The sequence below is a fragment of the Adiantum capillus-veneris genome, chromosome 2, assembly GCF_014529385.1.
Source record: "Adiantum capillus-veneris isolate H3 chromosome 2, ASM1452938v2, whole genome shotgun sequence".
In the NCBI taxonomy this organism is placed as follows: Eukaryota; Viridiplantae; Streptophyta; class Polypodiopsida; order Polypodiales; family Pteridaceae; genus Adiantum; species Adiantum capillus-veneris.
The window spans coordinates 98,162,788-98,234,876 of NC_140932.1; the positions used below are offsets into that span (position 1 = coordinate 98,162,788).

General features: G+C 42.8%; 1 protein-coding gene across 1 annotated transcript; it reads left to right on the forward strand.

Moving 5' to 3' along the window:
• The first annotated feature begins 1,582 nt into the window (after positions 1–1,582).
• Positions 1,583–56,866, forward strand: LOC147463263 (uncharacterized). Its single transcript, XM_086487840.1, has 5 exons — positions 1,583–2,205; positions 54,835–54,959; positions 55,032–55,159; positions 55,261–55,950; positions 56,193–56,866. Exons 1-5 carry the CDS (start codon positions 2,120–2,122, stop codon positions 56,421–56,423), a joined length of 1,260 nt encoding a protein of 419 aa, XP_086343966.1. The 5' UTR covers positions 1,583–2,119; the 3' UTR covers positions 56,424–56,866.
• Positions 56,867–72,089: the final 15,223 nt, after the last annotated feature.

Below are 72,089 nucleotides of genomic sequence, written 5' to 3' on the forward strand. Positions count from 1 at the left end.
TATAGAAATATTTCCAAAGGAATGATGGACTTAAGTAATTTTGTGTGAAAAATTTAAGTTAACGATAATAATATTTCATGAAGATGACACTAATTAACGACATTTTTTTTCTTGCAAAATTCTCTTAATCAAGTGTTGCATGTGACCTCCTTTGAAATTTATTTTATCAACATTGGAAATGTTTAAACCTAATCCCTAATAATAATACATGCTACACTAAAGTAACAATGTGACATTTGCCTATTAAAACCAAAAGTTGAAAAAAAATTCTCAATTTTGAAGAAATTCTTTTATTTAAGGACAATTTATAATTTTTTGTGAAAAAATTTACAATTTCTTTATGGTTTACAATTCTTTCATTCTTAGTTGTGAAGAAATTCTTTCATTTAAAGACAATTTATAAATTTTTAGTTGTAAATTGTCTTCAAATGAAAGAAAAATATACAAAAATATATATATATTTTGAATAAAAAAGTTGCAAAGAAAGTCATTAGGTTCTTAAATGAAGGGGCCCATTGAAACTAACAAGGTGAAAGGTCACATTGGTATACTAAAACAATTTAATGAAATGGACATGTATGTGAGGCTCTTAAATTAAAAGATTTTTATCAAATTAAAACATAAAAAACAATTCAATTGATTGGCATATTAAATTTTTTAATGCAATGGAGTCCATGCTCTTAAAGGAAAGGACTTTTTTACAAACTAAAAAAAAGAAAAGATGAAGAGGACGAAAAAGATTCTTAGTGACCCAATTTCAATGGTCCTCTTTAAAGAAATAGGTACACAAATGTCAATACCTTTCACAAAAACCTATAAACAATATTAAAAAACAAACAGATTGTACACGTCCTCCATCCGATCGACTTGCATCCCGAGAGTCCACAATTTGCACAAAAAGTCCACCCACCCCACTGTGGCCTTTTACATGGCAAAAAATTATTGTGTTGAAACTTCAAATCATTTGTTGCACCCTCTCCAACAAAAAAACACAAAAATTTGAATACAGCTGTGTGACAGATCATAAGGCTCTTTGGGACACATGTCAAGGAGCAAAAATTGAATTACCTTCATCCATATGGATACTAAGACCTTTTTAGACACACACACACACACACAGAGGAATACATATTATATATATAGACACACGCACATACATACATACATACATACATATATATATATATATATATATATATAGAGAGAGAGAGAGAGAGAGAGAGAGAGAGAGAGGAGCGAGAGGGAGGGAGGGAGGGAGGGAGATAGAGAGAGATAGGGAGATTGATAGAGAGAGAGAGAGGGATTAGGAAAAAAAAAACTTGCTTCAAACATTGATTTTGAAGCTAAATGAGCTTTTAAAAAAAAAAGCTTAGTTGAATAAAAATCTGAAAAAAGCTCCCTGAAAACCTCAACTCCTTGCTATTTGGACATTGATGGACATGCTTCTCACACAAGCATCTAACTCCATTGCTATTTGAGTCTCTTGAACAAGCATCTGGGCACCCGACGTAAGCTTAAGGGACATTATGCCACCAATCGGCTAAAAGAGCTGAGAGCACTATGGCACCATGTGGGAACCACGTAAGCCATGTGCACTGTCGAAGTGTGAACTTTATAAAGCCATGTGGGGAAATTAGTATATACGAACTTTGAGAAGCAGAGAAAAAGGGAAAGCGGAAATGTAGCAGCGGGAACTCCAGAGTTTGTTGGCCGAGTCGAGTTTTCAATGCTGCAGGGGCCTGTAGGTTGGATTTTCTCATCACGTGTGAAGTCTACGGGCGCAAAAGGGTCTGATGGGTAGAGCTGCTAAAGCTGGGTCGGCAGAGCAGATGGCGAGTTCTTTATGTTAATCCTGCAATCTCTGCATTCACCAGGTTACTTGTTGCGAAGGGTGTTGCCCGGCAGAAATCAGCATGGTTTTGAGGGTCAAATTTTGACAGACTGAGGGTTTACATACTCGAGTAGGTTCACTTTTTCTGCCAATTAAGAGTTTTTAGCTACTAAGCGGTGAAGAATCCCTCTGCATTCCTGCATTAACATGCTAGAAGAACAGCTTAGCCAAGAAGGCAATGCACATTAGAACCCCTTATCTCTCATACCTTGAAGCTACCTGATCACGATGGCTGGCCCTTGGCATCATACCTTTTTAACAGAATTGGAAGATGTCCAGGCTTTGAATGAGTGCAACGAATTCAATAACCAAGGGTAAGATTTTGATACTTTTAGACATGAAGTCTGCTGAAGTCTTTACAATATTTGACTTTTTTTTCAGGGTCTTTTTGATTTTCCAATCATGATTTTGAATTCCTTATATTATGGTTCTTCCAAATTTGTGTGTTGTGATAAGATCTCTTTTACGAATTTTTTTAAAAGGTCTTTTCACTTCACGATTCTTTTCTCGTTGTTTGTCAATAATTGGAGCATTTTGGTAGTGAAGATTGTGATATAGTCTTTAGTAATCAATGAGCAGTAAGATAGGTGATGCTGATGAGAGTGTATGCCCATGAAGATTATGTGTTGGCTTTCAGCAGTGTGTGCTTCTTAGCTGGTCAACCAAAAGGGCGGGCCGTCATTGAGATAGCATCCCTCGGAGCAATGTATCTAATTTTCAAATTTATTTAGTTGAGTAACTTTGTGCTTCAGGAGTGCAAATTATTCTGTCTCGCCTTTATGGTGAGTTGTGTCTACATGGCTCCTTTATTCTTATCTATGGTGTTGAAACCTTAAGCCAGTATTTTCTTAAATAGCTTTTGCTACCTTCCAAAAAGGTGTTGATTTTTTTGTAGAAAAAGTGTTACCATTTTGCTGTAGTTTCATTGGTCGGTCCACAACAGACAATGAGCCCCTTGGAGCTTTGCAGTTTGTGGGCCTTGGTTTTTGGGCTATTTTCAAGATCTAGTTTGGCTTCCATGTCGCTATTTCACATGAGGTGTCTTAGGGGGCATCAATGGCCCCAGATCACTAGGTTTGGATTGTCAATAATTCTCCAGAGGTGAAAAGAATGGCACCCCTAGTTTATCTTCAGCTCGCTGCCTACTTCATGTTAAGAGTTTGGCATCTCTCTAGATTCATCCAGATGCCTGGCCAAAGTGAGGTAGTCTTTTGATATCGACCTGTGTCTAGCCATGTGGTGGCGCCTAGGTTTTTGGCTCTTTCCGTGGTCTTGTATTCTCCAGTTCGCAAGGAATATTTTTCCCTTGCCATCGCAGATTCCCCCCTGAGCCCTAGGGGCCTTTGGTGCCCCGTTTCCCTATTTTCTCATATATAGCCCTTATTTTCCATTTTGTGGGGAAGTAGGAGTGGGTCGAGCAGCTTGCTAGTACCTATATATGAGAGGCAGGGGGAGGCCTAATGGCATGTGTTGTGCTCAGCCTGTAGGTTAAGGGGCTATTCCTAGTGTGAGGGTGTAGGCAGCCTATAGGGAGGGCAGCCCCAACGTTTTTGGGGTGCAACCCATCCCATCGTTTTGGGCAGCTTGGCGATGACCTCAGATACTGCAGTATCTATGAAGCAGCACCATGGTCACCATGAAACGCGTTTCGGCGGGTTTGGACAGGTGAAATGTTTTAAGCTGTGAAACGTTTAATTGATAAAGTGAAACACATGCCGTTTAGATAACAAGAAGCTACCATAGTTTGAGGTTTTAGGATCTTTCAATATCCGTATATGCATCTTTCGGTGTCACGTGACACATCCAACCCTATGTGTCCGTGGACAAGCTACAGCATGACCGGGGTTACAGTTTAGTCAAGTCAGTCTAGAAGAGGGAGTGATCTGGCACTTTTGTGAGTATGTTCGTAGACCGTGCATGTCCAGACACTTAGATTAGATGCATATCCTTTGGTTGCATACAACATGATCATCAACAGTTCCATCAGAATCCATTAGGAGCATTTTCCAGTGCATTAAACCTATTTTCCCTATTTTTGACATTTTTCACTTATTATTTTTAAGTGACTTTTGTTGGGAACTAGGTAGGGCAAATTTCATAAGTTTGCATATAAGAAACCTAGCGCTAGCACTTTCTGGCAGAAGAGGCAGCAGGAACAGTTTGTTCAACAGGCAACTTCTCAGCAAGACCCCCATCAGCATTGGATGCCTAGCGTTTTGCAGCATCTGCAGCAAGGCTAGCGTTTTTCATCAAGAACCCAGATCAGCCAGCGTTTTTGCATCTGCATCAGACTGGCGACAACAGAGGACAGATCAGCCTTAGCGTTAGTGATTTGCACCAGCAGACACAACGTTTTTGCAGCAGGACTCATTTTCAGACCTGGCGTTTTTGGATCAGCAGACCATCCTAGCGTTTTGCAGATCCTTCGCGACGGAACAGTTAGAAGCATCAGCGTTTTCAATTTTCAGCACTTAGACACAACATAACAAGTCCCAAACCTCACAGATCTCACCTTCCTGCAGCAAATCCTCGCCGCACGTCAGATCCCGCGAAGTTTGTAGATTCAGCCGGGAAAACGAAGATTTCAGCATCTGCGTTTTCAGCGCGTCGTCATCGACATCGTCACCGACATAGAGTCAAAATTCAACAGATAGAAGATTTGCAGATTCAGCCATTAGCGTTTTCAGATTTCAGCCCGTCTCGTCGTCGTCCTCATCATCGTCGACATCAAGTCCAAGCATTATAGAGATTTGTGCTCGTTGTAAAACCCTCCTCCGAAGGCCCCTCTCTATGGCGAGAGTGGTCTACTTATGATTGCACAAATCTCTACAATGCTTGGACTTGCCGACGATGTCGACGACGACGAGACGGGCTAAAATATGAAAATGCTAAGGACTGAAATCTGCAAATCTTGTATTTGCTGAATTCTGACTCTATGTCGGTGACGATGTCGATGACGACCATGTGACGACGACGCGCTGAAAACACAGATGCTGGAATCTGCGTTTTCTAGGTTGAAACTGAAAACCTGAAAACTTTGCGGGATCTTACCGTGTGGCGAGGATCTGCTGTGGGAAGGTGAGATCTGCGAGGTTCGGGACTTGTTCTGCGAGTGCTAAGGGCTGAAAACTGAAAACGCTGGTCCTAGGGCTGAATCTGTCGCGATGATCTGCAAAAACGCTAGGGATGTTTTCTGTCCTGTTGCAAAAACGCTAGGGAATTTGCAGAGTCTGAGGTCGTTAGGTTGGTCTGCAATGCAAAACGCTAGGGCTGATCTGCAATGGAGAAAAACATTGTCTGTTCTTGGTTGAAAACGCTAAGTCATCCGCCGAGGGGGGTCTTTCTGAGAAGGTGCACTGTGGATGTCAGGTCCTTGTTGCCTCTTCTGCCAAAAAGTGCTAGCGCTAGGTTTTTATTTATACAAATTTAGCAAAATTGCCCTACCTACTTTCCAACAAAAGTCACTTAAAAATAACAAGTGAAAAATGTCAAAAATAGGGAAAATAGGTCTATGCACTGTAAAAATGCTATTGATGGGATCTGACTGGAATCTGATGGTCATACCGTGTGCAACCAGAGGATATGCATCTAATCTAAGTGTCTGGACATGCACGGTCTGCGAACAGCTCACAAAAGTGCATATCACTTCCTATTCTAGACTGACTTGACTGACTGAACCCTGGTTGTGCTATAGCTTGCCCACGGACACATAGGGTTGGATGTGTCACGTGACATCCCCGCCTTTTCAAAGTGAGGTACTGGTACCGAACTGTATGGCGTCGTGGGAGATCGCCAATAGCATCTGGAATCCTGGAAGGGACTCTTCGCCAGCCCATTCTGATGTGCGGGTCGTGCGGTACTTGAACTTCATAAAGGTCTGCAACGCTTGCTTCTTTGGGCCGCGCCGAAAGTGACAAAAAGTCTTCTGTAGCTCCTTCAATGCTTCAACTTCGTCTAGAGTCATGCTTCTTTCTTCTTCAAGAATCTCCATGGCTGAAAATTCCTGAAACCATTTCCAACACAAAACCATGAACATATCTATTCCATGTAAAGTGACTAGAAAGAATCTTGTCTTCCTCAAAGACCGTGCATGCAATGTAGATGAACAAAGAGACGGAGTGCCAAATCGTTCACCACACACACGCAAACAATGAGATCGAATCTTTCTCTTCTGATCTAAAGCAATCAACTATGGCAATTCACAACGGAAATGCCCATGCTTGGTGCTCATACTTTCTTGTGCTCTTTCTACAACTATGTCATGCCAAGGAAGAGACATGGAATGTGACCTCCTTGAATGCATACTTTTCAGCTTTTCATGAACAATCCGCATACATTCGTGCTCATTCATGGGTGAAACGTGCTCAACGTACAATATGTCATGCCTAGGAAAAGGGATCACATATAGACGCTAACGAAAATACAGGAAACGATCACGAATGAAACACTCGTACAATGCGTGTTGACAAATCATTCGAACACGTAGTACTTCCTGTAAGGGTTCTTTGGACCTAGGCTCGAGAGCCAAGATCGGTTCTTCGTGATTGATCGAATCTGCAATGAGGTTAGCTTTGCTAGAAAAAGTATCCACTCACTCATCCTTCTTGTGAACAATCACATCTTCTTCATGCAAATCATCATGCTTGTGAGAAATCACATCTTGATCATGCAACATGCTTGTCATTGTCATCCAAATCATCATGCTCATCATTATCATTCAAATCATCATGCTCATGATTATCAGGCAATTCATTATGCTTATCATCATGCAAATCCTGTGTATCATGCCTTGGAGAAGAAGAGACTGAGAGTGTCTCCTTTTCCCGAATCTCTTGCATCTGTGCCTGAACTTGAGAAAAGGGTCGCAAGAATTCTTTCATGTGTTGATCGCTCTTCTCTTGTCGTGCTTTGGTCTCGCGGTCATATTCTGCTTGTCTTGCTTTGTTCTCGCGATGTATGGCTGCTACTCTTTCTGTGTATTGACGCTCTATGGCTGTCATCTTTTCTTCGTGTTCACGCTCTATTTCTGCTTTTCGGTCTAACTTCTTGTCCATCATCCTCTTGTCGAAAAGTGTCATAGGATCTGGTGCAATCTTTGGCGTAAATGGGGAAGGGGGAGGGTCGAAAAAACCTCATGGTGGGGAAAATTCTTCTTCGCCTCTCTCATGCTCATCACCTTCAAGCGAAGTATCCATTCTGCTTCGAGTGATGACCATCCACTGAAGTCTTGGGTTCTTGTGGTCTTTGGTTCTTAAGTTCACGAGGAACTTGGGTTCTTGCGGGTCTTGGGTTCTTGAGGTTCTTGAGGGTCTTCTTTTGCTTGCAATCTGTGTTCGAGAAGGATCTTCTCTTCACCCGAGTTCTGCTCTTTTCCGCCGGCGCACCCCTTGGCGGCCTTGCGCTCACACCAAGGTTGCTTTTTCCCACCTCACGTCGATTGACCGGCAGTTAAGTGCACGGTCCGCTCTCAATGAGTGAAAAGAGGCACAAGGGGAGACTGTACAAGCCCTTCTTTCTTGGGTTTCTTGTCACTCTTTAAAAACACGATTAGGAATCGACACGCCCAAGTGAACTTGGGTTCGTGCGACCTCAAATTATGTGGTTCTTGTGGTTCTTTCCTTGAGTGATACAGAACACTGCCAAAGCTCTGATACCGATGTAAGGTGCAGCGGAATGAATGTTCGAACTTTGCTCAAGATGAGTGCTCCGAACTGTGCTCAAGGTTCCTTTTACTTACGGAAGGGAGAGCCTTCCGTTCCTTTAGTGAGAGAGTGCAATGAACACAAACAAAGTGAATGGACACTGTGAATGGAAGTGCATGAGACTGAGAGATAGAGAAGAGAATACGACACCAGAGATGATGTAAAACCCTCCTCTGAAGGTCCCACTCTCTATGGCGAGAGTGGTCTACTTATGATTGCACAAATCTCTACAATGAATTGAACTTGCCGATGATGTCGACGACGATGAGATGGGCTAAAAGCTGAAAACGCTAAGGGCTGAAATTTGCAAATCTTGTATCTGCTGAATTCTGACTCTATGTCGATGATGACGATACGACGACGACGCGCTGAAAACGCAGATGTTGAAATCTGCGTTTTCTGGGCTGAAACTGAAAACTTTTCGGGATCTGACCGTGTGGCGAGGATCTGTTGCGGGAAGGAGGTTTGGGACTTGTTCTGCGAGTGCTAAGGGCTGAAACTGAAAAGGTTGGTCCTAGGGTTGACTCTGTCGCGATGATCTGCAAAAACGCTAGGGAATTTGCAGAGTCTGAGGTCGCCAGGTTGGTCTGCAATGCAAAACGCTGGGGCTGATCTACAATGGAGAAAAGCGCTGGCTGTTCTTGGCTGAAAACACTAAGTCATCTGCCCGGGGGGTCTTGCTGAGAAGGTGCACTGTGGATGTCAGGTCCCTGCTGCTTCTTCTGCCAGAAAGTGCTAGCGCTAGGTTTTTATTTATACAAATTTAGCAAAATTGCCCTACCTACTTTCCAACAAAAGTCACTTGAAAATAATAAGTGAAAAATGTCAAAAATAGGAAAAATAGGTCTATGCACTGTAAAAATGCTACTGATGGGATTCGATTGGAATCTGATGGTCATACTGTGTGCAACGAGAGGATATGCGTCTAATCTAAGTGTCTGGACATGCACGGTCTGCGAACAGACTCACAAAAGTGCCAGATCACTTCCTATTCTAGACTGACTGAACCTTGGTTGTGCTGTAGCTTGTCCATGGACGCATAGGGTTGGAGTGTCACGTGACAGATGTCCTCTAGTGATGCGACGGGATTGTGCAGGAGAGAGAGAGAGAGAGAGAATTGTGCCCGGGTGAGAGTTTACGGTGAGAGTGATCACACACTCACTCGTCAACACCTCTTTATCGATGGAAAGCTTAGCCGCTCTTGATCCTTAACCTCCTCAAGGGGAAGATTGAAACCGGCCTTGAGCCTTATTAAAGAGTGGTAAACTTTAGCTTTCACCGTAAAGAAACTTCACAAATGAACTTGCAACTGAATTCACCACTTCAAAACAATCCACGACTTGGTAGCTAGAGTGCTCCCAAGTAGACAATGACACCCTGTTGGCCCCAAAGATTGGCGCCTCTTTTGGTATTTCTTCATTCTTATTAAACCAAAGAATAACTGTAATCTTCTACAAGATGTCCTACTTTTATTGGGCTGAAATTTCCCTACTCGAGCCCAATTTCGGCAGCATAACGACAGTAGAAGTCATCACGGTCAAGAACACAAGTAGGTAAATGGTGGTTTCCCACGTACTCTAGAGCATTTTTATAGACCTAGCAAGAAATTACAGCACCACTGAATTCTCTGTTTTTGGCCTCTAAATTGCACCAACACACCTATTCGATGATTCTGTAGCTTCCCCGAAGCTCCTGGTACATTTAGGCATCAAATTTCACCATAACCCTAAACCTACAAAATATTACAGCAAGCTGTAATTCTCTGTTTTGTGTTCTGATTCGTGTATCGATCACTCTTGTGGGTAGCTCTCGAGCTCCCGCACCTATAGAGTTACTTGCCCTTCGATTTAGGTGTGGTTTCTCTCGAGAAATCTCTCTAATGGTCTTGATAGCACCTGTACTGGCTGTGAATCCGTGATTACTGATTCGATACTTGTGCAAGAGGCTTAATCTAGCATAGAAACCCCACAATTGTACATAACAAATGAAAAGCCGTTGAGCTGGGCATCACGAATATGTATTCAAAAGGGGAGAGAGATGCATGAGAGCGGAATCATCGTGCTACATAAGGCAGAGAAGAAGGCAAGCTTTCCATCAAAACTGTGATCACCTGCACCCACTACTCAACAGACACTGTATTCACAATGACTAAAATCAGACCTAGCAAGAAATTACAGCACCACTGAATTCTCTGTTTTTGGCCTCTAAATTGCACCAACACACCTATTCGATGATTCCGTAGCTTCCCCGAAGCTCCTGGTACATTTAGGCATCAAATTTCACCATAACCCTAAACCTACAAAATATTACAGCAAGCTGTAATTCTCTGTTTTGTGTTCTGATTCGTGTATCGATCACTCTTGTGGGTAGCTCTCGAGCTCCCGCACCTATAGAGTTACTTGCCCTTCGATTTAGGTGTGGTTTCTCTCGAGAAATCTCTCTAATGGTCTTGATAGCACCTGTACTGGCTGTGAATCCGTGATTACTGATTCGATACTTGTGCAAGAGGCTTAATCTAGCGTAGAAACCCCACAACTGTACATAACAAATGAAAAGCCGTTGAGCTGGGCATCACGAATATGTATTCAAAAGGGGAGAGAGATGCATGAGAGCGGAATCATCGTGCTACATAAGGCAGAGAAGAAGGCAAGCTTTCCATCAAAACTGTGATCACCTGCACCCACTACTGAACAGACACTGTATTCACAATGACTAAAATCAGCCCCCCCCCCCCCCCCCCCTCTCTCTCTCTCTCTCTCTCTCTCTCTCTCTCTCCCCCCAAATCGATTTGGGCGTCCCCTCCTTGCTGAGGTGTCTTGCAAATGGTTTCTAGCTGACAAGTGTCCAATTTGCTCACTTGGTTTAATTTCCTAGTATCCACCAACTCATGAAGTCTCGCTGAGGGGCCTAAATGACTTTCACTGAGTCTAGCCACTCCTTCACCAGTCAGATTTCACTGCTGATCGGCCCACCCATCTCGTGGCTGCTTGGCCTTGACTCTTGTGTGTGAAGCTCTCGGCCATTGGCTGTTTCACACTACCATGCAATGTCCGAGCATTTGTGATTTCAAAAAGAGGGTCCCAAAAATTAAATAAAAATCAAGGAAAAGAAACCAACAAAAAAGTATCATGACAAAGATTCTGAAGAAACATCCTGCGGGGAGGCTTAACCACCCTTGATGCTTAACCGCCTCAAGGGAAAGCCTCCCGGAAACATCTTGCAGGAAACTATAGCCGCCCTTGGTGCCCAGCCGCTTGAAGGGGAAGCCTCCCAGGAAACATCCTTCAGGGAAGCTTAACCACCCTTGGTGCTTAGCTGCCTCAAAGGAAACTTCTCAGGGAACTTCCTGCGGGGAAGCTCAACCGCCCTTGGTGCTTAGCCGCCTCAAGAGAAACTTCCTAGGAAACTTCTTGATTATGGCACAAAAAGCATTCGGAAGAATATCTCTCTCCTCTCCAATTCTCCATGAATAGCGTGCAAAATTGACTTACTCTAGAATGTGAAATCCCTCTTACCATGACATGCATGCGGAGGGTATTTCCATGTCCTAGGGTGGCATCTCCCAAAGACACCCTCACACGAACGGTAGCCGAGAGATAAGCCTCGCTAGCATCAACCTCCATGCACATGAGAATCCATGTGCAAATCACAAAAAGGAAAAAAAGACTTACCATAGGTTCTCACCATCGGCTTGCTGTGCGTACATTAGACTCACCTCCCAGCCATAGAGCCAATAAGGGCTCATCCCTAAGCCTGGGAGCCTGCAGCTAACGGGCTAGCCTCCACTGCAAGGGCTGGTGTCCCACACCACCAAGCCCACACCAAGCGGGTGTGTGGGTAGAGCTGCCAAGGGCATAGAGTCGAAGTGTGGTGATCACACAAGATGGCTCACAAATGAGACCTCATTCCTATGTATAAGACTCCTTAACCACCCTTCTTAACCTCCCTCAACTAAGGGTTCGTTCACACGCAGGGTCGGTTCATACTGGCCGGACATAGCTCAAGCGCCCATCCTGATGTGTGGGTACATAACACCAAGGACCTTTATAAGTGTGCCATGGCCTTTCTTCTCAGCAGATTAGCTTGGGAGCACTGGGAGAGAGAGGACACTCGGACATTGTACTCTTTCAAAGTAATAATAAAGAAATACTGGAAGGGGTGTTACTCTGGGACAAGTGTATCTTGGCTCGGAACTCCCCCGTGCTGGTCAACTCTCCTCTTCTCTGTCTATTCAAGTTCATTCAGTTGTTTAAAGTCTTCTCTCGTGGGTTGCAGTAGATCTTTGGCTTGGAGTGTCCAAGTCTATTAAAGGAGTCTGCAAACTGTCTCGGATTCCGTCTTCGGATTCCTTGGAGCGTAAGCCGTAGCCTCTGTCACAAACTGATGATGTGGTAGTACGGACATCAGAGCAGTACAGAATCCTTGGAAATTGCGTCGACATGCTGAAATGGCAACATTACGGATTTGCGCTTTTTGCATTGGTTGGTGCTGATGTGGCAGGCTGTACGGATTTCCGCGATCCACGTTGGCAGCTTTTTGAGACCTGAAGCTTTTGAGTTTGCAGCTTTTCATGTAGTTGCTTTTGAGTTTGAAGACCAAGGGCCTATAAATATGAACCCAGGGTCACTTATTCTCTCAGTCTGCTGATGAGCAACTAAGCAGAGAGAGCCCTCGATCATTGTAACTTTGCTCAAGCATCAATATAAAAATAAATACCGAAAGGGCGCTTGATTTTGGGGCCAACACCTCTAGGCACGGAACTATGCCAGGTCGTGTCGACTCTATTTTAAGTTGTGATAAAGTTTGTGAAGTGTTTTCTCTCGTGTGTCGTGCCATGTTTTCGACTTGGGGTGCCCAAGTCTGTAACAGAGGTATATAGCCCAATCGATTTTCCTTCCACCGAGAAATGCGATCCTTTTACCACGACACACATGGATTCAAGTGACGAGTCTGGCAAGAATCAAATGAACCCACCTGACAATTCCAGATCGGGTGAAAGTATGAAAAATTCAAATGGGCAATCGGAAGAAGAGTATGGGCCTCCACGGCCTACGGAGTGTAAACAAATGGAGATGTAGCGTTAACAGCAAGTTGATGCTTGTGCTAAGCAGATGCTACAGTATTCGAAGGATCCCCAATACACGAAATTTTTGACCCGGCACCCGATTGATGAGATTCATTCTCGATGGTGTACGGTCATCGATTCACCATTAAAGTCCGCATTGAAGAAACCACCGGCCTCGTGGATGTACACTAAAGATGAACTTGATGATGTGATTGAATGACGAGCCAACCCAATATTGAAGATCACAAAGCATTCAAAGAGACGCAACAAGGGAACAGATTACCTTGGTTATTTGGTCCGACAGTCTTCTTTTGCAAATGCACGAAAAGCCAAGAAGCGTGTACGCTTCGAGGATGTGTCGAGTTCGTCGTCCTCATCCTCTTCTGATTCCAATGATGAGGACAAAAAGGACAAGAAACGACGAAGAACCAGAGACATGGAAAGAACAAGAAGAAGGCCAAGAAAAGAAGATCCCACCGATGATCTTGGAGCATTCATTCTCTTCTGTGAGTCGGACTCTGATGACCAGATGTTTTGTTCAAAGAGGAAGCACTTTTATAGAGCCAATGTCACAACCTGCTGACGTGTCAAAGCCCTGAAGAATGGGGCCAACTCACAGATGCTGGCCGAGGGGCCTAAACCCTAAGAAGAACAAGTAACATAAGAAGAAGTCCTATCAACTTATGGGGACCCTTCGATGGGGCCCCAAGTGACATAAAGGATTCAAATAAAGTTGGACTCTCTCACACACACAAAAGACTTGCGCAAACTAATGACATGGCAAATTTTTGGAAATTCCGCAGACTGCTAACGTGGCAAAACTATACGGATTTCCGCTTCACGTTGGCCGTGGTGACGTGGCAGGACTGTACGAATTTCCTTGATTTACGCTGACAGCTTTTAAGCATTGCTTTTTGGACCAGAAGCTTTTGAGTTTGAAGGCTTTTCATGTAAACCGCTTTTCATAGGCCAAGGGCCATTAAATATGTGCTAAGGGCTCATTCTTTGGCATGCTTCCTGGAGAAGATGTAGAGTCTGGAGTACCGGCTTGTACTGTGTTGATGCAATATAAAGAAATACGGATTGTGGCAAGAAGCATGAGGCACAGAGCAGCAGAGAGCTATGTAGACGGTTGGAGAGTCACCATGTGGGAACGTGTTCTTAGAAGATGGGCAACGAATCACTTAGTAATTACTAGAATAATTACTACAGTAAACCCGAAGTATATAAATAGGGCCCATTACATTGATATCAGGTTGGCAATTGTAATCACTTGTATTAGCTCTTTGGGCTATAATTGCACTTGAGCATCAGTGGCAGTATTGTTGGCTATACTTTTCTCTGTAGTCATATCCGCTGTAATCTCAATCATGGTATATATTCAGTGATACTTACTTCTCAACAGTCTTTTGAATCTGATTCTGAATTTGAACTTTATTCTAGTCTATAAGTCCGATTCTCATTTCAGTATTCACATTTTAGTTTAGTCTCTGATTTCTGTCTAGTCTGCTGTATGAAATCTTCCCACACGAGTAGCTGAAATCCTTCAACACTGGAATTAGCTGTCTCAAGAGATCAGCTCCAATTCCATTTTGGCGATCACGGTGGCTCGAGCTGAAGCTCGTGGACTGAAAGACTCTTCTCCCAGTTGAAGTTTTCAGCAATGGCATCAAAATCCAATCGTGGCCGGAAATCTACCAATCGTGTGGACCCCATTCCTGAGGAGTCAGGAAGAGAGTCTGACCCCAAGCAAGAGAAAATGACTAACACTGAGGCTTAGGAGGAGCATAGTCAGGCTGATGAGGCGCAGGACTCATAGCACTCCAGTCATTCTCGACGCAGACGGGCACAATGGGAAGCACGAAAGGCAAAGAGTTCCAAGAGTTCTTAGTCTCGCCAGAAAGATGCGCATATCAAAGGCAGAAAGGGAAGTCACCATACTTCTAGCAGACAAAACAGAGAAGATACTGATACTGAGACAGAGACAGAGATTGATTGGGATGCTGACACTGACAATTGCAAGAAGGCTCCCAAGCGTCAGTCTGAAGCCAAGAAGAGAATTGGCGGGATCAGCAGTAATCGAAATGATTACACCGCTTCCCTGAAGATTTCCTTTCCCATATTCAAAGGAGGGAAAAAGGATGATTCTGATGTTCACATACAAGCTTTCGAGCAGTATGCTGAACTAAAAAACATTGATGAAGATGATTGGGGGGAATACTTTTCACAAACCTTGAAGGAAGCAGCAAGGAAATGGTATTACCATACCCTGCATGCCAGCTGAGATCAAATAATAAATTACTTAAGGCCTTCAGGTTGGAATATTCCGACAATCAAGGAGATGAGGATATTCTCTCTGAATTGGATCAGATCAAACAGAGGAATTTGTCAGTCCGCAGCTATGTCGAAAAGAGGAATTTGTCAGTCCGCAGCTATGTCGAAAAGATCAAAGAACTGACCAGACAGTTGCAAGAACCACCGTTTGAGAAGAGATTGAGGGCATGATTTCTGAATGGGTTCAGAAGCAAGAAGCTGAGAGAACAAGAAGTACCAGCCCCTACAAAGAAATTCAATGATCTGGTCCAGCGAGCATTAAAACTGGAACAGCAGGCTAAGAAAGAAAAGAGCCACAAGAAGAGAAGGACCAGTAGCAGTAGTTCGGCTACTGAAGCATCTGATTCCAGTGCAACATCCAGCAGCTCCGAGAGCAGCTCCAATGAATGGACAAAGGAAAAATCAAAGAAAGGATCATGGACCAAGAAAATTGAAGAAATGGCTAGGCAGATTGCAGAGATTAGCCATACAAGACAGCTGGTCCGGAAGATGGAGACTTGGTGTTCAAGATGTAAATCCAAGGATCACATCTCCACGGAATGCCCACAATGTACCTACTGCAAGGCCTTCGGTCACCTATGGAATAATTGTGGCATCCGAATTCACCATTTTAAGAAAGGAAAGGATCTATCAGTGGTTGCCTACACTGAACCAATAAAGGCAGAGCCAATCAAAGTAGCACAAGAAGAGGGACCAGGTACCAGTGGTACTGGTCAAGGACGTGGCAGATACCAACAAGGAATGGGCAGAGGAAGAGGAAGAGAAAGAGGCAACTTCCAGACCAGGAGCATGAATTGCTATACCTATGGGAAGTATGGTCATTTTGCAGCCCAATGTCCAGATGCACCAGTAACGACTGCTACTGAGGCTAAGGCACCAGAGCCAGTCCCAGTCAAAGTAGTTACCAGGAGCAAGGGAGTTATCATTGAGGAAATTCCAGACATTTCAGAAGTACCAGCTAATCCTAACAGCAGCAAGTGGGCCCAACAAAGGGAAGTTTGGAAGGCCAAAGGTAAAGAAAAGTTCCGAGGCTAGAGTCATTCAGAAGATACCAGCCCAATCGACTGATAAAGATCAGTCAGTACCGTCCATGACAGAGACCATGCTGGCTGTAGTACATGGACTAGCTGATGAAATGGGAGTGGAAGGAACGAGTAGTACTGATAAAGAAGAATGGCAGTGTGAAGACACTAGTTCTTCAAGCTCTGACAATCAGTCTGACCAGGAGCGAGAGGAAATTCAGGTGAAAATTTGTGATAGAATCCAAAAGCTGACTGTAGAGCTGGAGGATATAAGAAAGACCTTACCTGAGGTGGCCAACTTTATCAGACAACGCAGGAAGACTGAGGCAGAGGCCAGAACAGTGGACCTGACGGTTGTCCGGGATGATGAAGTTCCACTTATTCAGGTAGATTAAAAGGTCAGGAAGCAGCGGGAACCTCTCAAGCGTCATACTGGATGGAGGAGTAGGAGTCAACATAATGGGAGCCCATCTTCAGCAAAGAATGGGTATCACTAACATGAAACCAGCACCATTCAAAGTAAGAATGGCGGATCATCGAGTCGTACAAGCGACGGGCATGATTGAAAACATGCAGATAAGAGTTGGGAGGGAAAAATTCAAAACTAGTTTCCTAGTTTTGGATGTACAGGGAGCATATGGAATGCTATTAGGACGCCCATGGTTAAGAACAGCACATGCTGTTCATGACTACGCAAACCAGACCTTAACCATAGAAGGGGCCCGTGGCAGAATCAAAATCCAGACCAACAACACCAGGAGTTGGAAAAAGGAACTTAGGCCGAAGGATTTGTGTCAGAAATACCGAGCTAAGAAAATTGAGCGAATGCTAGCAGTAATGAACATCTTTCCTTTGGCAGAAATTGATTTGAATGCAGTCCTACTAAACAAAGAACAAGCTGACAAGCAGAAGAGACAATTCCCTGATCAGTTTACTGAAGTCAATACAGGGGAAAGAACCGTTCAGCTAACTGGAAGAATGGAGGAACCAACTGATACTGGTAAAATAGAAGAATCAGTATATTCTGAAGAGTATCCACTGAATCAGAATAATGATTCAGAGATGAATGGACCTTCTTGGAACTACGCTGAAGACTCGACCAAACGAAAAGGAGGACGACCAAATTGGTTGCTTCCAGATGATCAGGAAGTAGAGGAGTGGAACCTGGGATCAGAGGAAAATCCCAGAATGATCAAAGTCAACAAGCACCTGAAACCGGCAATGAAGGAAAAGGCAAGGAAAATGTTCCAGAACTATAAAGATGTATTTGCCTGGGAACATACAGATTTGAAGGGAATAGATCCTAAAGTTTGTCAACACCGAATACCACTAAAACCAGAAGCTAGACCAGTCAGATTGCAAAGATACCGGATGAACCTCAACTATGCAAAGAAGGTCAAGGAGGAGATTGATAATCTTCTCAAGGCTGGGTTCATTACGGAGGTAGCAAGTAGTGATTGGTTATTTCCAACAGTCGTCGTTCCTAAGAAGAATGAGAAATTAAGGGTTTGTGTCGACTATAGGAAACTAAATGCCCAGACCATTAAGGATCCGTTTCCCTTACCTTTTACTGATATGTTGCTTGATGAGATCGTAGGATATGAGATGTATAGCTTCATGGATGGTTATAGCGGCTATAACCAATTATAGATTGCTCCTGAAGATAGGGCCAAGACCACTTTCATCACTGAGTGCGGAGCATTCATGTATTTGGTGATGCCTTTTGGCCTGTGCAATGCACCAGCTACTTTTCAACGGTGTATGATGGAGATGTTTAATGAATTTCTTCATCGGTTCCTCGCCATTTTCATGGATGACTTCACTGTCTATTCAGTTGAGGAACAACACCTTCTATTCCTAGAGATGTGTTTTAAACGCTGTCAGGAGAAAAGGATTTGCTTGAATCCATTTAAATCAGTATTTCTGGTTTGGAAGGGACAGCTACTGGGACATGTGGTTTCCCGCAATGGAATAGAAATGGCCAGTGACAAAATACAATGTGTCTAGCAAGCTAAAGCACCTAGAACTGCTTCTGAGTTGAGTTCTTTCTTGGAGTATGTGAATTTTTATAGAAGATTTGTACACAAGTTTGCTTCTCAAGCAGTACCACTATATGAGCTTACAAAGAAGACCAGTAAGTTCAATTGGACTGCCGAGTGTGAGGAGAGTTTCCAAAATTTGAAAAAAGCCATTACCAGTAAACCAGTCCTCAGGCAACCGAATTGGGAGATTATTTTTCATGTACATGTAGTTGCTTCAGGATTGGCAATGGGGGCAATATTAGCTCAGCCAGATGGCAGAATAGACTATCCGGTCTATTTTGCTAGTCGGAGATTCCGTCAGGCTGAACAAGGCTATACGACTACTGAAAGAGAAGCCCTCGGAATGGTTTTTAGCGCTACAAAGTTCAGGCATTACCTATTGGGAAAGTTATTCCATTTTTATGTGGATCATCAAGCTCTTTTGTTTCTGATTAACAAAGTCATTATTCAAGGCAGGCTGATAAGATGGATGATGTTCCTTGTGGAATTTGAATTCAGAATTTTCCATAAGCTTGGCCGAAACCACTGTGGAGCTGACTTTCTTTCCAGAAGTACAGAAGGATATTCAGAATCACCTCTGAGAGATGAACCAGTTGATGCTAATTTATTTCAGTTAGAAGCAGAAGAATCAGTGGATCCTGAATGGTATGATATTTATCAATTCCTTTCCCAAGGTGCCTTTCCAGAGGATTGGAAACAGAATCAGAAGAAGGCTTTGATCATAAAAAGCCTGAAATTTACCATCATTGGGGGAGTACTTTATCGATTGGGTGTGGATGGTATACTTCGGAGATGTGTCCCTATGGAGGGAAGAATGCAAGTTATCTCAGAAGCGCATAATGGAGAGTCTGGGGAACACTTTTCCAACGAAGTGACCTACAAGAAGATTCTGCAAGCAGGTCTGTGGTGGCAAACAATGATTGCTGATGTCAGAAGCTTTTGTAAAACTTGTGACATATGCCAAAGAATGGGCCGACCAACAACTGCAGACACGACTCCCTTAATGCCAATACAACCATTGGGAGTATTCATGAAATGGGGACTGGATTTTATGGGACCTTTTAAGAAGGTGACTCCCAGGAAGAACAAATACATCGTGATGGCTACTTATTATGTTACCAAGTGGGTTGAAGCTAAAGCTCTTCCTGACAATACAGCCAAGTCAATTGCAAGGTTTTTGTTTGAGAATATTGTCTGCCGATATGGATGTCCAGTGGAAATTGTGACCGATCAAGGGACACATTTCATCGATGATACTATGGAAATCCTATTGGATATGCTTTCAGTCAAGCATCGGAAATCTACTCCTCACTATCCCAGATGCAATGTAGCAATAAGACAATTAAGACTATTCTCACTAAGGTGGTGCAAAAGAAACCAGACCAGTGGGATTTGAAGCTTCAGACTGCTCTTTGGGCTTATAGGACAGCTTATAAGGTAACTACTGGAATGACACCATTCAGAATGGTGTATGTTACTGAAGCTGTGGTTCCTATGGAGTTTGTAATCCCCAGTCTAAGAATGGCTGTAAAGTATGGACTAGACTTCAACCATAATCTTAAGAAAAGACTGGATGAACTGATGCAGTTAGATGAACTCAGGCAAAGAGCTATATTGGAACAGGAAATTGTTCAACAAAGAAGGAAGCACTGGCATGATCGCCGAATTAAAGTCCGAGAATTCTAGAAAGGAGACTTAGTGCTTCTATATCAGTTGGGTCCAAAGAAGCCGAATTTGAAGATTGCCTGGGCAGGACCTTTTGAGGTTGATTGGGTCTTCTCCAATGGCACAGTCAGATTAAAAGACTTATCTGGACTGATGTTGCCGGGAGTATATAATGGAGCAAAGATCAAACTTTATTATTCAGAGACCAGAGAAACTGGGTTAGAAGAAGTCACTATGGAACTGGAGGTTGTTGATCAAGAGATACCAGAATTAGATATTTTTGGTCTCTTCCATGTGCAACCAGTTCCAGATTCAGAACCAGTACCTGAAGAATCAGATCGGGCTGATTTAAGAACCAGTATCAGTATGGTCCAGCCAAAGTGGGAATCAGTTCAAAACCAGTATGAACACACTTTTCAAATTTTAAGTGGCCAACGGTCAAGTGGTATGCCAATGATAATTATTACAAGGATGGGTTGCAGTCTTGTCCAATGCATGTTTGCCACGACAGCAAAGGCACACACAAGTCTAGGAGCGGCGAGTGGTGGAGCTTTTATGACGCGAACACGTATAACAGTCAGGAGAGTTAGCATTTTTCCTCATAAATCTCCTATGCGACGCTTTCCTCCTGTCAACCATTCGCCATCGCCGAGCTCCGAGGTTTCTTCACTACAGCTGCAAACTTTGACCTCTGATGAGACAGTTGACGGTCAGACACCTTACCAGCAACACCAGGCAACGGCTTTAACACAAGCAAGTCCTCTTCGCCTTCGCCTGTTTCATTGTCGTCGACCTCACAGTGTATGGGTAGAAAGAAATGCTGAGAGAAGATGCAGGAAACTCTTGAAGAAACCCAGGCTATAGTTGCTGAGGCAAAGGCAAGCCTTCCTGTTCTCTCATACAGTAAAATCCAAAGATATGTCTTTACTGATCACGCAATGACTTTGCTACAACTCTGGGATTTGCGAGTTGTGTTGCAAGCCACAAGGATTGCTTTTCAGACAGATATTATTAAGCAAGTTCTTGATTCCTTTGATGCTGAAACTAGCAGTGCTGTGATAAATAATAGGAAGGTGTCAGTGACACCAGAGGCCATTGCATTTGCATTTCGGATACCCAATGAGCCCAAACCGTCTGTGGCAACTGCACAGCAAATAAGTACTGCTCTAAAGGAGGACGAAACAGCTAGAAAGAAGCGCAAGGCAAGTGCTCAAGGAGTTCCAGTAGCAGGACTGGAAGCCTCCGCTGCTTACAGGTTTGTAGCAGAAGCAGTCAGTCTTAAGAATAACCCAACGTATGTATCAAAGAAATTATTTGCTATGCTGTTGACCAAGATACTGGATCCACAAGTCCATATCAACCTGTGTCAAATACTCTCGCATAATGTACTCCAACAGACTGCCAAGCTGAAATCTCAAACTGTTTTCAAGGCATGGTATGTTTGGCAATTTTTGTATTGGGCTACTGCTGCAGATGTTAATGAGCAGGTAAAGCAGGCATGGAATGAGCAACCCATTTCTGAACCAAAGAAGATTAAACTGTCCTCAGACGACGAGGAAACGGACAGTCAAACAATTTCCAAGGATGGAACAGACTTGGACACTCCAAGTCAAGAATCAACCGCGACAGCACCAAATAACCACTTGAAAACAATTCACAGATCACAATAGATTTGCACTGGCCCGGCGGAGTTCCGTGCCTAGAGATATTGGCCCCAAAGACTGGCGCCCCTTTCGGTATTTCTTTTTGTATTAATCAATCATCAAAGTACAAGAGAGCGGTTAGGGTTTCACTCTCAGACTCTGCGTCCAGATGCTCTGAGAAGTGAGACCCTCACCACTAATTTAAAGGTTACAAGGGATGCCCAAAAGCAGAGCCCCAAAAGCTTGAAAGCAAAAGCAGATTCTCTCTCTCTCTCTCAATGAGAGTCAGTAAAAAGCAAGTTCTCTTTTTCTCTTTCTTTCTCCCAAATCAAAGCGAAAAGCTGAGATTTGCGTCGCTCAAAATTTCCCCAAAAAATAAAAAAATAAAAATAAAAAATAATAATCCGTCTCTGCGATTTCCGGAAATTAGGGTTTTCGGGAGAAATTAGGGTTTGCAGGAATTTTAGGGTTTCTGGCAAAAATTAGGGTTTTTGCTGTCCGCCACGTCATCACTTTGTGACATACCCCCCTCTTGAAAGCATTGTAATCAACCGCGATTACGCCTGCAAAACCGACAAAAGCCATAAGCCGTCTTAACAGACACTGACTGTTAGTACCTACGTACTAGGAACACACGTCTAGCACATGTACAAAATCGACAGTCACATCACAGGACATCACCAGACATCACAGGACATCACATGACATTCAACATTCATTCGGATCTTAGACCATGATTAATCGGCAATGTAGCTAGCAATCACATCTAGGTCCAATCGGGACCTCATTGATGTCCGATTGACTAACCCCTATTGCAACCATGTCTATTCGAGATCAATTAGACCAAAATGCTGTAGTCATTTCGGCTATCAGTTCCTGCACTCACAAGAAGTCAAGAACAAATCAGTATCATTATCAGGAATTCCATTTCATAAAGTCATCCAACAGAATACTTTCAGCTCTCAGTATCCGTGAAGCTCAAAGAGACATCAGTGACTTTAGTATCAAAATCAAGGCATCTGTTGACAAACGAGCGGAGTAACTCCCCTCTTGTGCATCCCACTGCACCAGATCTTCGGCCAAGCTGAGTTTTTGGGTTCCGTTTGGAGTAGACTATGCTAAACCAAAACATCGAGGTAAAGTTTCACAATCCAAGGAGTATCTGCTAGGTCCTCCTCCTCCATCCACTTCGCATCAAATGCAGGAAAGTTCTTGAACTAAACCAAGAACCGCCTTCCGACTTTACCTTTTTTCGTATCATCATGTGCCAAAATCTGTTCAGGAACAAGGATCTCCTCATTTTCTTCCGCTCATCAGGCTCCCCATCATCAGGCACATCACCCTTAACAGGGTTCAAGAGACTCACATGCAATGCATTATGAATCCTCCAAGTATTTGGCAGTTTCAATCGGAAGGAGACATCATTTATCTTGTCAGTGATCTGGAAAGGTCCGTAGTATCGCATACTAAGCTTTGGAAAAAGCCTCTCCTTTCCCTTTTTCTTTCTTAGGCGTGCCTTCTCAAAAGTAAGAGCACCCAATCATCCTCCTTCAGTTTCAAGTCGCGACGATGGCGATCCGCTGCCTTTTTCTGTCGTTCTTGAGACTTCTGCAAAGTCTCGCGAACCTTGGCAAAAGCCGTATCCAAATCTCGCGAATATTCATCCGCTTCAAATATCTAATCTTTCGTGCTCAGGAAGGATGGAACCTTCGCAGCACTTTCAACAATCTCACATGGCGTCTTCCCGTCGAAGAGTGTATCATGTTATTGTAGGCAAATTTCACCAAAGGTAAGTTCTTTTCCCATTGAGTCTTCTGATCCGAGATACAAGACTTCAATAAATCTAAAATCACTGAATTGGCAATCTCAAATTGCCCGTCAGTCTGCAAGTGGAACGATGACGAGAACTGCAACTGCGTGCCAATGTTCTCCCAAATTGCCTTCCAAAACAAACTCATAAATCTGGGGTCTCTGTCGGAGACGATCGTCTCAGACGTGCCATGTAATCGGAAAATCATCGTGATCATTCTTAGTTCTCGGGAGATCAAAAATGAAATCCATTTCAATACTTTTCCAGGGGTGGGTGGTATGGGTAAAGGCTTTAACAATCCCTGTGCCTTATGGCTGTCAAAATTGACCTTCTCGCATACTGCGCACAACTCTTCCACGTCCTTTTTGAGTCACGGCCAAAAGAAGTATCTCTCTACCCCTTTCATGGTGGTAGCAATGCCGCGGTGACCCGTAAAAGGTGGACAATGGCATTCAGTCATAACCTTTTCCCTCAACGGCTGTGTAACGCATAGCATAGTCTTTTTCATCAAGTAGCCTTCCCGAAGGGAGTATCCAGCTACTGTCTCCCCATCCCGTAGCGGTGTGAAAATATCTGTAAAATCTGTATCTGTGGCATACTGATCGACCATATCCTCGAAGCTCCTATGATGTATCGTGGAAATAGCCAAAACCAACGGTTTCCGAGACAAAGTATCTGCCACCACATTCTTCTGTCCCTGCACATGGACAATCTGGAAGTGGAACTGTGACAAGATGTTCGCCCACCGCATCTGCTTTTCCGAAAGCTGCTTCTGTGATAAGAAGCAGCGCAAACTCTGATGGTCTGTAAAGACAGTAAAATCCGCTCCGAGTAGGTAATGCCGCCACTGAGTAAGAGCATGGATAACCGCCAAAAGCTCTTTCTCATAGATCTGTGCTGTCATCTTTGGCCTAGAGAACAAACGGCTCTCGTAAGCTATTACATGGCCTTCTTGCATCAAGACCGCACCCAGACTACGACCACAAGCATCACAATATACTTCAAATGACTACAAGTCCGGAAAAGTCAAAATAGGTCCCGTAGTCAATTTCTCTTTCAATGTCCGAAAGGCAGTCACCTCTGTGGGTCCCCACAAAAAAAGGTACTCCTTTCTGTGTCAAGGTATGCAAAGGGAAAGCAACCTCTGCAAACTTTCGTATGAACTGCTTGCCTGTAGTACGAACACAGTCCCAAGAAGCTTCTAACTTCATGGACATTCCTCAAATCGGGCCAATCACGGATAGTCTCTATCTTGGCCGGGTCCATTTGCACTCCTGCTGGCTACTGACACAATGTGTCCCATAAAGTGTATCTCTTGTAGGAAAAATTCACTTTTCTTTGCATTAATCACTAACGTGTGATCTCGTAATGCCTGAAAGACTTGAAGCAGATGATCTCTGTGTTCTACCTCATTCTTGGAGAAAACAATGATGTCGTCAAAGAAAGTGACAACAAATAGCCTGTACTCTCGAAAAATCCTATCCATCATCCGGTTAAATGTCGCAGGAGCATTGGTTAAGCCAAAAGGCATCACCAAAAACTCAAATGACCCAAAAGTCGTCCGAAAAGCTGTCTTGTAGACATCTCTTGGCGCTATCCTGATCTGATGATATCCACTCTTCAAGTCAATCCTCCTAAAGCACGAGGATTCTTGTAACTTGTCGAGTATATCATCAATCCTAGGAATCGGAAATATGTTCTTGATGGTGATTTTGTTGAGAGTGCTATAATCGATGCACATTCTCCAAGATCCGTCTTTCTTCAAAACCAACAACACTGGAGAGCAATACGGTGAAGTACTAGGCTGGACAAGATGAAACCGGCCTGTTCAATCCAAAAAGGGCGGTAGACTTTACTTTAAACCTTGATTTAGCTTTCACCCATTATTAGTCGTCTATTTTACCTGTACTTTCAAGACACAACAAAGGGGAGAGGGATACAGGTTGCTAGATTGCACCTGTATGAGTAGACGGACATCAGATTGGCCCCTAACTTAGGCGCCCCTTTCGGTATTTCTTTATTGTTCAAAAGAGGGAATAAACGCTGTGGTTCCTACAAGCTGCCCCGCACAAACTCGGCTGAATTTCCACTGTTCCAGCCCGATTTCGGCAGCATAACTGTACTAGAACCCTTCACGGTCAGTATTCCCACGCATTGAATGACTTTCCCGACGCATACGGGCACTTTGCCAAACCTGGCGAGAATCTGCAGCACGCTGAATTCTCTGTTTTCAGCCCTGAAAATGCGCCAGATCGCCTGTACAGCGGTCCCCTTGCGTCCCCGAACCTCCTGGGGGTATTAGGGTCCGTTTAGGGCCAAAACCCTAAACCTGCAAAAATACACAGCAGGCTGTAATTCACTGTTTCGGGCTCCGTTTTGCGTGCCGGTCGCATCCGTAGCAAGTCCTCGAGCTCCCGCACCTGTAGGGCTACTTGCCCTTTGAATCGGACGAGATTTCTGGCGTGAAACCTCTCCGAATTCACCTGTACCTGCGGGGGGATTAGCCGCTAGCTAATCCAGTACCTGTGCAAGAGGCTCTCGCCTCGGCAATCGCGCATGAACCCACACAACTGTACATTGGTCAAATGAAGAGCCCACTAGAGGGGCATAACATACTGCCAAAGGGGAGAGAGAGGGCAGTGCGTAGCGTGCAGGGCATCACTCCTGGCACCGCACTGTGCATAAGAGGGAAAGCAAGCACTCCATAGCTCTTAACCTGTGACAAAATCAGCAAATGAGCCCTTCTTCCCTTCAAATTCAGCGCCAACTCCTTCTTGCATTGGAAACTGCACCAGAATGTGCCACTTGGCACATTTACAAGCATTTTCCCGTTTCGGGGTTGCCGCCTAAAAATATCCCAACCGGTTGCCCAGTTGACTTCACGGCAGAGTAAGAAAATGTTCCCTTTGTCATTCCGGAGGTAATGACGCCAACACATTTTCAGGTCCCAAAATAGCAGTTCCCTAAATTTTAGGAGATGCTGCCATTATATCTTTCTAGGTCATCCGACCCTCTTTGTACACTGCGGCCACATCCAAAACTGAAATGTAGCCTCTGTAGCAAAGGATTCCACTTTGGCTAGTCAATGACCCCACTTGGCTAACCATAGTCCTTGTCCAACCTTAGTGCTCTCTTGCCCTCAGGCCTGGACTCCCTCTGGACAATTCCACACTAGCTATGCAATGCAGGGCAGTTAGATTTCCCGAGGGGTGTTTCCAAAAAGTGAAAGTAAATAGATAATAAGAAAGAAATCAACAAAAAGGATAGATAGTAGTCACATGCTGGTGACATACCCCCCTCTTGAAATCTCAAACGTCCTCGTTTGCATCTATGTCGTACATGCTCACTGTCAACACTGATGTATTCAACACCTGTCGACACATATACGACACATACATGCTCATTGTCGACCCTGGTGTATTCAACACCTCGTCGACTCATGTATTGCCTGCGTGTGAACCCTGTCCCAATGACATAGTGGTAGCTGCGCACTCTGCCATTGCTTTGAGTCACTAACTTTCCAATGACAAAATGGTAGCTGCACATTTTGCCACTGTCTTATAGTACACGTTGGATCCCGTAACACTTTCGAGCATACCCAAACCGACAGTTTAAGAATGCAGTTACACATGTACTCTTCAATAGAAGCAATCACTGTATCCTTGACAAACTGACAAGAAATACTCACTTCTATAGCACTAATCAAACTTTTGGACATTCCATAAGAGCAATTGCCAAACTGACAATCTGTACAGCTCTAACATTCATGTAACAGGTATTTGATTTGAGCTCACTTTAAATACCATGTACATCATTTGTTTCAGAAGCCATTGTCACACTGACAATCCATGTAGCTTTGAAACTCAAGGGGTCAAGGTAGGTTGCAAATCGAAGGCTTCCAGGTAAAGTGATAACACAGTTGGTGACTCTGCAAGTTCACCTTCTTCCATCCACTTAGCATCCATTGGTGGATAGTTTCTGAACTTTACCAAGTAACGCCTAACAACCTTGCCTTTCACTTTCCTTTCTTTGTGTGCCAAAATCTGTTCAGGGACCAAGATCTCGTCAAGTTCCTCGACTTCCGGCTGATCTTCAGGTGGCATATCTTCTAGCACATCACCCACATAGGGTCTGAGAAGACTCACATGAAACGCATTGTGAATCTTCCAACTGTCAGGCAATTTCAGCCTATATGCAACATCACTGATTATGTCGCACACTTGAAAAGGCCCATAGTAACGCATGCTGAGCTTTGGAAACAGTCTTTCCTTGCCCTTCATCTTCTTTAACCTTGCCTTTTCAAACCGTAGAAGCACCCAATCACCAAGTGAATATACCACTTCACGACGGTGACGATCAGCTGCTTTCTTTTGCTTTGCCTGAGTCCTTTCTAAGGCCACTTTGACCTTCTTGTACATTTCATCCATGTCTTGAACATACTTATCTGCTTCAAATATCTTGTCCTTTGTATGCAGTATGGGAGGAACTTTCTTGCCACCTTCAACTATCTCAAAAGGTGCCTTGCCAGTTGATGAATGCACTGTATTATTGTATGCATACTCCACCAATGGCAAATACTGCTCCCACTTTCCTTTATGCTCTGACACATAGCACTTCAGCAGATCTAGGACAGTAGAATTTGCCTCTTCTGACTGCCCATCTGTTTGAGGATGAAATGACGAAGAGAATTTGAGCGTGGTACCCATATTCTCAAACAAGCCTTTCCAGAACAAACTAGTCATGCGTGGATCACGGTCGCTAATAATCGACTGTGGCATGCCATGATACTTGAAAATATTGCTCATAAACAAGCGTGCCATCTGATCTAGCTTTATCTTCTTCCTGACAGGAATAAAATGAGCCTGTTTGCTGAATCTGCAAATAATGGTCCAAATACCATCGTTTCCTGTCTGTGTTCTCGGAAGATCAAAGATAAAATCCATAGCAATACTTTCCCATGGTTTATCTAGAATAGGTAGTGGTTGCAATAACCCTGGTGCCTTTTGCCTGTCAAACTTGACCTTTTGGCATATTAGGCATTCTCGCACAAAGGCATCCACATCCCTTCTCAATGTAGGCCAATAGAAGAATGTCTCTACCGCTTTAACTGTAGCATCGATACCACGATGCCCTGCATACGGTGGGACATGACTCTCTTCCATAACTTTGCGTCGCAATGGCTTTGTGACACACAATCTGCCATGCATCATCATGAACCCGTCTTTAAGAAGATAGTGTTCATGACGTTGTCCATCCATTAATTGCTCGAAGACCCTTGCAAAATCTTCATCATTTGCATACTGTTCTCTCATATCATCAAGTTCATGATGATAAGGAATCGACACAGCTGAAATTTGTGGCTTCCTTGACAAGGCATCAGCCACAACGTTCTTCTTGCCTTCCACATGCACAATCTGAAAATGGAACATGGACAAGATATTTGCCCATCGCATATGCTTTTCAGATAACTTTGTCTGTGTCAAGAAGTATCGCAAGGTCTGATGGTCCGTTTGGACAACGAAATCTGCACCTAGCAGGTAGTGTTTCCAACTTAAGAGCGCATGAATCACAGCCAGTAACTCTTTCTCATAGACCTGCATGGTCATCTCTGGCCCTTGCAAAATTCTGCTCTCATAGGCTACTACCCTGCCATCTTGCATTAGCACAGCACCAATGCTACTACCGCAGGCGTCGCACTGGACCACAAATGACTTCCTAAGATCTGGCAACACAATGACTGGATCTGAAGTCATCTTTTCCTTTAAGAGATTAAAAGCTGAAATCTCTTTCTGTGTCCATCTAAAAGTGACTGCCTTCTTTTGAAGAGCATGTAAAGGTGAAGCAATCTCAGTGAAATTTCGGATAAACCTTCTGTAATAGGAGCATAGTCCCAAAAAGCTTCGGACATCATGCACCGTCTTCAAATTTGGCCATGACTTGATCGCTTCGACTTTTGCAGGATCCATTCTGACACCATCCTTTGAGACAATGTGTCCCAAAAAGTGAATCTCTTCCAGAAAAAACTCACTTTTCTTTGCATTGATGAGCAACCTATGACTGCGTAGCTCTTTGAACACAATGGCCAAGTGATGCCTATGCTCCTCTTCATTCTTTGAATAGACTATCATGTCATCAAAGAACGTACCAACAAACTGCTGGTGTGGACGGAAAATTCTGTCCATCATCCTATTAAACGTAGCAGGAGCATTTGTGAGACCAAAGGGCATCACTAAAAATTCGTAAAGGCCAAACGTTGTTCTAAAAGCAGTCTTGTGCACATCCTCTGATCTAATGCGGATCTGATGATACCCACTCTTTAGATCTATCCTGCTAAACATAGCTGCTCCTTCTAATTTGTCCATAATATCATCAATTCTAGGTATAGGGAACCTATTCTTGATGGTATTCTTGTTCAGTGCACGGTAGTTGATGCACATACGCCATGAGCCATCCTTTTTCTGCACCAACAACACTGGAGAACAAAATGGAGATGAACTGGGCTGAATCAGCCCCTTTTCTAACAACTCCTGTACTTGGCCCATTATCTCTTTCTGCTGAGCCGCACTAACCCTGTACGGAGGCTTATTTGGTGGGCTACAACCTGGCACCAAATCTATCGCATGGTCCTCGGGTCTCTCTGGCGGTAATTGAGACGGTAATGAATCGGAAAAACAGTCACTATACTGTTGTAAAAACATTGACCTTTCTTTATCTAGCACAGATAAATTTGATTCATCACAATCTGACACTTCACGTGCAAAAACCAAGTACGCAGAAAGATGCTTTTTCATTACAGAAGTAATAGCAGAAGCTGATACAGTAGGAATAGACTCCCCTTGAAGCTTTACATCCAGAATGTGAGTCTTTCCCCTGCTCTGTACAGTGATCTTTTTGTTGTAGGCATCCATGATTCCCTGTACACGAAACAACCAAGGAATACCTAACAACACATCACATCCGTCCAGTGGCATGATGTAAAATTCTTCAGCATCTACATAGGACTGGATATGTAGACGCAACTTTCCAATGATGGGTGTCACAGCCTCTGTATGGCCAGGACATGCCAAACCTGCCTCTGCTGTATACCCCATCTCTTTAGGTCTGATTCCCAACTTTGAAGCCAATTCTGGGGAAATAAAGTTGGCTTTGGCACCTGGATCAAAGAAGATAAGCACTGTTTGATCCCTAACCTTTCCCCATGCTCTGCAAAGCTCACTTGCATCTGAATTTGGCTTGTCGCCCACCATATCTGGCACTAGACCAGCCATGGGCTTCTTTCCTTTCCTGTCCTCCTTGTCTTCAGAATCAGCTGGCCTTTTCTTTGTAGGACAATTGTAAGCAATGTGGCCAGGCTGCTCACATATAAAGCATTTGTTCTCTGTCCTCAGGACCTTCTTTTGCTCTTCTGACTTGCGAGGAAAACGTCTTTTCCATTTCTTTGCTGGTCCTTTTTCTGATTCAGCCGTAGCTTTGTCTTTCCCTGCGTTGGCTGACTCCTGAGTCCCTTTAGGAGCCTCATTGGGAACGTGCTTCTTGGCTGAATTTTTCTTGCCTGATCCTGCCTTGACGCCAGTGTTAAATTCACAATCTTCTCCCTTGAGCAAACCATTGCCAGTGTTTGCTACCTCGATGAGCTGCGTCAAAGTAGTGACTTTTGTCTTCGTGCAGTATTTTCTCAATCCTTTAGGTAGGCCACAACAATATTTTTCAATCTGTTCTGTCAATGGCACAAACCTATAGGAAGTTACTGGAAGTAGAGCTTTCCAAAACTTCCGATTGTAATCATCCAGGTTTCTGCAAGTGGCAGCATTTAGCTGGTGCCATTCTGTCATGACATCTGCTTCAAAGTCATCAGATAACCATGCTGCTGCAAAAATCTGCTTGAAGTAAATCCATGTGGACGGAGCTTGCCCTTGAAGCAATAAAGTTGTCCACCATTGTCCCGCATTCCCTGTCAAGAAAGTGGCTGCCTTGCGGACCTTTGAAGCCTCTGTAAAGTTTCCCCCTGCATAAGCCTTATCAAACTGCTGGAGGAATGAAAGAGCCTTCTTCCTGTCATCAAACCCTGTAAAGGTCGTGAATGACACACCTTTGCCACCTTCTTTGTACGGAGTTGGCCTCTCCAGCGGCGTTAAATTGTCATATGGAAGTGACTGAAACATGGGAACACTATTAAGGTTCATCTGTGTTCCTTGGCCGCTATTAACTTGACCTGGAAATGCCATATTTGGCTGCTGATTTGTAATTCCAGCCATACCAAAATTTGCCTGTGGCATCCCGAACTGGCCCTGAGTGCTTTGAAACCCTGGTTGCATACCCATGACACTGTACATGGGGTTAGGCATCATCGTTTGAGCACCCGCAAACACTGTTCCTAGCGTATAAAACTGATTTCCAGGTGCATGACCAGCCATGCTCTGAAATACCGATCCACCTCCAAAATAGCCAGGGTGTACTGAAGGTGGTGGGAAGACCTGTTGCATAGCCTGTAAGTTGCTTCCCTGCCCATTAGAACCAGCTATAGGCTGTTGAAAGGTGGCGGGCTGAACTGGTACAGCTTGAAAGACTGGCATCTCAGCCACCTGTTCTTGCACCTTAGGTATACGTTGTGGAGACTGCATGTTCTCCGTCAAGTGTACAGGTGTTTCCATTGACTGTGCGGTATGAATCACCTGTGCTCGAGCCTTAACAGGCTTTTGAATATGATCCAGTGACCCAACTTGCTGAGACGGAACAGGAGGTTGCAGAAAGGCTAAAAACCTTGGGTTCTGCATTACTTGTGTGAACATAGCCACAGCAGTAGCCAACTGGGTCCTGAATATATCATCATCAGTCTGTGGTGGTCTTGAGGACTCACCCACTTCATGTGTCTGTTGACCCTGTGAAGAGGAAACCTCTTCAGTCACATCATCTGGTCTGTCAGCCATAATTGCAATTCCCTGTGTCTGGTCTATGATCCCCTGTGTCTACAAGTCCAAAACTGACCAAGGCTCACTTCTATGGGAAAAAGTGATTTAATCCCGTCGATGGAACCATGAAACCGGCCTGTTCAATCCAAAAAGGGCGGTAGACTTTACTTTAAACCTTGATTTAGCTTTCACCCATTATTAGTCGTCTATTTTACCTGTACTTTCAAGACACAACAAAGGGGAGAGGGATACAGGTTGCTAGATTGCACCTGTATGAGTAGACGGACATCAGATTGGCCCCTAACTTAGGCGCCCCTTTCGGTATTTCTTTATTGTTCAAAAGAGGGAATAAACGTTGTGGTTCCTACAAGCTGCCCCGCACAAACTCGGCTGAATTTCCACTGTTCCAGCCCGATTTCGGCAGCATAACTGTACTAGAACCCTTCACGGTCAGTATTCCCACGCATTGAATGACTTTCCCGACGCATACGGGCACTTTGCCAAACCTGGCGAGAATCTGCAGCACGCTGAATTCTCTGTTTTCAGCCCTGAAAATGCGCCAGATCGCCTGTACAGCGGTCCCCTTGCGTCCCCGAACCTCCTGGGGGTATTAGGGTCCGTTTAGGGCCAAAACCCTAAACCTGCAAAAATACACAGCAGGCTGTAATTCACTGTTTCGGGCTCCGTTTTGCGTGCCGGTCGCATCCGTAGCAAGTCCTCGAGCTCCCGCACCTGTAGGGCTACTTGCCCTTTGAATCGGACGAGATTTCTGGCGTGAAACCTCTCCGAATTCACCTGTACCTGCGGGGGGATTAGCCGCTAGCTAATCCAGTACCTGTGCAAGAGGCTCTCGCCTCGGCAATCGCGCATGAACCCACACAACTGTACATTGGTCAAATGAAGAGCCCACTAGAGGGGCATAACATACTGCCAAAGGGGAGAGAGAGGGTAGTGCGTAGCGTGCAGGGCATCACTCCTGGCACCGCACTGTGCATAAGAGGGAAAGCAAGCACTCCATAGCTCTTAACCTGTGACAAAATCAGCAAATGAGCCCTTCTTCCCTTCAAATTCAGCGCCAACTCCTTCTTGCATTGGAAACTGCACCAGAATGTGCCACTTGGCACATTTACAAGCATTTTCCCGTTTCGGGGTTGCCGCCTAAAAATATCCCAACCGGTTGCCCAGTTGACTTCACGGCAGAGTAAGAAAATGTTCCCTTTGTCATTCCGGAGGTAATGACGCCAACACATTTTCAGGTCCCAAAATAGCAGTTCCCTAAATTTTAGGAGATGCTGCCATTATATCTTTCTAGGTCATCCGACCCTCTTTGTACACTGCGGCCACATCCAAAACTGAAATGTAGCCTCTGTAGCAAAGGATTCCACTTTGGCTAGTCAATGACCCCACTTGGCTAACCATAGTCCTTGTCCAACCTTAGTGCTCTCTTGCCCTCAGGCCTGGACTCCCTCTGGACAATTCCACACTAGCTATGCAATGCAGGGCAGTTAGATTTCTCGAGGGGTGTTTCCAAACAGTGAAAGTAAATAGATAATAAGAAAGAAATCAACAAAAAGGATAGATAGTAGTCACACGCTGGTGACACAAGACCCTTTTCCAAGAGGTCTTTCACTGGGTTCATAATCTTTTCATTCTGTACTCGGCTCACAGGATAAGGTGGCCGATTCGGTGGCGTGCTTCCAAGTATCAGATCAATGGTTTGATCTTCAGGCCCTCTGAAAAGCAATCGGCATGAGTGTGGAGAAAAAATCTTGGCGTTCTTTTCTTCAGGTCAAAACATATTCAACCTTTATCCATCGTTCAGTTCTCCCAAAAGAATGAGTAAGAAAACTGAAGTTCATCAAGTACAATCTCTAAGCCCTTCATTTATCAAAGTCGCTTTCTCGGCCCGGTAGTCAACCACGGCGTAGTTCTTGTGGTACCAAGGGATCCTGAGTAGAACGTCACTCGCGTGCCCTGAACACCCCTGTCATTGCAAACAAAGTTTGCCAATGCTCTGTGTAATGGCAATATCCCATCCGGGTGCCAGTCGAACTACCTCCGCCTGTGGCGTCAGTCTGTCGGGCATTATTCCAAATCGAGCTGCCAATTCCAAGTGAAAAGAAGTTGGCCTTGGCTCCTTCAAAAGAGCTTCTTGATCCTTCACTTTGCCCCAAAAAGCGGTAAAGTTTGTACTTTCATTCATTTGATTCGGTGCAAGTCCCACGCCATGTGGTACCAGTTCTGCTTTTCTATCTGCCTTTTCTGCCACGTTCCTCAACCGCTCTCGAACTCTCAGGCCTGTCTTCGTTCTTATCATTCTGTTCTTTCTGTGCCTTGTTAGGGCACTTCGCGGAGATATGTCCATGTTCCCCGCATCCAAAGCACTTCCCCTCTCTGATGAAGTGAGCTCTCTCCTCAGGAGTAAGCTTGGGTCGTGCATCATTTTTCTCTGGGTTGTTCTTTTTCTTTCTACTTTCATTCCCAGAAGTCTGTTCGGCTCGTTGTGTCATGGGCTCATCTGTGGGGTAGGTCAGACTGCCAAAGTGAATGGCAAAGCCCCGCTTCGCATGACTCGTCAACTCCTGAATAGAAGCTGACTTCTGTTCCAAGCAGTGATCTCGGATCTCTGTAGGTAGACCCAAGGTAAACCGCTCAATCTGTTCTCTGAACGAGATCTTCTTGAATGAAGAGGCGGGTAGAAAAGAGCTCCAGAATCTTTCACAATAAGAATTCACTGTATCGCTCTTGGTCATCCGGAGATGGTTCGAAGCAGCTCGTATATCTCGCTCAAACTCTTGAGTCAACCAAGAAGAAATAAAAAGCCTCTTGAATTTCAGCCATGTAACTGGCACAGTCTTGCTCAATAGAAGCGTGGACCACCAAGTGGAGCATTCCCCTTAAAATAAGAGGCAGCTCTCCGAATCTTGGAGTGCTCTGAATAGCGTCCTCCCGCGAAAGCGATGTCAAACTGTTGTATAAAAGACAAAGCCTTCGAAGCATCCGAGTATCTTGAAAAGTATCAAACTTGGTCGAGTGGCCACCTTCCTTAAACTCTCGGACTTTCTTGCTTTTATCTTCAAGAAAGTCATACTGGTTGGCTTTGTTGAAATTCTTCTTGTTCACATAAAAGTTTCCGTCATCGGAATCTGAGCTGTTTGTAGACCAGTCCGCAATAAAACTGTCAGTCTCACTGGGCGAGACTTAGACTTCCTTGCCTTTTTCTTGCCCTTTCCGAAGCGTTCCTTCTTGCTTAGCTTTTCACCTTTTCTGTCTTCTTGGCTCGAATCTAAAGAGCTAGAAGAATTGTCGGAAGAAGAAGAAGAAGAAGAACTGGGTACTCCTTCAAATCGAACACGCTTCTTCTGTTTCTTTGCCTTGTCAAATGTCGACCGACAACCCAAATACCCCGGGAAGTCAGTGCCTTTCTTCTGCTTTTTGCCGTGCTTTTTGTCCTTCTTTTGCACGTCGAAAAGCTGAGCAATCCGTGCATCAACCACGTTCTCTAGTTCCTTCTCCGTATATTTCTTGGAGGCAGAAGATTTTTTGAGAGCGGGTTTCGGGAGTGGTGTTGTGGTTCTCTGCCACTCAGTCTGTACCTCTTCCAAAGAGGTCTGGTTCATATATTTTGCCATCTTCGGGTCCTTGGCAAAATTGAGCATCATCTTTGTTGCATCGCCGATCAACTGGCGACGCTCTATCTCTTGCCGCTCCGCCTAAGTAGGCCAAGGCGGGCCATACTCTCTGCCTGAATCTTCGTTGTGATCCCAGCCCGCATCTCCAGATGTAGAGGGAGTCAATTGATCATTGCTTTAAGCCATAGGTGCCGCGGAAAAAAAAAAATCGGGGATCGGATTTCCCGTAGAAGAGAAATCGGCCGTGCTTTGATACCACTGTAACAGACTTGGACACTCCAAGTCAAGAATCAACCGCGACAGCACCAAATAACCACTTCAAAACAATTCACAAATCACAATAGATTTGCACTGGCCCGGCGGAGTTCCGTGCCTAGAGATATTGGCCCCAAAGACTGGCGCCCCTTTCTGTATTTCTTTTTGTATTAATCAATCATCAAAGTACAAGAGAGCGGTTAGGGTTTCACTCTCAGACTCTGCGTCCAGATGCTCTGAGAAGTGAGGCCCTCACCACTAATTTAAAGGTTACAAGGGATGCCCAAAAGCAGAGCCCCAAAAGCTTGAAAGCAAAAGCAGATTCTCTCTCTCTCTCTCAATGAGAGTCAGTAAAAAGCAAGTTCTCTTTTTCTCTTTCTTTCTCCCAAATCAAAGCGAAAAGCTGAGATTTGCGTCGCTCAAAATTTCCCCAAAAAAAAATTAAAAAAAAAATAATCCACCTCCGCGATTTTCGGAAATTAGGGTTTCTGGCAAAAATTAGGGTTTGTAGGAATTTTAGGGTTTCTGGCAGAAATTAGGGTTTCTGCTGTCTGCCACGTTATTACTTTGTGACAAAGGACCTGAAAAGGAAAGCCACTGCAGAGGAAGCTGGCAGTTCAAAGAAACCAAGAATTACACTAACCAAAAGCAGTGAATTCTTGAAGCAAATCGAAAGCCAGGTTAAGGCAGTGAGCACTGAGACAACTGCACCTGATCATTCAGTTGTCAAACTTACAGTTGCTACTGGCTCTAGGAAAGATCAGGTAAAGCCAGTCACTGAGGCGAAGGTACCAGACTAGTCAAGAGACAAAGGCAAGAATCAACTGGATAAGGGGAAAGGTCCAGCGTCCTCAACTGTGTCTGAAATAGTTCCTGCCATTTCTGGAAACCCTCTGCAACTGGTTAAAAAGGATAAGTTGCAGCAAATGCAAACTCAGAAATTGAGAGGGCATCTCTTACTCACCAAAACTGATTATGCATCTCTACCTTATGTGGCTCCTGTGGCAATATATGAACCTGTTGATTCTGATCCAACCACGGTCAAAGACAGATGTTTAGTACTAATACAGTCTTCTTGGAATACCATTGTCAGCTGTATGGGACAATTGGTGGAGGCTGCTGGATCAGAAGATGAGATCAAGAAGCTTAAGGCTGATTTGGCAGAAGCACAGCATCAGATTGCAACACTCCAGAAAGCCCAGGAAGTGCAGAACATACAACACAGGGTATTGGAAGCTCAATCAGAAAGGGTTCAGAAGTTGTTGAACAAAAAGCTAGCCAAGGCTGAGTCTGAAATTATGATCATGAAAAGTCAAAGGAATGAGGCACTGAGAGCTGCAGAGCGAGCTGAGGCAGGGCTCAGAATGAAGCGGACAGAATTCAGGAAGCTGCTAATGCACCATACCACTCTGAAGCGTTCGCTGACTGACAGATACATCTACAATAGCTTGTCTGAAATTTTAAACCCCGCAGGCAATGCTGTTTTTGACCTAGAAAATTTAAAGTCCTTAATGGAAAGTCTGCAGAGTGATTTGCAAGACAAGGTGGGTGAGTTCAATAATGCTCTGATGAACCAAGCCATAATGGATTATATTGAGCAACAGACTTCCCCGGATGAGGAAGAAGAAGATGAAGAAGATGAACCCGATCAGGAGGAGGATGATGAAGAGACTGGGCATACAAAGGATGATGATGATGCCCCACCACCATCTCCACCCCCAGGACCTAGTACTGGTGAGACAGGGCTAGATGAAGGAGGCCAGTCAAAGCCAGACCAACCAGACCAGACTGAGGGACAGCAGGAAGGACAAGAAACAGAACACCAGTCGGGTCATTAGCAGACTGAAGAACAGCAGCCCAGTAACATTGGGAATCAGCCCACGGATCAGTCCCATCACAGCAGAGAGGCTAAAGGGAAAAGGAAGGTTCAGGAGGGAAAAGGAAGGTTCAGGATGAAGGACCAGTGAATGATCATCAGCATTCACTGCAGCTCATTACCTTGAATAAGCAGCTGAGACATCAACATGCCTCCATCACCAGACAGTATCTGGAGGATGATGCTCTCTGGACTGATTTAGAAAGATTCCAAAGATTATATGTGGGAGCCAGGGAAATGGTAGAACATTGGAAATCTGCTGCTTTCCATGATAAAGAAGCTTGTAGACTACCTGCGCATCCCAGTACAGTTCAGCTGTTGGAACGAGTTCCAGAATGGATACTCAATGCTGATGAGAAAGTGGTAAACCCGCACTGGCAAAGACAGTCTACTGCAGATTGTTAGTCTTTAGCTCTCTGGGTAACAAACCAACTTACCGCTGCATGAAGGACGTTAGGGTCCAACTTAAGGATGTTCTGGTACAACTGCAAAACTGCCAGAGGTGTTTTGGACCAGAAAGTGAAAGCCATCTTGGAAGACCAGACAACCACTAGCAGAGGACCTCAAACACGAATGTCAGTTGGAGCACGGGCAACTGCTCTCCGAACTCTATTCCAGCTAGTAAGAATTACTAGGAAGATGATGCAACAAGAGAACCAGGCAGTCCTGAATTTTCTGGAATTTGTGTTTGATTCTCCAGTTCTCTTGTATGCTGTTTCAGCAAGAGAAACTAAGTTGCCAAGATTTTTTCCAACGTTGTATCCTCAACATCAAGAACCAGTTGATTGACTCACATATAGCACCATCAGCAATGACAAATACATATCCACTGGTGGATTCCTGGTATCCATGTCACCTACCATGTCTGCATCACAATATCCCTGTAACTTTAAGTCACATTTTCCATAACAAATACACTTGTACCTTTCAAATATCTCAGAATGCATTTGACAACTTTCCATTGCGCTTAGCTAGGATTCGACATGTATCGACTAACAACTCCCACTGCATAAGCAATGTCGGGACGAGTGGCAACCATAACATACATAAGAGAACCACAAGCTGATTCATAAGGGATTCCCTTCATTGCTTTCAATGCCAGCTCATCCTTTGGGCAATCTGCCTTGCTAAGCTGAGTGTATGGAGGTAAAGGTACTCCCAAGATGCTTAGCATCAGCCATATTAAACCCATCAAGTACTTTTGCAATGTACCTTTCTTGAGATAAAACCAGCAATTTCAGCTTTCTATCTCTTTTAATACGCATGCCCAAAATATGCTCTGCATCACCCAAATCCTTCATAGCAAATGCTGAATTTAGCTTACGTTTCAGAGCATCAAGACTAGTCTTATGTTTCTCGGCAAGCAGCATGTCATCAACATAGAAAACAAGCATGATGGGACTACCATCTTATCCCTTTTGGTATACAAACAATGATTTGTATGGCTGCGTTTAAAGCCTTGAGACATCATAAAAGTGTTAAACTTCTTATACCGCTGTCGTGATGATTGTCTCAAACCATACAGAGCCCTTTTCAGTTTGCATACAAGTTCCTCGCGTGTAGGAACCACAAAACCTTCAGGTTGTTTCATGTATATATCCTCTTCAATGTCACCATGCAAAAACGCTGTCTTTACATCCATTTGATTCAATTCCAAATCAAGCACCGCAACGAGAGCAAAAAGGACACGTAAAGCTGTAAGCTTTACAAAAGGAGAAAAGATTTCTTGAAAATCAATTCCTTTTTTCTGTGCATATCCTTTTGCAACCAACCTTGCCTTGTACTTTGGTTTTTCATTCACAATCTTAATCTTGTATACCCATTTGTTAGGAAGAGCCTTTCTCCCTTTAGGCAATGGCACAAGATCCCAAGTATCATTTGCATACAAGGATTTCATTTCCTCTTGCATTGCAAGCTCCCACTTACTTCTTCACTCACACGACTTAGCCTCTTGATAAGTAAGAGGTTCACCCTCATCTGTCAACATTACATGATGCAAAGAGGGATTAAATCTCTGTTGTTGCCTTCTCAAACGAGTTGACCTGCATACCCAATGATCTACATTCTCAGGCAACGGTTCCACATCATAAGACAACTCATTTTCAGCTCTTTCATGCTGTTGAAAATCATTTTCAGCCAATTCAGGTGGCTGTCCATCCTCATTAGGAGCATCAAAATCATGTTCTACCTCTTCTGGCTCAAGGTTAACCGGCTGATTATCAATTTCAGCTTGCGGTAATGCATCATGAAGCTCTTTCTCAACATCAATGGGTGGCATAGAAGGTTGAAATCTGACAGTTTTCTTGTCAGCATCAGATTTTGTAGCATTCTTAAGCAATTTTGCCTTATTGAATACATCTCGGCTGCATATTACCTTTCTAAACTGTGGTAACCACACTCTATAGTCCATTTCACCTTCTTCCCCATAACCTAGAAGACTCCTTTAATGGACTTCATATCAAGCTTTGTTCTCAAGTCATTGCGTACATGAACAAAAGCTTCGCAGCCAAATACTCTCAAATGATCATAAGAGGTAGCTTTGCTAGACCAAACCTCCTCTGGAATGTTATTTTTCAGCGTACTTATTAGGAGAGCGATTACAAATATGAACTGCAGTTTTCAATGCCTCCCCCCAAAACTCTTAGGAAAGATTAGCGGTGGACAACATGCAACGCACTCTCTCGCATAAAGTACGATTATACCTCTCAGCCACACCATTAGAAGATGGATTATAAGGGGCTGTCAACTCCCTTTTAATCCCATTTTCATCACAAAAACGTTGAAATTCAGCAGACACATACTCTCCTCCATTATCAGATCTGAGACATTTAAGCTTAGTACTCTTTTGCGTAGTGACAAAAGCATGAAACTTCTTAAAAGCATTAAAAGTCTCACTTTTACTTTTCAACAAATGCACCCATCCTTTCCTAGTACAGTCATCAATGAATGTAACAAAATACAATGCACCACCAAAAGACTTAACAGGCATAGTGCATACATCGGAGTGAATAAGATCAAGAGGATTAGCTTTGCGAGAGACACCAGAGTGATAAGAAGATTTCTTTTGCTTTCCATAAAGTCAATCATTAGAAAAATCCAAGTTTTTGCCTTTTACATCAGCCCTCTTTAAAGAGGAAGCACATCAATACCCTTTTGGCTCATATGGCCAAGTCTCTTATGCCACAATTCCGTGTGTGAAGCAACTTCAACAACAACATGAAACTTGCGAGGCAAAGCTTTGCATCGAAGATAGTACAAAGTACCTCTTTTAGACCCTTTTGCAGCAAGCATAGAGCCATTAAGCAACTTCCATGAACCCCCAGCAAAGATGGTAGTATAACCACGTGCATCTAACTGGCCAACAGATAGCAAACTTTTCTTAATACCTGGTACAAACCTGACATCATTCAACACAAGCTCTTGACCATTGTTAAGAGCCAAACGCATAGTACCCATTCCCTCAATATTGCAAGCAAAATTATCACCAAGGTACACCTCGCCATAATTGCTTGCAGCATATGTAGCAAAACACTCCAAAGATGGAGTCATATGGAATGAAGCACCAGAATCCACTATCCATGACTGGGATAGACCATCATTAGCACTAAGCAATGCATCAATGATATCTTTCTTTGAGATAAGCATGTCTTCTGCATTAGCTATCACCAAATCTAAGGGGCATGAAGCCGCAACCAAGATTTCCTCAACGTTTGACAACTCCTCAATGACCACACTAGAGGATACATTTGCATTCTCAGCATCCCTGGAGGAATCACCTAGTGATTTTTCCCCTTTCTTCTCATCTTTCTTCTTCTTTTCTTGCGTTTCCTTCTTCTTTTTCTGCTCTTTCTTGAAATACCTGCAATCGGGTTTCTTGTGACCCTTTCTGCCACATTGATATCTTATCCTTTGTCTTGCTCTTACTTCTATTTTGAGTCATGTTGCCCGCATCACGCTTTTGATTTCTACCTCTTGAATTGTAGGCAGAACTGCCACCTTCCCCACTAGACTTGCGTCTAATCTCTTCATTGAGAATAGACCCTCTCACACCGTCATACGTGAGGGTGGGACTGTTGTTCAAGGAGACAACCAAGGTTTCCCAAGTATCTGGCAATGTCATAAGCAAGAAAATAGCTTTTAGCTTATCATTGAATTGCTGAAGCCCACTGTCCTGCAGCTGACTCAACACACCTCTAAAAGCACTCAAATGCTCAAAAGCTGACTTTGAGTCATCAAGCTACATATTCACCAACTTTCGCATCAAATGCACGTGGTTCATAGGCGTAGTGTTCTCATAATTGGACTTTAACTTTTGCCATATTGCATAAGCAGAGTCCAAACGCTTTGATATCCGTCAAAATGTCATTATTGATAGCCATTTTGATGTAGGCCTTCTTATTTAACCTGGCCCAGTCTTCGTCAGACAAACCTTGTGGCTTATTCTGTTTCAATGCATCTTTATAATCCTTTAAGAAAAGGATACCTTGCATGCGTTCTTGCCAAAGATCGAAGCTTTGACAATCGAAACGTTTGATTTCCATCAAACTTTTAGAGTCAGATGCGGAAGAGGAAGAAGCCATCTTAATTCAACTACAAGGGTCTATACAAGGGAGATGCAATAGGCTGAAAATTTCACCAAATAGCAACCACAAGACTTTGCATACAAAGAGCCACAGTTTCTTTACATGAAACAGTCCAAATCTGAAATTTCAGTTGAAATGTGCAGTTTCACGCACTTGTACTCAGCTTTTCACTCAATTTGTCGCGACAAACATCAATACATGTGATCCCACAACTTTGGTACACCTGCGTATTGCTGTTTTGACCTGTAACACGCTGTAAATCACCTGTTTTGACCTAAAAACAATCTGTTTTGGGTTGTTTTGGTGACCTTTTCGACTCCGGAAGCAAGGGTCTTCGCGATGGAAGCGAAGTTGATCGCGGGAGAGCAATATTAACTCGCTGTCCAACAAACTGCCCAGGGCTGTTTTGAAACCCTAGGGCTTTGATACCGATCGAAAGCACGAAGCAATAGGTACCGGTAGGTGCGCGTCGCGATGTAGTGTAGGATTGGGACAAGAAGCAGGAGGCACAGAGCAGCAGAGAGCTAGTGCTAGAGATTGAAGAAGGAAGAGAGAAGGCACGCTCGTTTTTGGGGAAACCCACAATAGTGGTTTTTGTCGCCATCCCACTTTTCTTATAAGTGACTTTAAAAAATGTGTCTAGGTTCAATGTGAACCTGGACAAAGTATAAAAAATGTACAATAAGAGGTCATTTAGGGCCTTTAACCCAACAGGGCCAATGCCACTCCGTGTCGCGTGTTCTCTCTCTCTCTCTCTCTCTCTCTCAGTTATGCGGGAGGAGTATTAAGAAGTCTGAGCAGTGGTTACTCTCAGCACCTTCAAACGATGCAGGCTGCGGTCTGGGGGGCGTTTGATTTTGTAAAAGGCCTCTATATCTCCCGGCTTGGACCTTTTTAGGTTATGCGGGAGAAGTGATGAGGGAGTCGTTGAATATCTCCCGGCCCGGATCTTGTTAGGTTATGTGGGAGGAGTGTTCAACGCATAGTCACAAGGGACGCATTCCGGGACGGGGGACGGGACTCAAATGGATTTTTAGTGTAAAAAAGAGGGCGGGACGGCAAGTGGGGCCGAAAAAGTGGGGACGGGAAGCCCGAAAAAGGGCGTCCCCTGTTACTATGGTTCAACGGTGACTTTATGTTTTTATGTCTTGTAACATGCATATGTGTTGCATTGTGATGTGCCAACCAGTGAATATTCCTAATTGGATGAGATTGCATGGGTATGTAATTTTAGTGCATCAAGACACCCATGGAAGATCAGTGCGGTTTGGGTGTGATGGCTAATTTTACTACGCCGGAATATCAAGAGTTCCGATATGGGCGAAAGGAGAAGCCAACTCCTTGATCAAAAGAGCCGACAAGAGAAGCTAACTCCTTGATTAAAAGAGCCAAAAGGAGAAGCTAACTCCTTAACAAAAAGAGCAAATTGATTGTCCCTCGGAACGTCCCTCAGAATGACCCTCGGAAGTTTTTGAGCTAACTTGAGTTGTTTTGCAGATATGCTGAAATCGCGGACGATTACTCTCTTTCAAGAAGGGGAAATGTCACAACCTGCTGACGTGTCAAAGCCGTGAAGAATGGGGCCAACTTACAGATGTCTGCCGAGGGGTCTAAACCCTAAGAAGAACAAGTAACAGCAGAAGAAGTCCTACCAACTTATGGGGACCCCGTCCGATGGGGCCCCAAGGACATAAAGGATTCAAATAAAGATGGACTCTCTCACACACACACACAAAAGATTTGCGCAAATTGATGACGTGGCAGATTTTCGGAAATTCCGCTGACTGCTAACATGGCAGAAATGTACGGATTTCTGCTTTTCACGCTGGCGGTGCTGACGTGGCAAGACTGTACGGATTTCCGTGATTTACGCTAACAACTTTTTGGCATTGCTTTTGGACTAGAAGCTTTTGAGTTTGAAGGCTTTTCATGTAAACTGCTTTTTCATAGGCCAGGGGCCTTTAAATATGTGCTAAGGGCTCATTCTCTGGCATGCTTCCTGGAGAAGATGCAGAGTCTGGAGTACTGGCTTGTACTGAGTTGATGCAATATAAAGAAACATCAAAAGGGGCGCCAAGGTTTGGGGCCAATACTCTTTGGGGTGGAATTTCGCCACTCCGTGTCGCGTGTCGTCTCTCTCTCTCTCTCTCTCTCTCTCTCAGTTCAATTGTTATTGAAGTGCTAAAAGTTTGTTCACTCTGTTCTTTTCTATTGGCACGTGGTGCCCGCCTTGTGACAGCCAATCAATACGACTTTCTCGAAGATAAGAGCAAGAAGACCAAAGGATTCAAGGAGGGCCGACAAGCATTTGATACCTTTTCAGGTTTTTGAGATGCGCACAAGGCCCTCGCTTTTATTCAACAATTTGACATAGCTTTTTCTGGAGGGCGGTATTCAGAGCACTCCAAGATTAGAAGGGCAACATCCTACTTGAAAGGAAATGCACGAACATGGTGGTCCATTCTTCCCTTACGAAAAGAAGCACTGACAAACTGAGCAAGGTTCAAGAGACTTTTTATTTCGCTGTGGCTTACTCAAGAGTACGAATGTAACATGATTACCGCCTGGAATCATCTTCAGATGGCCAAGGCGGATTCTCTGGATACTTATTGCAAGAGATCTTGGGATGTTTTTCTCCCTGCCTCATTTTAAAAAAAGATCTCCTTTAAGCAACAAATTGAGAGATTCTGCTTTCGACTTCCCAAAGAGATACGAGATTAATGCTTATTACAGAAATCTGAATCCATACAGTAACTGATGGGACATGCTAAGCAAGGGTTTGCTATGGATTCATGTAACTTGACGTACCCAACAGATCAACTCTTGACAAATGATGACAGAAGCAAAAGAAAGAAAGGTACGCTTCTCCTATTGATAGAGGAACAGAAAGACGAATACCTCAAAACGGGGAAGTGCTTTGACTGTGGGGAACAAGGACATGTATGTGCGCGGTGCCCCAAAAAGGCACAAGAATGAGAACGACTGACAGATTGAAAATAGAACAGTGTGAGGAAATATTCGCTCCAGAACGGATAGGAAACTAAAAGGACTAATGATGTGCTGACAATATTCTATTTTATGACTTTATGAATGAAATTAATGTGTTTGGAAGATCTTGTTAATTGTGCATAGATAATAGGTGAAATCGAGAACAAGATCATGACGAATTTGCATATGAATGCAATTGGAAGCAATGACCGCTCAAGAAATAACCCGATCACGATTCAAGACAAGAATCATGAATTTTGAATGACGATGATGACTGGATACTGTGGTGAGCGCATCAAGAGTTCCAGAGAGATGAGATGGCCACACAGGGATCTAAGTGTATCAAGACTTTTGAACGGATGAGATGACTAGATTGAATGATTGAAACAGCGTGTTCAGTATGAACTAAGTGTGTGTATGAAAGACTTTGAAACTGGAATTCCCAAAAATGAACCTGATTTTTGTGCTCACTCGTGTGCTTGTGTTTGAGTGCAGGATTGAAAGACGGAATGACTGCAACATTTCGGTCTTGAGAATCTATGGACATGATCGCAATAAGAATTTGTTAATCCGACATCAGTGAGGTCCAATGTGGATCTAGATGTGATTATTAAACACGTTGCCAGGAATCATGGTCCTAGGTCTGAATGGATTTTATGTGATATGATTTGAATGTGATGTGAATGTTCAGTGATTGTCGTCTTTGTGCAAGTGCTTGATTTGTGTCATCTAGTGCGTCGGTACTTAGAGTCAGTGTCTACTGAACTGGTTTATTGCTTATGTCTGATTTTGCATCGAGGGCGATTACAATTCTTACAAGAGGGGGGTATGTCACAAACTAATGACGTGTCATTACAGATAGCAGAGCAGTATGGAACCCTCGGAAATTGTACTGACACGTTGATGTGGAAGCATTACGGATTTCCGCGTTTTGTGTTGGTTGGTACTGATGTGGCAAGCTGTACGGATTTCCGCGATCCACGTTGGCAGCTTTTTGGGACCTAAAGCAGTTTGCAGCTTTTCATGTAATTGCTTTTGAGTTTGAAGGCCAAGGGCTTATAAATATGAACCTAGGGCCACTTATTCTCTCAGTTTGCTGATGAGCAACAGAGAGGGCCGTTGGTCATTGTAGATAGCAGAGCAGTATGGAACCCTCAGAAATTGTACTGACACGTTGACATGGAAGCATTACGGATTTCCGCGTTTTGCGTTGGTTGGTACTGATGTGGCAAGCTGTACGGATTTCCGCGATCCACGTTGGCAGCTTTTTGGGACTTGAAGCAGTTTGCAGCTTTTCATGTAATTGCTTTTGAGTTTGAAGACCAAGGGCTTATAAATATGAACCTAGGGTCACTTATTCTCTCAGTTTGCTGATGAGCAGCAGAGAGGGCCGTTGGTCATCGTAACTTTGCTCAAGTATTAATATAAATAAATACCGAAAGGGGTGCCAGATTTTGGGGCCAATACCTTTGGGCACGGAACTATGCCAGGCCGTGTCGACTCTATTTTAAGTCGTGATAAAGTTTGTGAAGTGTTTTCTCTCGTGTGTCGTGCTAGATTTCCGACTTGGGGTGCCCAAGTCTGTAACAGCCTCCTTGCTCGGTTCTCAAAGGTAGAGTATCTACAAAACACGAACACGGTAGCAAACATGGGTGAAACTCAAATACAAATTGTCACTTGTCTCCCGGCATAGAAAGCAACCTCTGATCGCAAACTTGTCGCGAACACTTGCTGGACCAGCATGATGGAACCACCTCAACTTCTTCCTCAAGCTAACGCTGGCAAAATCTGTTCTCAAATTGGGCGCCTAGCTTTGCTTTTATAGGTGCAAGAGGCCTACCAAACAGGGGAACTTTCTCTGGCACAAATAGAGGAAGTGGGGTGGCTTGTTGCCCACGCCAAAGAGAGAGAGAGAGAGAGAGAGAGAGAGAGAGAGAGAGAGAGGTCGACTGCTGCCATAAAAAGGTAGGAAGAGGAGGTGCCTTGGTTTTTGTCCTTTTTTAATAGATGGTTGCCCACTTATCAAGTGGGCGGCCAATCACTTTTGGAAAAGGTTTGAACCTGTTCAAAACTCAATAAAAACTTTTCAGCTGGAAACTATGCTTACACAAACACCCCAAGCATCCTTGGATGCAGTCTCATGCACACAGGCAATGCAAATATTGACTCCTTCACGGAAAAAAATATGCCTTCCTTGAAACACTCAAAAAGCAACCTGCTTTTCAGAAAGTATATGCATTTCTTCAAAGCTTCTCAAAACTCATCTTCATTCGTGTGCTTGCATCTTACACGTAACTCTTACTTAGTTCGGATTTCCTCCTCAGACCAATGGAATATTCCTTAACCGATGCTCTCGTCACCCATCTTGTGACGCATCGAGAATACCCATTACCTGGTCTCTCCCACCGAACTTAAGGAACAACTCCTTCACGATGCTTTATGTCACCCGCATTAGAGACGTCCATTCTTGATGGCTTTCTTAGTTCTTGTAGATCTACTTAACAATTCTCAAGTGCACAAATTTAAATATGCTAGTTTCATTAAAGAAATTACCCCAAAAATAAGAAAATAGTCAATTTAGCAACACTAACACTACTACCTCCTCCACGAGAAAATAGTTGAGATTGACAAAATACGATTTTTCCTTCGTGATTTGTAAGTGCAATGCTGTGGTTGTTGTTTCGTACTCCTCTGGTAACTTTGCAAGCACCGAGGCTGCTAACCGAGTACTAGTCAATGCACTTTCCATAGCCGAGAGTCGAGCTTGGTTCATCTTGCCTTCAATTGGGGACACCACGGGAACATCCCTTTGGCACAAAGGTCGCACAAAGGTCGCACTTGTGAACTGTCCTCAAGGCACCAAAGCTCTTAAAACTGTTGCTTGGCCCCTTCGCTAAAAATTGCCCAAGCAAAATTCCCCCTCCCACCGGAAGCGTCTCGAAACGCTATGGGAAAAGTGCCTCATCTTTTCTGGCATCGCAAATTGTGTCTCTAAATGCAGTTCATGCCTTCGCAAAAAATGGTCGCTTGGAAGGTTGGGATAGCACAACGTTTCAAAACGCTCATCGTCAAGTTGTTGCCTATTGCCAACTTCTAGCGCTTGAGCACCTTTGCAATGGGCGTCTTAGAATGCACCGCACTGTAGCTCCTCAAGACCAGCTGCTATCATTAGCGTTTCAAAATGTTGGTGAGAGTAGAGTCCTTTAGCGTTGGCATATCTTGACACACTCTTGTCCAATGCTTGACGTAGGGAGCACCTTTCAAAATGGGTAGAGAAGTTGCTCCAGCGGGCAAGGTGTTTCAAAACGCTGCTCAAAAGGCAGCTTTGGCATGTTTTTTTTCACAGCGTTTCAAAATGCAATAAAAATGGCTGCTTTCTCTTGCGTTTCAAACCAAGATCTTCGCCTTGTTGGGTCTAAAGGCCCTCTGGCCACCCTTGTACACTATTTTATTTTTTGGGTGTGAACCACCCCTAGGGTCACTTATGTGACCCTTATAGTGTGTACCCTCAAATTAATAAAACATAACATTTGTAAATTGTGCCAAAAGCACACAAATAACACTGCGTACGTTTTTCTCTCTCCCTCTCTCCTTCGTCATCTGCAGAACACACCAGTGCTACCTCTTCCTGCTGCTCACGCTCCCATCAAACTGGTATCACAGCACAGCTTTGTGCACGTCTCCGTGCCGGGAGGCAAGCAACAACAGCTTTCTGTCTCTTCGATTTCAGCCCTCCCTCTCTCTCTCTCTATGATTTTCAGTCGTGCGCTCTTTCTCTCTCCTCTCACTACAGCCGACAGCTTCTTGATGAAGCTTTGAGACTATGAGAGTCTCGTTTCGCAATACAGTAGGGATTACCAGGCAAAATCACTCACAGAAGAAAGGGGGATTTTACAGGTGGCTGAAATTTCAGCAATTTCACAACATTTTGATGCTTTTCAGGTGGAAATTGCACGTACAGGTTGAGGGAAATTGGGTTTTTGCTGAAATTGCTGAAATTTCAGAAATTAGACCGTCAAAATTTGGGGCTTTTGCTGAAATTTCACTACTTTGCAAACATTTGTGCATGTATTGCAATTTGTGGACAGTTTGAGCGTAGAATTTGAGGTTTATTCTTAAGTTTTTCAAGAAATTATAGAAAAACGCAGGTTTATACGCATCGGAAAGTTTATTTTGCACACACTTATGTATTTTACATACGGGATATTCGCTATTGAGTCGATGTATTGCTGAAAATAAATTTTGCAGCAGCTTTTAATCCATTTGCAGATTTGAGGTTGATGCATATGCACTTTGGTTATACTGTTGAAGTAGGAGTACTCATGTAAGGATTGTATATCCTATTTGTGTGCTGAAATTTCAGCTTTTACTACTGAAATTTGTTCTTCTTTACTGCTGTACACTTGTGGTAAAGTGCCGGTAACATTGTGTTACCATCTCTTGCTCTTTTACACAAAGTATTAAGGCCGTAAGAGGCTAAAATCTCAGTTTTCAGCTTGCTGCCATAAAAATACAGCAGTGAATTTTTGGGTCTTTTTGCAACAAAATGGCCTCTAATGCGTCTACGAGCAGTGAGTCAAAGTCCCTCCTTGAAATTAAGAGATTTGACGGCTCTGGCTTTGACCTGTGGAAAGATAGGATGCAGGGAATCCTATTCTTGAAAGATTGCGACAATGCACTTTTGGAAGTGAAACCTGTAGCTTTGTCAGATGATAATTGGGCTAGGCTCAACAAGAAAGAAATTGCTTACATCAAGATAGTTGTGTCTGATGATGTGCTCACGGACATTAAGCGTCTTGACAGTGCTTATACTATCTGGAAGAAATTGACAAATACATATGAGAACACAACTCCTGTGAATTAAGTGCATCTTATACGGAAGCTTGTAAACATGGAGTTGGATGAGTCTAAGCCTGCATCTGAACACTTGAGTGCTTTCACAGGTGTCTTGAGTCAATTGCAAGGCTTTGGTTTTCAACCTTTTGGTGATAAGCTCAAAGCTATCTTCTTATTGATGACTTTGCCTGACAGTTTGGAAGCTTTGGTTGTCTCTTTGAGCAACAATGCTGCTTTGACATTTGATGGTGTACGAGGTTCTATTCTCAATGAAGAGATTAGAAAAAAGACCAGCGATGAAAGCAGCGGGTCAGCGTATAATATAAGAGACAAGTCTGAAAAGAAGAATAATGCAAATAATAGAGGCAAGAACAAGAGTAAGATTAGGGTAAGTCCCAAGATGTTACATGCTATCAATGTGGACGCAAAGGGCATAAAAAGCCCAATTGCAGGTACTACAAGCAGGAACTTGAAAGAAAGAAACAGTAGGGCAAGAAGAAGGATTCTAGTGATGCTAAAAGTGATGATAATGACTTCTTCCAAAGAAGTTGTGAAGGCAAATGTTGCTTCGAATGTTGTCATTGAAGAAATTGTTGATACGGATGATGCACTTGTTGTTGGCCCAGGCCTTCATAATGATAGTGTGGCAATGGCCAGTGACAAAAGTAAAAGTAATGTACTTGACTCATTCAAGAAGTTTCATGCATTTGTGACCACACAAAAGGGCTTTAAGTTAAAAGTTATCAAGACGGATAATGGAGGAATGTATCACGTGAGTTTAACAGTTTTTGTGAGATGTATGGTATTAAGCTGGAATTGACAACCCCTTATAATCCATCATCTAATGGTGTGGCTGAAAGATATAATCGCACAATTTGTGAGAGAATGAGATGCATGTTGTCCACGGCTAATCTTTCTCAAGAGTTTTGGGGAGAGGCTCTTAAAACTGCAATTCATGTGCACAATCGCTATCGAATCGTGCGTTAGATAATGGCATCCTTGAAGAGGTTTGGTCTGGCAAACCGGTTTCATATGACCATTTACGAGTCTTTCGTTGCAATGCATTTGTGCATGTACCTGTTGATCAGAGAACCAAACTTGACATGAAATCTATCAAGGGCCTCTTCATGGGATATGGAGATGAGGGAGAGATGGGTTACTGAGTTTGGATACCTCAGTACAGGAAGATAATGCGCAGCCGAGATGTAGTTTTCAATGAGGTTAAATTGTTGAAAAATGCTACACATGTAGACATTGACAAAAAGAAGGTCAAGTTTCAATAAAATCAGCCAGCCATAAAGCCACCTTTGGCTGAAAATTTGACTCCTTTTGATGTTGAAAATGAGCAACAACCTATTGTGTAATTGCCAGAAGACAATGGACAACAAATAGATGCACAAAATGGGATTATACCACATGACCAGCATGCTGGAAATGAATTGCAGCAGCGAGGTAATGCTTAAAATCAGTCGCCAATTGATGGTGTGCACATTCTGGACGATGTAGACCCATTACCAGTTGATGCAGATCATTGGGTGAGAAGGTCTACACGTGCCAGAAGACAACCACAGAGGTTTCAACCATCTATGGACTGCATTTTGTTGACAGATGAAGGGAAGCCTCTTACATACAAAGAGACCCAATCTTGTGAAGACAAAAGTAAGTGGGAGCTTGCTATGAAATTTGAGATGCAGTCACTGTATGCAAACAATACATGGGAGCTTGTTCTTGATATATAATACAATACCTCCACACACGAAGCTTAGCAAGCATGATTGCCCAAAAAATGCTGCAGCGACCCATGCTATGAAAGGCATTCCTTATGCATCAGCTTGTGGGTCTTTGATGTATGCCATGGTTACTACACGATCGGATATTGCTTATGCAATGGGAGTTGTTAGCAAATTTATGTCTAACCCTGGCAAACCACATTGGGAGGCAGTGAAGAGCATTTTCAGGTACTTGAAAGGTACACAGGACACATGGATATGTTATGGAAAGAGTACATTGTTTGTGTGGGGATTCTGTGATTCGGACATGGTAGGTGATCTTGACACTCGAAAATCTTGGTGTTCAAGATTGCAAAAGATTGTTGCATTGAGCACTATAGAGGTTGAATATATTTCAGTCACAGAGGCTTCAAAAGAAGCCATTTGGCTTGGCCGTCTTGTGAGTACTTTTGGTCTTCCAGCTCATGCTCCAGTGCTTGGTTGTGATAGTCAGAGTGCTGTATGCCTAGCTAAGAATCCCATGTTCCATGCTTGTACCAAACACATTGATGTGCGGTATCCTTTTTTACGCTAGGTACTGAATGATGGCCTTGTCACACTGACAAAGATCAAAACACAGGATAGCCCTGCCGATGTTCTCACTAAGTGTCTTGCTAAGACACAACATCAGCATTGCTTACACTTAAAGGGAGTTACTTAAAGGTACTACATCGGGCCTTTAAGTGGGAGGTTGTTGGGTCTAAAGGCCCTCTGGCCACCCTTATACACTATTTTATTCTTTGGGTGTGAACCACCCCTAGGGTCACTTATGTGACCCTTATAGTGTGTACCCTCAAATTAATAAAACATAACATTTGTAAAGTGTGCCAACAACAGACGAATAACACTGCGTACGTTTTTCTCAATCCCTCTCTCCTTCGTCATCTGCAGAAAACACCATCGCAATCTCTTCCTGCTACTGCTCCCATCACGCCTTGCTCCTTGACTTGCTCTCGAGAGCTTCGACTTCTTCTATTCCTCTTCGCCATGTGCGGTTCTCCTAAAGCAAGTGTTAAGATACCATGTCAAAGTTGACGATGCGGAAGCATGAAGCTAGAGAGAGAATGCACGAGAGAGTGTTGAACCAATCAACTGGGCAATGAATTAATTGATTATACAATGGGGCTTGGGTGCAGTTATATACTGACCTGTGGGCCTTAAGTACCTCCCTCAACAAATTGACCTACCTAGAATTATGTCAAACAAGTAAAATAATATCTAAAGAAGATAATTTATTAGGATCTCATTAGGCCATTCACTTGAGATGCTTGAACTTTAACATTGGTTTCTCCCATAGCAAGCTTTGCCTCAATGCCTCTAGCGAACTGGTTGTACTCAAAGTCCATGAGCTTGAGGAATTTTATGAAATTTTTGGTGGCGCCGGGATCAAAGAAGATAAGTGCTTTGTGGCTACGGATCTTTCCATAAGCTTTACATAATACCTTAGAAGCATCGGATACGGAAATTGCATAAATGTCCCACTTTGGTATGGCTTTCATGGCGGGAGGTTGCTCGGAAGGTTTATCTCATTTATGGGGACAGATATAGGAAGTGTGTCCTGTGGAGAAACATTCCAAGCACCAGCCTTCTTGTTGAAGAGTATCTCGTTGGCGAGTAGTCAAGCAAGGTCATGCAGGCGGAGTCGAAGTGTCACGAGAGTCCCTAGAATTGAGTGTTGTGGTCGAGGATTCTTGTGTAGTTGTCAGTTGGTCCTCAGTTGTAAATTTCAGTCTTCCCTTCATTATTTTGTAACCAACCGCATCATGGTCCATAAGCTCTTGTATGAAAGAGACTTGCTTGGACAGACAATATTCTTGAAGCTGTGATGGTAGTCTTATGGTGTAGTGGTCCTTCAAGGTTATCAGTTTGAGAAAGAGACCGGGAGGAACCTTTGGTTGTAGTCGTCCATATTTTCAGTAGCCAGCATTTTCAAGTTACCCCATTTTGCAAGAAGCTGCACTTCAAGTAAGGAGGTCATGTGACTTCGCGCAAAAATATCCTTGAAAGCCTGCATCCCGAAGAAAGCTCATTTGAAATTTTTGTGCTTTCAAAAGCACACCACATTTAGAATTCATATCAACGAAAGCTCTGCAAAGCACATCATCTTTCTTCACCATTCCCCTACTAACAATTTCATCATGAAGTTGGCCCATGTCAATTTCTTGCACATGCCTTGAAGATACAACGATTGGTGTATTGCACGAGAGAAGCCTTTGCTTCGCATATCCTGCAACCAATGCATTCAAAGAGACCACATCCAGAATAGGAAGCTCATAAAAAACTCTGCGTTTTGACAGTAAACCAGATTTGCATACATGTCTACATAATCTATAAACATTTCCAATGGGCAACTACTACATTCCGTGCTTATATTACTGCTTTTTGTTTTCTTTAGCTCATTCAATTAATTCACACTGAAAGATTTTTTCTGATATGCTGAAAGCTTACAAATCTTTTTTTGGAAGAACGTGGGTGAGATCATATTTTTTGAAACATGTGGGAACCCAAGTTGTAATGCCCCTTTTTATGAATGAGGCTATATTGACTTTGGAAACTGTTTTAATGAAGCAAGCATGCAAATATAGGTAGAAAGTTTACATTCTTGTGATCGATTAGAAGGTTTAGGAAGTTTCAGGTCCTTCTCATCTGCTTCTTTCTGATTGGTAGCTTTTTTTGAGCTTCAGCTTTTTTGAGGTGCAGGATCAACTCTATACTAATGTAATTAAACAGACTAGCTTGTGGCAGTCATATGTTAGCATTATTCAAATTTAAGCGAATTTTACCTCGGTAATGAAGAGAGTCTCGCAAACAGGCCGAACTCTGGAGGTCAGGTTACTGAAGCTCGTATATCAGCAAGACGGCTGCATAAGGCTGATCGGGAGAAGCTGAGACGGGATAAATTGAACGAGCAGTTTACAGAGCTTGCAAATGCACTTGGTAAATTGCAGATTTCTGCCTGTGCATTCTGCTTTTTGGCGTCGCTTAGTGTGACGTTTTTACCTTTTCCAGATCCAGATAGACCCAAAAATGACAAGGCTACAATACTAGGGGAAAGTATTCAAGTGGTGAAGGAACTCCGTGAAGAGGTCAAAAGGTTGAAAACGGAGCACGCTTCTCTTGTTGACGAGTCAAGTGAAGTACGCTTACATGTTTGGTTTGGCTTTTTTTTACACTCATTTTATGTGAAAATTGAGTGCTTCTTTAGAGAAATCAACGACCCAAAGTGCTGTATTTGCAGCTCACGCAAGAGAAGAATGAGCTTCGAGAGGAGAAAGCCAGTTTGAAGAGTGAAACTGAGCGCCTACAAAACCAAGTGCAACATCGATCACGCTCGCCATCCCCTTGGATGGCTTTAGACCCTTCATTAATGATGGGTCCTACTGCAGCATATCCTTATCCAATTCCTGTTCCTCAGCCAGTCTCTCTTGCTCAATCTGAAACAATTCAGGTAGGTGGACCTCGTGCACCCCTGGTTGGTCCCACTCCCTTTATACCGATGCCACCTCCAGGTCCATTTCATATGCATCCTACCCTGCAACCTTATGCGGTGTTTGGCAATCGGTTAGGAGATGGGGGCAATCCTTTTTTACCTTTTTCAGGATTTCCACCGCCTGTATCTGCACAGTCACATATAGAAAGGCCATATGCGCAATACCCATCTTCTGTTCAGCAACATGTTCCAGGTTATGCCATTCAGATGTCCTCTAGTCAGGGCTCTCCGTCATCAGGCTCACCTTTGTACAGACCGTCTGTACCTGGAATTCCCATCATACCAGCGCAAAGTCGTGCTTCAAGTCCATTATCAAAGGACAGCAGTGATAATCCACCTACTTCTAAATGCAGCTCACCGCATGAAACAAGAGCAGAGACAGAGCGGGAGATTGGTGAAGACGTTGCGGCACATGACACAGAGTCTCCTGTTAAACTGGTGAGGTTTCTTCTTGGCACACTAGGGGGCTGCACATGTTTACATGCTGCAGAGACACGTCCATTTACCTGTGTGCTTGCTATTGAATTTTTGTTACATCCATATATACCACTTTCCTATTACACGTGCAAATGAATAGGACTTCTTCTTTGCCTTTGGCACAGTTGGCTAGCACAGTTCTATGTTAGGAGATCGAACCATTGGATGACGAGCAAAGGTGTTCATTTGCTTTTTTGACACAGGCCAAAACACCATCAGAGCCACCAGATGCTGAATTGAAGAATGTGGAGTTAGAATCCTCTGAAAGCAATGCTATCAATGCACCTTCACCAACATCCATGGGTAAGGAGAAGCTGGGGCTTTATTTGGAAAGAAGTACCTTATCCTCTTTGATCTCCAAGAGACAGGTTCAAGACCTGACTAATGATTCAGAAGCTGAGCATGATCCCACATTGAGGCCTCCTGCAGCATGACTCTACTGTATGGTGAGCACAGGTAGTTCTAGGTAAAAAGAAGCATGGGTTGGTGCAACTTCCATTGTGCCTTTTTTGTGTCAAGAGTAACATTTTTGCAGACAAGTTCTAATGTGGAATTTAAGTGTTTGTACATACTTCTGCACAAAATGTCTAAAAGCATTTGCTGCTGCAGTGGATTGGCTTCTTTTTTCAGACAGGGTAAAAGAGGTGCTAGCTTGGCAGCTGTTTATGTTTGCATATATGAGAAATAGGAAGAACAGTGATCTGTTGAGTTGCTTTGTCTCAGGGATTGGCTTGTGTCCCACTTGCTAGCATCCCTCCATGACCTCTAGCTGCCCTTATTTTATCCATGTAAAGATTAGAAAAGGGCAGCTACCTTCTGTTTTCTGCCTCAAACCTGTAAAATACCTTTTTTAGAGGACATTCTTTTTTGATGAGAACTGCATGTTACAAATATGGTTGGCATAAATAATGGTCGTAGATAAAGGCATTAAGAACACCACTTCATGATGTCTTAAGTATGTTGTTGTTAAGAATGAGGAGAAGCTCAAGAGTAGAAAACACAGTAGTTGTATTAGTTGTGTGGAGTGAAAAAAGTATGTCGAAGCTAAGAATGTGCTTATCAAAATAGAGCAACACAGCTAATGATCGGACAAAAGGAAGAGCGTTTTCTTACGGTTTGTGGTTTCAGATTGCCCACCTCAAAAACTACACCTACATGGAAATGTGTTCATTTCCTTGCTATTCGTGTTTTGTCGATGCTCACCCAATAGACTAAGATGACGTAGGCCTTGGCGGAGCAACGAGTATTTTCTTTCCTTTCTAGTGTGATGGCCAATAGACAGTTCTCTCTCTCTCTCTCTCTCTCTCTCTCTCTCTCTCTCTCTCTCTCTCTCTCTCTCTCTCTCTCTCTCTCAGCGGCTGAATTCTTATACTTAGAGCCTTTGCTAGAATTTAGTAGGCTGAGTTGAGAATGGTGATGGTTCACCACTCCAGAATCTCGTCCAAAGTGCCCCTCTCCTTGGGGATAAGATAGATCAAACCCTCCCTCATGCTATGCGTGCAAAATGTGGTATGCACTATATAGGTCTCGACCAAGAGCCTCCCAATACTCCAAGAAGAAGCTGGAACGAGACTGTGACAACCACTAACCTTAGTTGTTGGTTTCTTTCCCTTGATATTTATTTAAGTTTTGGGACCCTCTTTTTGAAGTCACAAATGGCTGGACATTGTATGGCTAGTGTGAAACAATTGAGGACCGAGAGTTTCACCTGTGGTAGTGAAGGTTAGGTCGCCACGAGTTTGTCAGGCCGATTGGCACTGAAATCCGAGTAGTAAAAGGGTGGCTAGGCTGAGTTCAAAGTCATTTAGGCCCCACGCGACACTTTATAAGTTGGTGGGTGCTAGGAAATTAACTCAAAAGGGCATAAGGGACACATGGTGGCTCCAGAGTGATCTGCAAGACACTAGCTGGGTGGCAGCGCTAGAAATCGATTTAAACTGATTTTGGGTTGCCTTCTTCTTCAGTAAGTGCCTACAGTGTGTGTGTGAGTAGTGGGTGTAGGTTTACAGCTTTAATGGAAAGCTTGCCTTCTCCTCTGTTCTACGTAGCACGATGATTCCGCCCTCGCACATCACTCTCCCCTTTGGATTACAGAAATGTGATGCCCAGCTTAAGGGCTACTCATCTGTATGTACAGTTGTGTGGGTTTATGTGCAATTGCCAAGGCAAGAGCCTCTTGCACAAGTACCGAATTAGCCAATTGCTAATCCCCTACAGGTACAAGTTGATTCAGAGAGATTTCTCGCGAGAAATCTCGTCCAAACTAGAGGGCAAGTAGCCCTACAGGTGCGGGAACTCGAGGGCTTGCTACGCATGCAATCAGCATGCAAAGAGCCCAAAAGAAGGAATCTGTGTATTTTTGCAGGTTTAGGGTTTTGGTCGTTTTTGTTGCCTTACAGTCCCAGGAGCTTTGGGGGAGCTAGAGAATCGTCATACAGGTGTTTTGGTGCATTTTAGAGGCCGAAAATAGAGAATTCAGCGTGCTGTAATTTCTCGCCAGGTTTGGGAAAGTGTTGTAATGCGTTGGGAAAGTCACCTATCTCATAGGGATCGAAGCCTTCTATTGTCGATATGTTGTCGAAATTGGGCTAGAGTAGGCCATTTTCAGCCCAATAAAAGTGGGACAGCACTGAGGAGTTTACAAGTTTTCTCTCCAAAGTTTTATTGGAATAAAGAAATACCGAAAGGGGCACCAACCTTTGGGTTCAACGCGGTGTCACTGTCTACTTGGGAGCACTCTAGCTTCGAGTCGTGGTTGAATTTTAGTTACAGGTTTATACGTGGTTGTTCCTTTGTGTCGTAAAGTTTATTAAAGTAAAGATCGGGTGAAAGCCAATGTCTACCGCCCTTTAGTGCGTCTACGGGCGGGTTTCAGAGTCAAACCATCCTCCCCCGGGCAACTACCCAAGGAAGTGCCCTAAGAGCCTCATGAAGCTCCTCTAGCTAGAGAATGCTCCCAAGCCTCTGGCGCATCTCCTCAGTGACCAAGCAAGGCATCTGTGCCCACACTTGCCCTTTGCATGCATCTGAACGCTTGGCTGAAAGCAACTTGCGGTGGAAGTCAGTAGCAACTACACGCATGTCCTCGAGCTTTGTAGCAACAGACTTATCCGGTCTCCTCAACTGGCAAACACTGGTATGGGCATGACAAGGACCCACCATCTCAAAGAACTCACCGGTAACTTTGTCTCCTATGTGAGACCTGGTGACTTTGTCTCCCACGTGAGACCACTGAGATGTCTGACAATGGAAGGCAAACTCGTGGTGCCGCTCCTCAATGGTATGCGCATGACAAGGACCCACCATCTCAAAGAACTCACCAGTAACTTTGTCTCCTATGTGAGACCTGGTGACTTTGTCTCCCACGTGAGACCACTGAGATGTCTGACAATGGAAGGCAAACTCGTGGTGCCGCTCCTCAATGGTGATGAGCTTTTGTTGAGCCTGTTGCATCTGCTCCTCCAACCAAGGGCTATTTGGGTGATGCTCCTGCATCCGTCGTAGGGAAGCAATGCCCCGCCGGAGCCGCTTCTCCTTCTGTCGGGCCGCAACCAAGCGGGCTACCGACTCTTGGACGAAGAAATGACTAAGCTCCACAAGGCCAGTGGCCACTTTGGCAATAGGGTCCCCTTGTGTATCTAGACTAGCTATCCAAAGCGCTAGAACCTACTCTTTGAGCTCTGTATCCAGCAAAATTCTCTTTGGAATGTGTAGCATGACGCTGCCACTCCTCTGTCTATTTGACAAAGTAAGAATCACTGGCGCATGATCAGAAAAAGTCGTCCTTGCCAAAATGCATACTAAACCGACCATGTCACAGATGTGGTCAGTAGCGTAAAAACAATCTATCCCGGATAGATTCACCCTTCCTACCCTGCGGTCAGACCGAGAGAAAAAGAGGTTGTCTAAGGGCCGTACAAAGCCTGCATGTTTTCTTCGTCTCTTCTTTTCCGTTTGTGCTACAACAAATAGCTGAGCTCTTGAAATCCTCAAAAAGGTGAAAGGCATGCAGCGCAGTGATCAAAGTGTAGCTTTTATATCAAAGGAAGGCTCCATTACATAGATACTAGAGACAGAGTGATATCTTTCTTGGCTCTTCTCAGTAAATGCAAAGAGAGGGTTGCTCGCTAGACAAAGCATCTTGGAATGCGCTTATAGGATATGAGCAGCAAGATTGGCAGAGCAAACGCTGGACTGTTCTCAATTGTCAATGTGTATTGCTAAATGTACCAATGTCAAAGAAGGAAAGAAAGTTCTTGATGAGCTTCTTGTTGTAAATGTGGTCTCTTGGAGTGCATGGATTTAGGATATGCCCAACATGGCTGCGGCTCTTCGCTGTTTTTAACCGATGCAAAGTGAAGGTATCTCTTCAGATGCTATCATGTATGCTTGCACCTAGAAGGCCTTTGTCATTGGAGCTGTTGAAGAAACATGTCTTGCTAGGCGGTGCCTCAGTAGACATGTTTTTTGCCAAACATGGTGTCCTTTGGCACAAAAAGTGCTTGATGAGCTTTTTGTCCTAGATGTTGTCACTTGGAACACTTTGATTGGATGACATGCGCAATTTGGCTGTGGCAATGAAGCTTTAGGCTGTTTTTAGCAAATGGGAAGCGAGACAATGCCTTTTGGAATGCTTTTATAACAGGCTATGCCCAGAAGGGCCGGCTGGGAAAGCTCTAGACTGTTTAGCGTTGTTCTATGCATATGCCAAATGTGCCATTCTCAAATGTGATCTGTTGGAGTGCATTGATTGCAGGATATGTGCAATATGATTGCATCTCAGAAGCTCTGGGCTGTTTTCAGCAGATGCGAAGTGAAGGTCTCCCTTCAGATGCTACACTTGTAATTATAAGTCTGGAGCTGTTTAAGAAACATGTATTGTTTGATTGTGCTTTGGTCGACATGTATGCCAACGTGGTGTCCTCGGTACAAAAAATCTTGATGAGCTTCCTGTCTGGTTGTCGTCACTTGGAGCGCGTTAATTGCAGGACATGCCCAATTTGGCTTTGGCAATGAAGATCTGGGCTGTTTCCAGCAAACACGAAGCGAGGGTTTCTCACCAGAGGAAGCCTCTTGGAATGCTCGTATAGGAGGATAGCAAGGGCTGGCCGAGCAAGTTCTGAACTGTTTTTGTTGGTGGCATAAGACGTTCTTGATGAGCTCTTGGAGTGCATTGTTTACATGATATGTGCAACATGACTGCAGCTCTTGGCTGTTTTCAGAAGATGCAAAGTGAAGGTATCTCTCTAGATGCAATACCTACGCTTGCACCTTGAAGGCAGGTATCAATGTGCGAGACGGTGAGAGAATGCACTATGAGTCAGAGGTGATTGGAGAACTTGTCTTGCTTGGCGGTGCCTTAGTCGCCATGGATGGTGTCCTTGGTGCGAAATTTCTTGATGAACTTCCTGTCTTGAGTGTCTCCCTTGGAGTGCATGGATTGCAGGATATATACAATTTTGCTGTGGCAATGAGCTCTGGGCTTTTTGTCAGTGGATGCAAAGTGAGGGTTTCTCGCAAGATGAAGCCTCTTGGAATGCACTTATAGGAGGATATGTCCAGCAAAGGCTGGCCGAGCAAAGCCAAATGTGGCGTTCTCAAGAAAGGGTAGAAAGTTCTTGATGAGATTTTTATCCAGAACGTGGGTGTCGATTGCAGGATATGTGCAACATGATTGTGGCTCTTGGCTGTTTGCAGCTGGTGTCTATCGCCTATGCTTGCACCTTTAAGGCCTGTTTTGTTATACGAGACGTTGTGATGAGTGGGAGAATCCACCATGAGATTACTAGTCAAGGCTGTTGAAGAAATATGTCTTGCTTGGCGGTGCCTTAGTTCACATGTAATACCAAACGTGGTGTCCTTGGCACAAGAAGTGACAAGCTTTCTGTCCTTGATGTTGTCATTTGGAGCACTTTGATTGCAGGATATACCCAATTTGGTTGTGGCAATGAAGCTCTGGGCTATTTTCAGCGGATCCGAAGTGAAGGTTTCTCACTGCCAGACCTAGCCTCTTCCCACCAAGGGCTGGTGGAGCACACTTCGAACTGTTTTTGTTTGAAAGAATAGAAACTTGTTGATGAGCTTTTTGTCTGAAACGTCATCTCTTGGAGTGCATTGATTGCAGGATATGCGCAACATGACTGCGGCTTAGAAGCTCTAGGATGTTTTCTGCATATGTGAAGCTAAGGTATCTCTTAAGATGCGATCACCTATGCTTGCACCTTGATGGTGAGAGTCATTATGTGAAACATTGAGATGGGAGAGAGAATCCATGATGGGATTGCTAGTCACGGGCTGTTGAATCAACTTGTCTTGCTTGGCGGTGCCTTAGTTGACATGTATGTTAAACGCTTGTGTCTGGCACAAAATTCTTGATGAGCTATGTGTAGTCTACATTATGACTGTTTTCTATGGTGGGATTTACTCAGCATTGTACATATCTGCCCAAACCTGAAACTAGAGCTCATACTCACATGCATACTCAATGTTGTATGAAAGCATCATCCGGTTGTGCAATCAAAATTATGAACCTTTTCCCTGCTTAGATTTTTAGAGTTAGTACTCTAATTTTGGATGAACATTCATCAAGTCCTCACTGTTAGAAACTGATTGGTTTACGTACTCGTAAACAGAAGTTTTCTAGAACTGTATATCCAGTTGACTTCTCTCTTACAATAATGTAGCTCTTACTCTTACTGTAAATACAGTATACATGTTTTTTAGATCTGTGGAGGTGGTTAATTACAAAAAGTAGAAATTTAATGTTGATGCAATTGATAGTTCAATTCGGCTATGATATGTTTGCCAGGTTGTTTTTTGTTTGTCTTAAGCTCTTAATGTTTTTTTCAACTCTCAACTCTGATAAAGATTGCTGAGATTGTTCTTTTTTTTTTTTGCATTGATCTCGGAAAAGAACAATTGACACTGATCTCTTAAGTGTGGAATCTAATGGAGTATATATCTAGTGTAAACTCACGTAAATTGACACTTTGAGTCGTATGTATGAATTAATTTGTTTTTTTATTTCATAATGGTTCACTAATTGTAATATTGTGGCCTTGAATCAATTGTAGTTTCAATTATTTTAACTTGTATATATGTCCCAGGTTGAAGCTATTATTCATATATTTTTTTAATCATTGTGGCTCTCACTATAAGAGAAAGCATCATTGTTCACTTTTGATCAATTTTATTGAGAATTGGTTAATCGTTCTTTGGCACTGTGTTGTAGTAGTAGCTATTTATCAGTAATAATTACTTGTTCATGACTGTTTTGTGAATGTTTTAAACTCTCTTGGCTCTGTATATTTTTGTCCAAATTTAGCTACTACACTCATTTCTATTCTGCATTGTGTAATCAGTTTACTCTCATTTCTTATTGTAAAAGTTATATTTGTGGTATGTTTCAGTCTAAAATTAGTTCTGAAACTCTCTATCCCATTTTGTATCTTGAATCCTTTTTACTCTAATGATCTATTGTAGAAGTTATCTTTTTAGTATTTGAGTTTCATGTTAATCCCAACAATATATGGAAAGAACCGAAGTAAAACACCTAGTAGATAATTATCGGACATATCATTGTTTGGTCTTCCTTCATTTGTTTAGGGCAAGTATACACTAGATATTGATCAAACATATCATATTGCATGGTTCTCTTCCATTTGTTAAGGGTATCTATTTATTGATGTCCGTTGCTTTCTTTGCCTATTGTGTAATTCTTCCTTGCAATCCTCTCTCTATTTTTAATGTCTTGTAATGGAGCTCTGTTTGCGGACATTTTTCTTGGAATGCACTATGCTATCATGATGATTCCCCATCCGTCTTTACCTCCCCCTCTCCCCCTCCGACCTCTCCTTTTGTCAATGCACAACCGGGGAGGTCGGGGGGACAAAGACAGGTGGAGAATCATCATGATAGCATGGTGTATTCCAAGGAACATGTCCACAGACAGAGCTCCATTACGAAACATCAAAAATAGAGAGGGAACTGCAGAAAAGGATTACACAATAGGCAAAGAAAGCAACGGACATCAGTGGATAGATGCCCTTAACAAATGGAGGATTAGGTAATATGGTATGTCTGGTCAATATCTAGTGGGTACTTGCCCTAAACAAATGAAAGAGGATTAGACAATGGTATGCTCGGTAATTATCTACTAGGTGTCCTACCTTCATTTTTTCCGTCTATGGTTAGGATTAACATGAATCTCAAATATCAAAAATATAATTTCTACAATAGGTCACTAGAGTAAAAAAGATTCAAGATGCAAAATGGAATAGAGTCTCGGAACTAATTTTGGATTGGAATATACCACAAATATAACTTTTACGATGAGAAATGAGAGTAAATTGATTACTCGATGCATAATAGAATGAGGGTAGAAGATAAATTTGAACAGGAATATACAGAGCCAAGAGAATTTGAAATATTTATAAAACAACCATGAACAAATAATTATTACTGATAAATAGCTACTACTACAGTACAGTGTCAAAGAACGATTGACCAATTCTCAATAAAATTGATCAAAAGTGAACAATGATGCCTTCTCTTATAGTGAGAGCTACAATGACTCGAAAAATGTATGAATAATAGCTTCAACATGGGACAGATATACAAGTTAAGATAATTGAAACTATAATTTGATTCAGGCCCACAATATTACAATTAATAGACCATTATGAAATAAAAAAATAAATTAATTCATACATATGACTGAAAGTGTCAATTTACGTTGGATATATACTCCACTAGGTTCCACACTTTACACTAGTTTTGTAATTGGACACTTAAGTGTCATGTTTTTCTACCAAGTTTTGGCAATTTATTTATCAAGCTAGAAAGACGTTTTTTACTCTTTGCTTCTACCATAGATTGGTTATGAGGGAATGAAAATACTAGATTTTTCTCCACATCAAAATACAATCAATATGGAGAGAATTCTGGTAAGTTCTATGACATAAATTTTAAGTTTTGCAAAAAAAAAATCATTATATCTTTTTGTAAAGATTGTTTTTTTTATGTTTATAAAAGCCAAGTGTTAGCATTGCAAAATAATGGAATGTACTTCAAAGATAAGTTTTCAAGTTACATCCAAGCTATATACATAATTTCATACTTGAGCACGTGTTGAATAAGAGCATAATTTTGGTCTTCCAAAGGTCCCCTCATGAAATTGGTACTATTCTAGTGTAATTTGACAACTACAAATGACTTTCTATGTTTAAACCAAGAAACTACGTATTTTTTGGACTTTCCAACTCAATTAAATCTCGTTGCTTGAACTCTATTTTGAATTTTTTATCGAACAAAAACTCTTGAAAATCTTGAGTTCTCCATAATAACAATGAAATCAAAGTTTTAGGCACTCCAATTGTGTATGTACCACGGACTTTGATACGTTTAGTTAAAAAAAGTTTGATATTATGTCTCAAGAATAAAAATATGAAAGTTTTCTTTTATGCAGTTTTGAATATTTAAAATGATCCAAGAATTTTTGCATACCAAAGCCCTTCTACTTGTCACCTTGAGTGCTCAATGGAAAGGGCAAGCAATGCATCACTTTCTAAAACTCACAAATACACCAAAAATATATTTTTTTTTATATATAACGATATGCTTGAAATAACCTTATCGAACACATGGAACTTTCCATTATTTTATATACTGTAAAGTCAATTTTTTTGCACATGAAACTTTTAATTATCTATAGCAAAATTGTGGAAGTCACCTAAAATTTTCTACAAGATCGCTTCATTTTTTCCTGAGCTTATAAAGGCAATTTCTTCAAATCGTCAATGCAGTTTTACAAGGGTCAACTTGATGAGTATAGTTCTTAATCATGATACATTGTAAATGCAAGGTTATATTTTTAAAAGACCCTCTAGCTAACATTTTTAAGCATATCAAGAGGGTTTCCTTAAATAAATCGTCTAATCCAAGTAGCATTTAATTTAAATTTGTTAAAAAATGACGCTTAAAGTGTCCTATTTTGGTACCAAACTAGTGTTAAGAGATCAGTGTCAATTGTTCTTTTACAAGATCAATGTAAAATTAAAAAAAAAACAGAACAACCTCAGCAATCTTTATTAGAGTTGAGAGTTGGAAAAAACATTAAGAGATTAAGACAAACAAAAACAGCCTGGCAAGTAAATCATAGCCAAATTGAACTATTAATTGCATCAACATTAAATTTTTGTTTTTTGTAATTAACCACCTTCACAGATTTAGAGAACATGTATATTGTATTTATAGTAAGAGTGAGAGTTATATTATTGAAAGAGAGAAGTTAGTTGTAAGCCACATTTTGATATACAGTTCTGGAAAAACTTCTTTACGAGTACGTAAACTAGTCAGTTTCTAACAGTGTATATTGTATTTACAGTAAGAGTGAGAGCTACATTATTGTAAGAGAGAAGTCAATTGTAAGCCACATTTTGATATATAGTTCTGGAAAACTTCTTTACGAGTACGTAAACTAATCAGTTTCTAACAATGAGGACTTAATGAATGTTCATCCAAAATTAGAGTACTAACTCTAAAAATTCTAACAGGAAAGAGGTTCATAATTTTGATTGCACAACTGGATGAAAAAACATAGATAGTATTAGTACATGTGAGTATGGTGTATGTATAAAGCGTGATGATATTGTAACTAGAGCTCATGTATAGTGAAGCGTTGGGCCCTGTGAGTTATGATCAAATTCTTGTTTTGATTAATCCACGAAGAGGAGCAAGCCCAAAGGGTATTTGTAAGGAGGTAAAGCCTATGTAAGAAGTTGAGCATTATTGTCTTGCTTTGATGCAATTGCCAGACACTTGTTTGGACTATTAGCGAACCCAAGTAAGATGTCTCACATTGAAATCAATAAAAGTGTTTTAAACACTCAACTCTACTCTAAAAGTTTCTTTGTCCTCAAGTTTACCATACGAAGTGGTTGTATTAGGCTACTCCTTAGACAAACACACCATGTAGGAAATGGCCAAGTATGAAATCCAAGTTGCCATAGACAAAGATGAGAAATGGAAATGATGAGCTAGAAGTAGAAGGCGCAAGTGTATGTTATACTTTATGTACAAGGTTTTCTCTTTATACCTTTTTAAAATTAAATATGAAATTTCAATGATTAATGTGTCTTTATTTAATTTGAAGGCCTTAAACTTGGAAGGTCTTCCTACAAATAGGAAAGAGTTAGTGGTTATAAAGTGTGGGTGCTTGATACATGCGCATGAGTCCTAACTTTACCTAATATACAAGGTTGTCTCCCCGTACCTTTTTCATTTTAAAAAAAACAAAAGAAATTTCATGTAAATAACTAGTCCTTTGCTTCCCTCCTCCCAAACGTAAACCTTGGAATAGAATTGGACTTTAGGACAAAAGAGCTAGTTGTTCATTAAGGGGGAAATTGAAAAGAAACAGTCCCTTGCTTCCCTCCTCCCAAACGTAAACCTTGGAATAGAATTGGACTTTAGGACAAAAGAGCTAGTTTTTCATTAAGGGGGAAATTGAAAAGAAGCATTCATAAGTAAGAGATTGGTTAATTACGTGCAATGATCACAAGAAGCCTCTTATATTGACAAAGAGAGATGATAGATATTTGATCTACTTCAAGGCAACAGGTCAGTGGTGGACTCTCCATAGGGAAGACGCATGGTGTTTCTTAGTCGAAGGACACCCAGATAGACATACAGAAGGGAAATTTCCATATTATAGCAATCTAGTGTCTCATTCCAACAAGCCTCTAATTGCTCAATTGTACTTTTTGACTTAGTAATTTGAATATACTAGTTCCAATTGTCTTGTTATCCACCATATGATTCTATTCTTTCAATCCAATCTAGTTGTCTGTCTGGTTTTTGTTTAGTCATCTGAAGTTTGATTCTGTTTATTCTATCTGACATCTAACTCTGAAGTTCTAACTTGGAATAACTGTCATGTGACCATCTCATTCCATTTTGGTGATTATGATGGTGAGCTAAGGCTCTCTTCACAAAAACCAATCTCCCATTTAGAATCCAAAGTCAACCAATTACTTGCAATGCCCCAAGACGTTCATCGAGAGGAAGGAGGCCCACTATAATGTTCGTTGAGGACCAAGATCACATCAGCACAGTTTTTGAAGAATAAAAGCAAAGCTCTGATGGAGAACCTCGTTCCCAGATTGAGGAAACTGATGTTAATCCTAGGAGAAGACGCAGTGAGGGCCCTACGGCTTCTCAACATTCAGATGCGTCGAGGAGACATCATTCAAAGAGAGCTGAAAGATGCTCTCATTCGCGTGGGTCTCAAAATTTGGATCTGAAGGGCAAAGTGAAAGTACATATTGATGTCAGTGATGCCAGTAGACATAGCAAAAGAACATGGTCACACGCAAAAGCCGATCTGAGGATGAACTTAATATTGTCATAGAAATGAATGATAATTATAATGACAGATGGGATGTTGATATAGATCACCACATCAAGCACAGGTATAGGGAAAAGAAATTGGATCACAGGGAGAAACCAAGACGCACGAAGGCATAACTTCAATTGTTATATTTGTGGTAAGTACAGAACCAGTGAAGCAAGAGGGAATGTCATAGAATATGGATAATGGGGTTGGTACGAGTAACATGACAGGAAGAGGACAATATCAGAACTTTACTAGTAGAGGTCGGGGAAGAGCTGACTTTACAAGGCATAACTTCAGTTGTCATACTTGTGGTAAGTACGGACACTTCACATCTTAGTGTCCAAATAATGTTAAAGCTGAAGTGGCCAAAGATAAGATGACAGATCTAGAAATTAAGAGGCTTACAAGTGGGAGAAGCAAAGAGCCGTCGAGAAGGCCAAGGAGGTGGATGAATCGCAAGAGCAGAGGACACTGGCATCCAAGATCACTAAGGATCTGGCGAAGAAGATGCCAGAGAGGCCCGGACCATTCAATGGCTTTCACCAAAGGCTTCAGTGGCTCTAGAGAAGGAACTCCCGGATAAAGAATCTAGTAAGGACGATGCTGGGAAAGAAGTTGCAAGGGCTCATATGAGCATCTGGAGAAAAATATGTCGCGCAAGTAAAGGTGGACTTGGTCGAGGCTGATAATTTGAATCTATGGACGGAATACGTTTAGAAGCAACAATTTGATTCTCCACAAAAGGTCCATTGGCTAGGAGAAGCACAAGGCTGTTGGGCTTTCAAGCCCTGGTGATCAGTCGTCTAACCCGTGGGAATTATCCCTTGATGGGCGTCGCCACCCAAAAAAGGCTAGTGGAGGCATGGCACTGTGAGGACAGTGATCCGGAAGGGAGATCATCAAGTTCAAACAGTAGCTCTGGAAATGAACATGACCAGACATATGTCAAGGTTTGTGAGAAAATCCAGAGGCTAACTATTGAACTGGACGACATCAGAAGAACTTTGCTTGAAGCTGCCAGTTTTATCAGGAAGTAAAGAAAGAAAGAATTGGGTGCAATGATAGTGATTTTGTCTAAAATCAAAGATGACAAAGTACAGGTCATCCAAATTGACTATAAGATTAGGAAATAGTAGGAATCATTGTTAGGGGTCATATTGGATGGTGGTTCTGGTGTCAACATTTTGGGGGAGCATGTTAGAAAAAGATTAGGAATTCAAGAAATGAAACCAGCTTCTGTTAGAATCCTAATGGCAGATCAGAGGATAGTCAAGGCCAGCCATCTGATTGAAAATTTTCAAATCAAGGTAGACTCAAAAAAGTTCAAAGCGAGTTTCTTGGTACTAAATATTAGAGGGGCATACATATGCTATTGGGAAGGTCGTGGCTCAGGAGTGCAAAATCCATAGATGATTATGCATGCCAATCAATGACAATCCAAGGGCCTAATAGAAAAACTCGGATCAAGACAAACAATACCAAAAGTTGAAAAAGGGCAATGCGGCCAAAAGATTTATGTAGGAAATATGGAAGAAAGAATGTTGGCATTAATGAACATATTTCCCATAACTAAGATAGATTTAAATGCAGTTCCCCATATTAAATGATTAGTTTAACATGAGAAAATCATTTAGGAGAATTAGATATTATTTATTATGACATTACCTCTCTCTTGAAATCATAGTCATCCTCGACTATGGGGTAGAGAAGATAAAGCTTATTCATTAGTCCTTTTTCTAGCGGGTAGAGGATCCCTATCTTACCCTACGACATCATTCCAAAATGAATGACTAATCCATTTGGTGCTTGAGAGCCTAAGCTACCGCAAGCATGTCTGCACATTAGTCCTATCAATCTTCCATAGTAGAGTGACAAGCTCTACTTGGTGTTTGGGAAACGTCATCTCCGCAAACTTGATTCTAAGCATTGACAAGGTTTAAGTTATCCTTTAATTGTGTGTCTTGCATCCATCTAGCATCTTCAAAAGGATAATTCTTAAACTTAATAAGATATCGTCGGATAGTCTTACTGCCTCTTAATACCTTGTCCTCATATCGGAGAATGGACTCGGGCTGCAGCACCTCTTCTTGGTCCTCGATCTCCAATGGGTCTTTAATAGTTGGTTCTTGAGGTGGCTCTCCTTTGTAAGGCTTTAGTAGGCTCACATGGAAGGCATTGTGTAGACAATGGTTGGGCAACTTGAGTTGATAGGCCATCTCATTGATTGGTCAAAGAATCTGGAAGGGACCATAGTACCTTTTTGCTAACTTAGCATAGTACTTTTGGTGTCCTGTAGGATTCTTGCCCGTCGTGTGCCTTAATCGAGCCTTGGGAAATTTAAGTAAGACCCAATCTTTTTTTTTAAAGGCTTGGACTCTTGTGTGCTTATCAGCAGTAGCCTTTTGCCTTTGCTGTGAGATAGAGATAGCATCCTTAATCTTTTGGAAAGATTCTTGTAGGTCTCGGCTATACTCATCTGCAGCAACAAAGATCTTCCCGTGTACCTTAGGTAGCAGGGGACTTTTGGATCTTCCCTCAATTACCTCGAAAGGTGCTTTTCCCATGGAAGTATGTACAATGTTATTGTAGGCATACTCCACTAAGGGTAAGTACTTCTCCCAATGGGACCTTTGATCTACTTCTGTTACATAGGCTTTTAGTAGATCAAGAATTGTTAGGTTAGCTATTTCACTTTGGCTATCCGTTTGCAGATGATAGGCCAAAGATAAGTTTAGCCTTGTCCCTAAATTCTCAAAGAGACCCTTCCAGAAATTACTGGTCATTCTAGGATCTCTATCCGACACTATGGACATTGGCAAGCCATGGTACTTGAAGATTTGTGATATGAAGAGGGTTTCCATTTGATGGGCTTTGATAGTCTTTTTGACAAGTATAAAATGAGCTTGTTTGCTGAACATATCTACTATCGTCCATATTCCCGTATTCCCATGGCTAGACTTAGGCAATCCAAAGATAAAATCCATGGATATGCTCTCCCATGGTGAATTAGGCATTGACAAAGTTTGAAGCAATCCAGGTTGCTTCCATCTATCAAACTTCTTCTTTTGGCATACCACACATTTAGAAACATACTCTTGTATGTTTGCTTTCATGGTAGGCCAATAAAAATATTTTTCAATCCCTTTTAGGATAGACTGAATCCCTCTATGCCCCGCATAAAGAGGAGCATGAGAATCATACATTACTTTCTCACGTAGTGAGTTGGTAACGCATAGTCTATTACCATAGAGAAGATAACCATCTTGTAAAGTAAATGGTTCCTCTTTCTTCCCTAGTGCAAGGGCTGAAATCACATCTCTAAAATCAGGATCAATAGCATACTCATCTATCATAGAAGACAGATCATTGTGAGTTGCTATGGAAACCACATTCACTCTCGGCCATCTTAAGAGTGCATCGGCTACTTGATTATGCTTGCCAACAATGTGAGCAATATGAAAATGAAATTGCAAAAGGAAATTTTCCCACCTCATTTGTTTGTCGGAGAGCTTGGTCTGCGTCATGAAGTACTAAAGGCTTTGGTGATCCGTCCGCAGAATGAAAGGAGTCCCCAATAAATAGTGTTTCCATGAGTCAAAGGCATGTATAACTGCAAGGAGTTCCTTTTCATATATACCTAGAGCTTGCTTAACAAGGTCGAGCCTTCGACTTTCATAGGCTATGGCGTGCCCTTCTTGGAGCAAAA

Excerpts from the sequence above, each read along its gene's own strand:
- LOC147463263 (XM_086487840.1), top strand. The coding sequence starts at position 2,120 with ATGGCTGGCCCTTGGCATCATACCTTTTTAACAGAATTGGAAGATGTC. Across the intron at positions 54,960-55,031 it reads AGAGCTTGCAAATGCACTTG|ATCCAGATAGACCCAAAAAT; the intron begins GTAAATTGCAGA and ends TACCTTTTCCAG. Across the intron at positions 55,160-55,260 it reads TTGTTGACGAGTCAAGTGAA|CTCACGCAAGAGAAGAATGA; the intron begins GTACGCTTACAT and ends CTGTATTTGCAG.